This window comes from Schistocerca nitens, chromosome 4, assembly GCF_023898315.1.
Source record: "Schistocerca nitens isolate TAMUIC-IGC-003100 chromosome 4, iqSchNite1.1, whole genome shotgun sequence".
NCBI lineage: Eukaryota > Metazoa > Arthropoda > Insecta > Orthoptera > Acrididae > Schistocerca > Schistocerca nitens.
Window position 1 is genome coordinate 619814697 of NC_064617.1, and position 72089 is coordinate 619886785.

General features: G+C 41.9%; 1 protein-coding gene across 1 annotated transcript; it reads left to right on the forward strand.

Moving 5' to 3' along the window:
- Positions 1–8435: 8435 nt before the first annotated feature.
- LOC126251695 (membrane-bound alkaline phosphatase-like) lies at positions 8436–58481 on the forward strand. The gene is given in 12 exon segments (XM_049952283.1): positions 8436–8487; positions 15822–15911; positions 24193–24413; positions 33481–33654; positions 36598–36712; positions 36715–36764; positions 39291–39492; positions 43402–43536; positions 47195–47386; positions 52511–52633; positions 54255–54441; positions 58446–58481. Coding segments are annotated over 11 exon segments (1488 nt in total). The 5' UTR covers positions 8436–8487; positions 15822–15838; the 3' UTR covers positions 58462–58481.
- The last annotated feature ends 13608 nt before the right edge of the window (positions 58482–72089 follow it).

The window sequence follows — 72089 nt, forward strand, 5'->3', positions numbered from 1 at the left end:
GTTACACACTCACGACTCGTTGAAACTGGTGAGTGTTTGCACGTAAGACTCGCCCCGCAGCATTCCAAATGTAATTAATAGAAATGAGATTCTGACAGAGCCCGCGGGTCCGTGGAACTTTCACCTATACACACCTGCATTAATTAAATGTCCAACACATCCTAAGCGCTTTCTTACTCTATACCATTTACTTTCTAAGACTCATTCCATAGCCATGGACCTCATTCGCGGCTGTCACTCATAACATGTCGCAGCGAGCTGATGTTGTCATTCGAGAGGACAGGTGCATTTAGACTCTGCAGTTGGCGCTGCATCTGTCAATCAGAGAAGAAAGAATGGATGCAATTATCCGCACTCTTGGAAATTCAGAAGTGTGTGCAAGATGGGTCCCGTAGTGTGTAACAGCGGATCACAAATATCACGGAAAGAAACATTTGTCTTGATTTGTTGCAACGATTTGAAGCTGAGGGGGAGGCTTTCTTGTACCGTATTGTGACAGGTGATTAAACCTGGGTTCACCATTTTGAGCCCGAAACAAAACGACTGTCGATGGAATGGCGCCGTTCCTACTCCCCACAGAAGAAGAAATTCAAAACAACTGCTTCCACCGGTAAGGGCGTGATCACCGTGTTCTGGGACTGAGGAGGTGTGATTCTCATTGATACTATGCCAAGAGGCGGTACTATTAATTCAGAAACGTATGTTAACTCATTAGCAAAACTGAAGACGCGCTTCCGGCGACTTCGACGCCACAGCATCCCAGGATATGTTTTTCTGCCACACGATAACGTTCGGCAAGTCTGAGGACTGCTGAACACATGGCAAAACAGGGGTGGACAGTGTTACCCGATTCACCCTACAACCCTGACCTAGCCCCCTCGGACTTCCATTTGTTTGGGCCATTAAAGGCTGCCATCCGAGGAAGACATTTTGTGGACGATGAGGAGGTGATACACGCCATTGTTTCGCGCTGGATGAAGGCCATAGAACGGGATGGAGATTACTTCGAAAAATAGGGTGTGTAGATTACATGGAAAGGGTGTGAGATTACATGGAAAAATAGGGTGTGTAGATAAAACACCATTATTTCGTGTGCGTAATTCTCACTATGTTCAATAAGGAAGACAAAAAAATATGGTGCACTATTTTCTGGGCAACTCTCGTAAGTGCTGATATTTCTGAGGTGACTGAGGACGATTTGTAGCCTAATAATTATATATATTTCAAGTCATATGTTTCTAGGTTGGTTGGTATTTCCAAATACAAAAGTCATCATCATACTCACCAATTTACTACTTGATTAGCAGGTTCTTTACGTCTCCACTTTTTGCGACCATTGCTTGTTTCTTAATGTCGATGTATGTGCTGCCGCCCATCACATCATCCAGGATCTGAAAGCCCTTCCTTCCTCGCTGCCTCTCTCCTTCCTCCTACGATTCTAAGACTGTTTTTATGAGCCACTCTTCCATTCTCAATACATTCACTACGGAGATTCGTTTCCTTCTTTCTGTTACACCCAGTAATTGATTTTTCTCTCTCATTCGCAGTACATCTTCATTTTTCAATCAAGCCATCCAACTCATTCTTTCCATCCTCCGCCATGTCCAAATTTCGAAAGCCTCCAGCCTTGCTTCATTTTCCTTCCTCATTGTCGGACGACACTCTTTATGAAACACTTTATTAACCTTTTCCATAAATCTATGTGCATATAGCTGCAGAATTTTCTCTTCTGGGAAGAGCAAGGCATTAATACTCATTTCCTGCTAGGCAGGAGGTCAGGTATTGAAGTATGTTCGATACTGGCAGGCATAATACACTTAGTGGTGCAGTTAAGGCAATGTGGAAAATATCAGGACGTAAAATTTGTGGAAAGACTGTTCAATGTAGAGAAAAAACAACCAGCACACTGATTAAGGTACCACATACAAAAATTCCTACGCTTATACTCGTTACATTCTGTACAGTATCCCATATCAACACATTCGTTTACCAAGGACGTGTTCAACCATCTACAACTTGGTTGGCTCCCCTCTCATAATTAATGCAGTGTTTACACGCTACGACAGCATTATTCATTCTAAGAACACAGCCCACTATGTCATTACTTCCGCCATTGACAGCCTTTTTCTGTTCTAAGGACTGCCTAGTAAGACAGGAAAGACCCACCGTGGTTTAATAACAAAATTCGGAAAATGCTAAGGAACAGGCTGTTCCGCTCTCAGTTCAAAGGACGCACAGGTAAGACAGGCATAAGATTAGTAGAGATTCGTCTCTGAAAAGATCTATGCGCGTAGCATACAACAGCTACCACCGTCATATACTGCCTAAAGATTTGGGGGGAGAACCCCAAAAAATGCTGGTCCTATGTAAAAATCCCTAAGCGGCTCTAAGTCTTCCATCCAGTCAGTCGCAGTCACTCATTGACCTGTCTGGTTTGGCAATAGAAGATGGCGAAAGAAAGGACGAAGTTTTAAATTCCGTGTTTAAGAAATCGTTGGCGCACGAGAGCCGTACATACGTACCGGCGTTTGATCATTGCACAGAGTCCCGTGTGGATGATATAGTAATAAGCATCCCTTACTGTACCACAAAAGTGATGCAGTTCACATCTCTGACAAATTTATCTTGTAATAGCAATTCAATTGCTTTCCGTTTGGCTGCAGGTGTTGAGTCAACATTTTCACTTTCATTGAACAATTCCCAAGTGAGTTGTATTTCTGAAATCCTGACTGTCCCCCATTATTTTTTTACTTCCTTCTTTTGTCTATCAACTGAATGATTTCTTCTGTTGCTCATGGTTTCTCTCCAGTTACCTACCTTGTACCTACATTTGTCTTTCCACACTTCTATGATTTCTCTTTTTAGAGATGTTCATTGTTCTTCTACTGAGCTGTCTACTGAGCTATTCATTATCGCAATCTATGTAGTCTCTGAGAATTTCAAGCGGATCTCTTCACTCATTACTTCTTCCGTATCCTACTTCTTTGTTCATTTATTCTTTCTGATTAGTATCTTAAACTTCAACTTCCTCTTCATCATTAGTAAACAGTGACCTGAGACTGTATCGGCTCCTGGGTATGCCTTACAATCCAATACCTAATTTCGAAATTTCGCCTGACCATGATGTAATCTGAGATCTTTCCGCACCTCCCGGCCCCTTCCAAGTATACGTCGACCTCTTGTGATTCTTGAACAGAGCAAACACTATTACCAGCTGAAATTTATTGCATAACTCTAGTGATCTTTCTCGTCTTTCGTTCCCACTACCAAGCCAATATTCTCCTGTAACCTTTTTTCTACCCCTTCCCCTATAACCGCATTCCTATCCCCCATGACTGTTAGATTTTCATTTCGCCGTACGTAGTGAATTACTCGTTCAGTATCCTGGTATACTTTCTCTGTCTCTTCATCTTCTGCTTGCGACGTCGGCATGATTACCTGAACTATTCTTGGAAGCAGTGATTTGCTGTTTATCCTGATGAGAACAATCCTACCACGGAAGTGTTCACCGTAAATTGCTTGTGTCCTACCTTCCTATTCATAACAGATCCTACTTCCTTTACACCATTTTCTGGTTCTGCTGGTATTACATTATACTCATCCTTTTCTCTTCATTTCACTTCACTGACCCCAACTATATCTAGATTTTTCAGATTTTCTAGCTCCCCTATCACCCTCAAACTTCAGACATTCCACGCCTGGATTCCAAGAGCGCTTCACTTTCGTTGATTATTTAGTCTGTTTCTTATGGTCGCCTCCAGCTGGAAAGTCGCCTCTGAGAGATCCGAATGAGGTACAAGTCCTGAATCTTTCGCCAGTTGAGAGATCATCAATACACTTTTTCAGGTACAAGTCGTATGTACACTTTTTCAGGTACAAGTCGTATGTCCTGTGGATACACATTAGATGCCTTTAATTCAGTGATTTCCATTGCCCTCTGCATTTTCATGCCGTTGATAATTGCTGCTTTTTCCGTCTTTTAGTGGCAGCTTCCCACCCCAAGGGCAAGTGAGTATCCTGAACCCAGTCCATTCGTCCGCCCTTTTTGACAAGGCCATTGACAGAATTGTGGTGACATCTTATGCCGGAAGTCCCATTGCCTATGTTGATGAATTTTATTCGATATTTAAACGGAGGCGGGATTCGAACTCGGGACCCAAGACGTTCTGATTACTACTCAAAGACTCTACCCCTACACCACTACTGCCATATGGTAAGATTTGACATTTGTGACATGTTAGAACAACATGATATGGCGCACACCAAACGATTGGAAGAACTTCGAAGCATACGGGGTGATTTTTTCCACCGTGCACAAACTCCAGGGATAGATCGATGATAGGATACGGAACAGTAAAGGTCTAATGATCTTATATCCGGAATTGCATGGTTTCCATGTTAGAGACAATTTACTCAATCGCAGATTGTCACAGAGACCGCCGTCTAGTATTCGCTGTTCCATGCAGTCACAGTTACGGTATGCATGGTGTCCTCCTAGAGGGTCGTACTGTCCCTCATACGTCAAGCCCTAGCGCCCTCTCCTGCCAATTAACAGGTAATGTTCAAAACGATTCATTTTTCTTGCTGACTCACTTTGTACTGGTTGTGATACATCGTTGTACACTTTGGTTCCGTATTCGAATTGAGCTTGCCGAATTGGTGTTTACATAAGGATGGGCAAATGGCAACGGGCGGCGAGTAGAAATGTGGTATCAAGAGACCTGTCCCCGCCGAGAACAACCACAGCATTCAGTATTTGCAACAGTTATTCGCCGTTTCTATGAGACAGTGTCGTTTCTGGAAACAGGAAATCATGAAGGACGTAGTCGAGATGTTCGAACACCAGACATGAGGGAAAATGTTATCAAGAATGTGGAAGGCGACCGCTGTGTCAGTAGCAGGCAGTTGGCCCGCCAGTATAGGGAAGCCAAACGACTGTGTGGAACGTTCTCTGTGACAATTGTTGCCACCCTGGTCACTTACAGCATGTGCAGGGCTGCCTAGCGACAGACTTTCCACATGGGGAGCAATTTTGTCACTGGTATCTTCACCAGGCAACCACGATTCACATATGAGTCGCCTTTACGTTGACTGGGATCTTCATCTTTCGTAACATTCATCTGTGGTATAGTATGCAGAAACCCCATTGTATGGTGACAGCGAATTATCAGCATTGGTGCAACCGGAATGTGGGGACCAGTCTTCCAGCCACATCGCCTAACAGGCCGGAACTATCGCCATTTCTTGCCGTTGACTTTGCCGCCCCTGTTGGAAGAAATGCCATTGATGATTCGAAGGGTTATGTGGCTGCTAGATGATGGTACCATTGTCCAATTCGCCACTAACGTCCAAACGCAACTCAATCGTAACTTCCCTGGTGTATGGATGGGACAAGGAGGCCCATCTGCATGGTTTGCTCATTCACCGCATCTCAACTCGTGGTTATGGGGCCATCTCAAAAGTATCGTGTATGCAGAGCCCATTCCAGATATGGAGAGCCGCGCGGGGTAGCCCCGAGGTAGAATGTATACAGGGAGGTCCATTGATAGTGATCGGGCCAAATATCTCACGAAACAAGCATCAAACGAAAAAACTACAAAGAACGAAATTCGTCTAGCTTGAAGGGGGAAACCAGATGGCGCTATGGTTGGCCCGCTAGATGGCGCTGCCATAGGTCAAACGGATAACAACAGCGTTTTTTTAAATAGGAACCTTCATTTTTTATTACACATTCGTGTAGTACGTAAAGAAATATCAATGTGTTAGTTGGACCACTTTTTTCGCTTTGTGATAGATGGCGCTGTAATAGTCACAAACGTATAAGTACGTGGTACCGCGTAACATTCCGCCAGTGCGGACGGTATTTGTTTCGTGATACATTACCCATGTTACAATGGACCTTTACCAACTGCGGAAAAGGTCGATATCATGTTGATGTATGGCTTTTTTGATCAGAATGCCCAACGGGCGTGTGCTATGTATGCTGTTCGGTATCCAGGACGACATCTTCCAAGTGTCCGGACCATTCGCCGGATAGTTACGTTATTTGAGGAAACAGGAAGTGTTGAGCCACATGTGAAACGTCAACCACGACCTGCAACAAATTATGATGCCCAAGTAGGTGTTTTAGCTGCTGTCGCTGCTAATCCGCACATCAGTAATAGACAAATTGCGAAACAATCTGGAATCTCAAAAACGTCGGTGTTGAGAATGCTACATCAACATCGATATTCCTATGCACCAGGAATTGCATGGCGACGACTTTGAACGTCGTGTACAGTTCTGCCACTGGGCACAAGAGAAATTACGAGACGATGACAGATTTTTTGCACGCGTTCTATTTATCAACGAAGCGTCATTCACCAACAGCGGTAACGTAAAGCGGCATAATATGCACTATTGGGCAAAGGAAAATCCACAATGGCTGCCACAAATGGAACATCAGCGACCTTGACGGGTTGATTTATGGTGCGGCATTACGAGAGGAAGGATGATTGGCCCCCATTTTGTCGATGGCAATCTAAATGGTGCAATGTAGGCCGATTTCCTACGTAATGCTCTACCGATGTTACTACAAGATGTTTCACTGCATCACAGAATGGCGATGTACTTCCAACATTATGGATGTCCGGCACACAGTTCGCGTGCGGTTGAAGCGGTATTGAATAGCATATTTCATGTCAGGTTGATTGGTCGTCTAAGCACCATATCAGGGCCCGCACGTTCACCGGATCTGACGTCCCCGGATTTCTTTCTGTGGGGAAAGTTGAAGGATATTTGCTATCGTGATCCACCGACAACGCGTGACAACATGCGTCAGCGTATTGTCAATGCATGTGCGACATTACGGAAGGTGAACTACTCGCTGTTGAGAGGAATGTCGTTACACGTATTGCCAAATGCTTTGAGGTTGACGGACATAAAAAAAAAGAAAAAATGGTTCAAACGGCTCCGAGCACTATGGGACTTAACTTCTGAGGTCACCAGTCCCCTAGAACTTAGAACTACTTAAACCTAACTAACCTAAGGACATCACACACAGCCATGCCCTAGGCAGGATTCGAACCTGCGGCCGTAACAGTCGCGCGGCTCCAGATTGTAGCGCGTAGAACCACTGGGCCACCCCGGCCGGCTGACGGACATAATTTTGACCATTTATTGCATTAATGTGGTATTTACAGGTAATCACGCTCTAACAGCATGCGTTCTCAGAAATGATAAGTTCACAAAGGTACATGTATCACATTGGAACAACCGAAATAAAATGTTAAAACGTACCTACGTTCTGTATTTTAATTTAAAAAACCTACCTGTTACCATCTGTTCGTCTAATATTGTGAGGCATATGTTTGTGGCTACTACAGCGCCATCTATCACAAAGCGAAAAAAGTGGTCCAACTAAAACATTCATATTTCTTTACGTACTACACGAATATGTAATGAAAAATGGGGTTCCTATTTAAAAACCGTAGTTGATATCCGTTTGACCAATGGCAGCGCCATCCAGCGGGCCAACCATAGCGCCATCTGGTTTCTCCCTTCAAGCTAGGCAAGTTTCGTTCTTTGTAGTTTTTTCGTTTGACGCTTATTTCGTGAGATATTTGGCCCGGTCACGATCAATGGACCACCCTGTAGATGACGTTCGAAGCATAAAAATTTTCAAAGAGACTGTAGCCGTTTTGTCCACTGCGTAGCTCATTTTCTACATGCTATGTATGGTTTTTCCATTAGGTGGTATTACTTTTGAAGTAAAATAGTGTATAATAAATGAAAACACTTTGTGAATCGCTATATTTATATTGCAACTTCTTCACCCGGCTTGCATGACTAGTCCTTCGTATGATGATGATCAGGTCTGAACGGAAACCGGCAATCAGTACGATGGATTCTCACCCTATTTTGAAGAAACATCAATATCTCTAGACCTGATGATAATTTGTTCATCTGACAGAAGCCGGTGATCAAAACAATAAATATACAGATCCTGATGACGTTTTCTTTTACTGTACCGACTTCATGTGTTAGGTTACAAAACAATATGGAAGGGTGGGAAGAAGTATTTCTCGATTTTTATTTATCTTGTTATCGTGACTTTGCACATATCTGTCTGTAATTTTCATGACAGGTGGGGATACAAACGTCACTAAATGTTAATTGTGGACCTGGTTATGAAATAAAGTCTTTCGAGAGGAAGATTTCAACAGTAAGCTCGGATCAAGCACCAGTAAATTTCAGCGTCAGAGTACATCATGAACCTGATATTTGTCCTGGAAGTTTTTGGGATTCACGGTATTTGCAAGTTAAGCTGGCACGGCAAGCCTACGCACGACGTGGGCGGGAAGACACGCATATAAGGCGTCCGGGCGCCATCCTCCACGCCGCTCCCCGACGCCGACACTTCCATCATGGTGCCCGCCCGGCGCACGCTGGTCCTGCTCCTGCTGGCGGCAGCTGCCACACTCGTCCAAGCCCGCCCCGCTGACGAAGGTAAGCAAGACTTCCTTCCCTCTCTTTCTTACCATCCACCTCTCTGTCTCTCTCTCTCTCTCTCTCTCTCTCTCTCTCTCTCTCTCTCTATCTCTCACTCTCTATTCCTTCTATTTCCATCCACCTCACCTCCCATCTGCTATTGAAACAAATGGTTTTATATTTCTTTTGAATTCTCCCGTTCAGGACGCGTGGCAGCTATATCGATCAAGTAGGCTACGGTATTTGCTTCTAACTCCTGTTTCCTTCTCTGTTCGTTAAATGTGGTCCTCTGCATATCACTACTTTCTTCAGTTCTTTTTGCACATGACTCGTTTTCTTCCTTTTTTGAGTTAACAGTCTGGCTCTGGTTCTGCATTGCATTCTACTGTACAACAATGTCTTCAGTTCTGCATAAACATCAATTTCATATCTAACATAGTATTATTTTCATTTGCAATGATTTCTCTCCACAATTACCTTTCCATGTTGGTTTTCACATTATCCGTGGTAATCTCTCACCTTGTTTCAATACTTCGTCTTAAATCTCGCGAAATTTCCAGACGTATTATTCTACTTTACATTATTGTTTTTCATCAAATTAAGTTTATGTAAAGAATATGTAAATTTTCATTTCATATCTACGAGAGTAACACTCTTAATTTTCAACATTTATTACAATACATACTATAGTTTCTTTTTCCAGTTGTGATGGTAACTATTCATTACCTGTTGTTCTTGAAAACAGTTATGACTGTGATTTCATCTTACAGTGTTTCCCTACATACTTGTTCAGACTTTTCAGTTGCTTGCCGCAAAGCTTCTAAATCACCACTTACTATTACACTTAAACGTTCGTTAACATTTCAGATGTTGCTATTTTTTAGTGTTGCATGCACACTTTCAGCAACATTATTAATGTCCAGTGTCTCCCACATTGTTGCGCAACGTTCTATTTCTTGATGTTGTACGCACGATTCCTGACGAAACGCAGTTACTTATTTGTTCTCCTTGTGGAGACAGACGGAAAATCGAGCAACTGCAGTACTTTTGAGAGCTACATTCTCACTAAGTAACGGTCTTGTGCTTCATATAGCTATGGTAAATTTGAGGCTTTTGAAAAGAGAACTGGACGCTCTGGGAACCTGCTATAGGAGAAAGTATTGCCCTGTAAGAATGAGTCCCTGAATCTGCTCTGCTCCTTTCTTATCTGTCAAATACTTGCATTTTTAGCTGCTTGTAAATGGTTTCTCAGTCTGTACAAAGAAGAAAGTTTAGAGAGACAGCTTTGTATTTACTTCCAGCTCTCGTAGAGCTACTTTACCTCAAAAACCATAATAATCTATACTTTTTTTGTTTAATCGCGACGATTTGGTCACTGATAATTTCCAATCAGTGGAAGCAGTATGTGGTGAAACTTACGGTTGATGATAAGGCAATTGGAGACGAAGTATTGTTTCGAGTCGCATTAAAATGTGGAAGGAAATCGGCAATATCTTTTCAAGGAAATCGTTTGTCATTCGGCTTAGATGGCTCTAGATGGTAGAATGGGAACTGGAGCCGTACTGCTACGTGAATGAGAGAGACAGAGAGAGAGAGACAGAGAGTGATATCACGCGTGCCCTGTCGATAAGGCACTGTGAAGATCACCAGGTGATACAATTTTCTGTTCCATACTGTTGAGACGAATCTAGACGTCAATTTCTTCCGAATAGTTCTACACATGTAATCTTATTTTCTGTTAATGTAAATGTCTTTCATTGAACCCACTTTCAACCTACCACAAACGTGAAACAGTATTATTATCGAATCCGAACTTCACGTTCAGTTCTTACACACTTCAGTTCACAATGAACGCCATCAGAGCAAGAAGGGGGTGTTTAACCTTAGCTAGCTCAACTTGTCCTACAGAAAAGAAAATGATATTACGTAAAAGCGTATGTATAAATGTAGCCCCATAACGAAGTAAAGTATTATGTACGCTGATGTGTATCTATAAAGGTAGCCCCATAACGAAGTAAAGTATTATGTACGCTGACGAAACCATTATGACCGCTTGTTCAGTTGCGTGTTGATCCACCCTTTGCAACGTTATTTAGCAGCGATTGTGCATAGCATGGATTCTACAAGTCCTTGGTAGGTTTGTGGCGGTATGTGGTATCGGAATCTTACATATTTATTTTTTGAGTCATATTCTACCTGGTCTGATGCTGCCCGCCACGAATTCCTATCCTGTGCTAACTGACTTATCTCAGAGTAGCACTTGTAACCTACGCCCTCAATTATTTGCTGGATGTATTACAGTCTCTGTCTACGAGTACAGTTTGTACCCTGTACGGCTCCTCTAGTAGCACGGAAGTTATTCCCTGATGTCTTAACAGATACTCTACCATCCTGTCATTGTGTGTCTACGCTTAGGTCACCCAAAAATAGCACCCAATAAGAGTCCTGGGCGGTTTTCTTCCAAGTTCAGTTCAACGGAATTTAGTGGCCAAGATATCAACGTTACTTCAATGTCAAGTTCCTCAAACCACCGTAGCACTATTATCTCTCTGTAGCACGGGCAGTTGTTTTGCTGGAAGTTGCCATCGCTGTCCGGGAAGACATCAAGCATGACGACATGCGTGATGTGATGCCCGCATAGTCCACAGCTGTCACAGTGCCTTCGATTACCACCTCAGGTCTCATTTGAAATCAGATAAATGTCCCACATTCCATAATACTGGCCCCACCGGCCTGCGTCCGCGGTACACTACATTTTTCCAGCAGCCATTCGGCTTGATGAAGGCGGATCCGGCCATGACCATCGACCTGGTGTAAGAAAAGAAACGAAAGGAACGTCATTCACGCCACCACGTGACACGTTTCCATTGCTCTACGTTACAGCCTTGATGCGTGATGACGCTGTCCCCGCTGCGGTCGCAATTGGCGATTTTTTTGGTTGAACGTAGGAAAACGTGAGGGCCCTCCGCTGTGGAGCCTCATGATCAATATCGTGCGCTGAATGGCGTGCTCCGAAGCCCTTGCGCCTGCACCACCGTTGTACTCTGACGTCATACATGCCTCAGATCCGTATCTATCCTGACTTACCTAGCTGACAAGCATCCTGTCTCCATATACTGCGATGAACTGTGGACACGCAACCCTTCATCGCCTATTCGTGTTTTCGCGGTCCTTCAGCCACTTTTCTCAGACGCTCCTTCTCAAACGCTGTCGATAGCAATTTAGCCATTGCCGAAGCCTCTTATGCCTTTGGTTTTCCAAATTAGCGGCCAGTCATCGCTAGAATGATCTCACATTCGCCTTTGTTTCACTTACGTGCTTTCCTCACTGCGCCACGAGCCCGCAACACTTCCGGACGACATTCAGTCTCGCGTTGGGTAGTAGTCACAATGTTTCCGCTCATCGGTGCAGAATACCTCGTCTAGAACAAGCGAGTAACGTAATCTCAGTAAGAAAATAATGAATAAACTGGTTAAAACGAGTCTTTCGGCCAGTGAGCCCATGGTGGCTTCTACTACGTTTCGGGATTCCTGCCCAAAGGTACGATGATTTGAAAAGCCTAGTCATTACTCATAGCGACATACGAAATAACTGAATTTGGAAGCGAGGAGCAGCATAGTTGCTAATCATGAAACTTGTTAGTATAGATACTTACCTGTCAGAAATCGAGATAAAAGTTGGGGCTGCGAGACATGTAGCCAAAGGGAAAAGCCGATCATAGTTGTACAGGCACAGAATGGCTCACCATGCAGCTGTGAGATTTCAGTGCAATGATTAATGCTGTGTATTATTGACTCATGTCCAATTCCTAACCTGGAAGAACTAATGTCAAAATTAGCTCGTGGTTTGAACTGTGTCAAACTGGATCATAAAGAAGCCTGTTTGTAAATCCCTTTGGATAAAAGCACACAAAGATGTATGATGATGAATACTCGATTTGGTGCATGCCATTACAAATGGTTACCCTTTGGAATAGCAAGCAAACCAAGTTTGTTCCAGCAGTGTTTAGAATACTTAATGTGGAAAGCTCCAAACACTGTGCACTACCTTGGTGACATATTTATCAATGGTCTCAGACACAACTCCAGAGGAACCCTTGCAAAATTTTGAATGTTTTCTAAATTCTACAAGCAGGAAATCTGTAATGCAACAAAGACACATGCATCTTATTTCAAAGCGAAGTACAGTACTTAAGGTACATATTATCTGCACATGGCATCAAGCCAGTGCTGCAGCACACTAACACCAATAAAAAAACTTCCTGCTCCCATAGACTTTAGGCAGTTACATTCCATGTCAGGACAAATAAATTATCAGCAGAAGTTCCTCCCATATGCAGCTACCATCAATGAATCACTGCACAAGTTTTTATGAACTGGCATTAAACAGAACTGTAACAGTGACTGTCAACGCATGCTTAATAAATTAAAACAGTTTTTGCGTGACTCCAAATGTCAACTTCTTAACACTTCGGGGTTGTAGGTTCAGAAGAAGAACGTTTTGAGCACAGTGTTGTCTGATAGCGAATCATGGACAGCAGGAAACCGGAACAAAAGAGAATCGATGCAATTGAGATGTGTGCTACAGAATAATGTTGAAAACTAGGTGCACTGACAAGGTAAGGAACGCGGAGATACTCCCCGGAATCGCGGAAGAAAGGAACATATGGAAAACTCTGAAAAGAAGAAGGAACATGAAGACAGCACATGTGTAATGATATCATGGAAAAACCTCCATGCTAATTGAGGGCAAACTCTGTAGACTGGAATACACCCAGCAAATAACTGAGGACTTTGGGTGCAGGTGCTTCCGTGAGTTGGTGGTTGGCGCTGGAGAGGTATTCGTGACGGGCTGTATCAGACCAGTGAAAAGACTAAAACAAAGCAAAAAATAAGAAACAAAACTGGGCATGAACTATGTGGGGCAGTCTAGTTCCCTGTTCTGACAGTTTCCTCTTTTGTGATTCACTCTTTGCTGCGGTAGGACAGAGCCAACCGGTGTATCATCTAGTTGGTTATTTAGCCCGACATCTTCACCCTGAGCTGTGGATCCGGAACAAGTTTGCCATCTAGAAAGACTTTCGATCTTAATTTCTGTTATGCCCTGGATGAGTAAAGGCAGTCGTTTGGGCTTTAATGTTTTCACCTTTACATTCTGTCACCTATTTATGGGTTCACACGCACAACAAAAATTCTTCATTTTTTTTTGTCGTCTAAAAATTACGAATTTTCAGTCTATGTTTCTGTCTAAATTTGAATACACTGCTGGAGTCTGCATAGGAAATAGAAATTAGTTAACATCAGCAAAATTCGTTCATATGAAACGTCTGGTTTTTGATAATGAACTACGGAAGTTGTATATAGGTGCGCAGACAGAGTGTGTATTCCCTTGACTAAAAGTTGCCATCACTTTGTGAATGTGGTTCACAATCCGTAATTTGAGTCTCTCGACGAGTATTGTTGACAAGCGTCTCCTCCGCTTCTGAATATTTCGCCGAACGTTGCTGTAGTCCTGTAAATGATATCTTCACAGCAAGTTTTCTGTAATTCCTTAAGCCCCACAGTACACGGAATGTCGTGTCTTGCAACCATGTGGTTATTCTATCTTAATGATATAACAGAACAGCCATATCTCTCTGTCCTTATCTGTTGTTTGCTGCAAACTGTGGCACTGTAAACTGCACGCAGAGAGATTAATACAGTCGGTGCCTGGATGACCTGCTCTTCCAGCTTAGCGCATAGAGCGCTTTCTTCGAGACAGAGTCGTCAGAGAGGGTCGTACAGAACCGACGCCCTGGGTTATCGACCACTGTCGGAGGACAACGGTCGGCCTGAACGTGGTTTTCATGCGATAGAAGCAAATGACTTTTTCTCAATCTCCCCTCCATAAAAATTTCACACGCAATAGTTACAATACGATAACACTCCAAACGTGCTCGATTCACAGACACATCACGTACACATGTTTCGACCGTTACGTTAACGGATACGTGCGGTGGAAGGGAAAGAATACTTTCACAATGTTAAAGTAACTAACTGTCAGACTTTGAAATAAAAAGCGAACGTTAGGACCACAGAAAATCTCTTCGACCGAATTCTCTTCTCGCAAGAATGGCATTGGCTTATTTAGAGAGAGAGACAGAGAGAGAAGGAGAGAGAGAGAGAGAGAGAGACAGAGTGAAACAAACGAGGTACCCTCCGGTACTATAAGAAGCCTCTACATCTCGATTAAATAATGATTACGACGACCGCTAAGTGTCTGTAAGAAAACGTTTCCTTTCGCCTGATGTTCTGAATAATAGGCTGACAGCGCCAGATCAACTATTTTATGAGCCTACATCATGATCTTCACCTGTGGCGGAAGATACGTCTTATCTTGGTTCACCCTTGTATTAAAATAATGACTGCTTTCTACCTAGCATGTCCTCTGATAACACAATATTTTCAGTATTGTCATCTATCTACGCTTGCGTGGTCCTGTAAACATAATTTGAAAATGCGATCCACCGTTATGTTGCTAATGGAAGTTCTGAATTCGAACAGTTTTTAAGAGGAAAGGTTTACATGTTTCAAAGATTCAAAGTAGGAAGTTTAATCTGCAAAACACACAACAATTAAACACTAACCGACGTCGTTTTTTGCTTCTTCGTGGCGTACTTTCTTTCTGTCAGCAGTCATTTCATTGTGTCACATGTTAATTTACGACACATCTAAAGTGCCTACTAGCCAATTGGAGTAGGGTATTTGCGTGAGAATCTATATTTGAAACTCGTTACAGCCGTTAGTATCGCCACTTTAAGAAGAATCAAGAGAGACAAAATATCTCTGGAAGTGTTTTTGCTGTTGGAATAGAGCTCTTTATGAAGGTGGTGTCTATACTGTTGTAAAAACAGCTGCTTGATTTGTTATTTATGCCCAATCATCAGTAACCATGTTGCTTCCTTCTACGGAGAATGTTCCGTCATTTTTTATCTCGATGGTTTTCCTCTAGTCTTCAGTACACTTAAAAACCTTGCGCCTAACTGTGAATTTATTTTCTTTAATACTTTTCATCACTTTTACTACTTAATAAAGACAGAGTCTACTTTGAATAGGAACGTTCGTACACTTCGTTACATTCCTAAGAATGGACTGCAACCCATCTTTGAGTCACCATCTAACACCAGACATAATTAATACCATGAGTATGAAATGACTCCGATTCAGTAGCTGAACTCGTATCCAATTATTGTTGGAAGCATTAAGAATAAGCTGTAAAGTGGTCCATTTCGAACTGTAATGATTTGGAGTTTTTACTACAAGCAGTCGCCCTCTCAAGTGTTTCCTCAGTGGTAGTGCTTTGTGTGTTTCCAGATGAGCTGGGCCGCCAGATGCACCAGTTCACACCCCGAAGAACAGGCCTAAGGACCTACGCATCGACAGTGTCAACATCTGTGGAAAGTCGTAAGTAAATGGAGTGTTAACTTGTCTTTAAGCTCTTGCTTAAGAAACTACTTTAAATGAATTTTTCTTTCATCAGATTTCATAAAGTTAGTAAAGCAATATCAGTTTCACAATATTTTTGTCTCTTATGTTGGTTCTGGGATTTAAGCTGAATATTTATCGAGGTGTTCATATCACATAATACAGTAACAAGCTTTAGATTAACGAGAAAATTTCCCACACCTGTTTAGTTCCATATCATTGTCCATCTGCGCTAGAAATCTAATGCTGTGCGAAAGAAGAGATGTTTTCGCCTGTAGTTCGACATGCATCTCTATATTTTGACAGGACAGACACTAGGAGTCTGACATATTATGCTTCCTTTCCACTGACAGCATATGGGATACTGTGGTGGGCTAAGTCAGTTAGTGTAGAAAATGTTTTGCCAGATTTTGGGTACATGGAATTCCTTAATCCTTTCAGATCCTCTGGCTACAGCTGTGTAAGTTAACTTTTACTGTCTCTTAGCTGCAACAAAAGTATTTTTTCCCAATGGAAACTTTGCAAGTTTATCAGTGCGCTGCTTCTTGTGACAACCATAATAGGCGGATGTGGTTAGATCGCTATATTCCACGGTATAATTGAATATTGTTTTGTTATTTTGCACTGTAATTATTGAATGCTCAGTTTACTATTTATTACAGTAGAGAATATTTTGTAATTAGTTATTTCAGTCCATAAGATATAACCAAGTGTACAAAGTACGTTTTGAAAACGGGTACACATTTTTGTATAAATATTGCATCTAAAATCATTAAATAATTACCTAAGAGCATTACCACGTACAGAAAAATTTTCCTTGCTGCATAACAAATTCACGTTCGAAAGGGTTAAGTCATTAGCAGCGCCCCTTCAGTGAACAAAGAAGAGGCAGAGAGAGAAAGACAGACAGAATTCATGTCACGAACAGGTACTTCACAACTATTCGAAAACTATGTGGTTGTGAATAACGTTCATTTCGCATTTAACAATGAAATGAACAACCTTAGCTGCTTACAGGCGTTGACATACGTGTACGGGGAGTGATGAAAATGTGGGCCCCGACCGGGACTCGAACCCAGGACCTCATGTTTACAGGGCAGACACTCTATCCCTATGAGCCACCGAGGACAAGAAAGATAGCGCGACTGCAGGGATTTATCTCTGGCAACCCTCCCGCGAAACCCACATTCTCAACGTATGTCCCGCACTACATTCGTTGTGCCCCCGCCCATGATGGATAGAGCGTCTGCCATGTAAGCAGGATATCCCGGGTTCGAGTCCCGGTCGGGACACACATTTTCATCTGTCCCCGTTGACGTATGTCAATGCCTGTAAGCAGCTAAGGTTGTTCATTTCATTGTTATTTCATTCTAACGAGCTGCTTGGTCACCGATGGTATGTGTTCTTTCGGACATGTCCCCTTTATTTCAACATCAATCTGTTAGTGACAATTTTTGTGGGTAAAGCTGTCTATAACGCTGAACGCAGTTGTATTTATTACGACTTTTCTGCTACTTCTGTCATCAGATCATAGCTTAAAAAAATGGTTCAAATGGCTCTGAGCACTATGGGACTTAACAGCTATGGTCATCAGTCCCCTAGAACTTAGAACTACTTAAACCTAACTAACCTAAGGACATCACACAACACCCAGCCATCACGAGGCAGAGAAAATCCCTGACCCCGCCGGGAATCGAACCCGGGAACCCGGGCGTGGGAAGCGAGAACGCTACCGCACGACCACGAGATGCGGGCCATAGCTTAAAATTCATTTTCATCTACTCCCCGCGAAATTGCAGACATAGATGAAATGACTCTAGTTGTGTCGTGAGAGATTTAGATATTTGTTTCAGCAACTGGAACCCTTTCTTTACTAACATACCCAGCGTGTCTGCTGTAATGAATCGGATTTCTGGGGCGGGACTACTGAGGGAGAGCTGACTACGAGGAAAGGATTGAATATTAAACGGAAGAGTGACATCTTACGAGTCGGGACGTGGAATGCTAGACTTTTGAACGTGGTATGGAAGCTGCAATATCTGAAAAGGGAAATGCAAAGGCTCAGTCTAGATGTAGTGGGGATCTGTTAAGTAAATTGGAAAGAACACAGGGATTTCTGGGCAGGCGAGTGTAGAGTAAGATCAACAGCAACAGAAAATGGTGTAACACGAGTAGGACATTTTATGAACAGGAAGGCAGAACGGAGATCGAGATCCTATGAACAGCTCAGTGATAGGGTTGACAGCAAAACTACACTGATAACAATCGTTCCGGTGTACATGCCGACGTCGCAAGCAGGAGAAGAAGAGAGAGAGGAAATATATGACGATATTGAAAGAGTAATTCAGTAACAATACTCACAGGGGAGTGGAATGCAGTTGTACGGGAAGTAGGGGAAAAGTGTCTTACGGGAGAATATGGGCTTGGTAGTGGGAAAGAGAGAGGAACTTCTGCAACAAATTTCAGTTATTGTTAACGAATAACCTGCTGAAGAATCACGATAAGGAGGAGGTAAACTTGGAAAAGTCGGGAGACACGAGAATATTCCAGTTAGAGTAAGTTAGATTACATCGTGGTCAGGCACAGAATCCAAACCAGTCCGAAGACTAATCCGACTGATGACTCGAAGAATAAATGAATAAATAAATCAGATTATTCCGCCTAAAGTCCCTGATTTTAAGAATGTTTCGTACAATCGACGGAGGATTCCAGTACATATGTATTATACACAGCTAAACCTTAAGTATGAGCTGTTGTCTCTTCTCCGTCAGAATCGGGATTGCGTTCTGTGTGTGTGTGTAAATCTGACCCCAATGTTCGAAGTAGGACTCGAATCCTAGAGCTCTGTTTCGCGCAGTATCAACGTCTCCACGAGACGACGACTGTTAATGTAGACACGGAGATTGAACACAACTGTAAATACCTGTAACCTCATACAAAGGGGGAAACGAGAGTAAGATTTTTGCTATCGGAATAAAGCTAATATTGTTCCGATGACTGCTTCCCGACGACCTCTTGCTTATGTTTCCGTTTGGCCTGGGTAGACTATTGACTACCCTTGTCTTCATCTATCGCCTGCGCTCGGGCGTCCTACGAATACACGTGACTAGGAACGCGTCAAAACAAAATTCTTAGCTCTGAGGTGTTCACGCAACCTCCTATTTTCTCTCGCAGCATGGCGTTAGGCTTATTCAGCTCTCTGTTTGTTCTACTTATAGCATTTTGGAGCATCTACTTTTAGTTCCTCTTAGTTGTTTTCATAACGCATTCAGCTTTTTCAAGTTTCCAATCTTCGTTGTTAATAAATTTGGAGTAAATTGTTAATATATGATAAGGCACTTTACCCAACTCAGCAAGTTCCACAGAAACATGTAACAACCATGCGTGTGTTCAATTCAGTTCCTAAGCTATGACTAATTCCTTTCTCCTTCAGAGAGCGAATAGTGCCGTACCAGTTCCCAGCTCGATGACAGACGTGTGCAGACAAGAGAAACATGCATGGCGAGAAGCCGCCTATGGTTTATTAGTTTAGTATGAATGACACATATCTCTATGCGTGCAGCATATGTGGTACAAAGAAAGCAAAGGCTTCGTAATTTGGCTGAACTCGAATAATATTTTTAAGGTTTTAAAATATCAATGCTGCTTTTTCATTTTCGCTTTTTACCCACAGTATTTTTGCTTTTCTTAAATCGCCAGTTTATCTTTGCAACGATTTGTATGCTTGTACTATGATCGGCTTGGATTAGTTGTAACAAATTCTTTAAGCGATTACTGTATGACATATTTCATATCTTTGGAGGTCCATTTGGGCCATCAGACAATGGAAAATGTCTCGGACGTCGAACAACGGGTCGATATAGTTTTGAACGAGATTTCGCCATTATGTGTTTGGATTCTACTCCTGCATTTCGGTTTGGGAGGGAGACTGATCTACTGGACTTCTTGCTTTGCCTGGTGTTTCTACAGTGATGAAGATTATGGGTGAGATATTTTCAGTTATTTGCGTGCTGTTTAAGAATCAGGGTAGAGTTTATTTGAATCACGCATTGTAAATAATTGCCCAGTTATCGATCAATCATTCTGCGTACAGAACTTCCAGTAGTATCCTTCGGCATGGGAAAAATAAGGTTCTTAGTTTACTTACTTTTCGGGAAGTACAAACTGATTCTTAGATCGGGTAGTATCTTTTCAATCCATCTTGCAGTATACTCAAACCTATGATTCTCTTCCATATTGTAAATTATTTATTGTACTGCTAGAAGTTGTGTACTTCAGATACGCAGATTCGTTACATTTTCGAGAAAAGCATATTGTGTTAGCTACATTGAGAATTTATCTTGGCTTCATGAACTTGCTTGGAACAAGAGTACCATAAGGCTGTTTAGCTAACAGTCCTGTAGTCTCAACAATACTCCGTGTCTTCCAAGCCAAAATGTTAGCATCTGTAAATGCTTCAAGGCCACCATAATCTCCTTGATTGCCCCATACAACAGCAAGTATCCACCAGGTACTACCTCCAAACACTGCTTGTACATCACAGATAAAGTTCAGATGGAGTCCACGAAAAACATTTGGACCTCCAATCAATTGCTGTTTATTCATACATTTTCTCTGATTATTTTGTTAAACGGAAGTAATTTCGTTTATTATCTTAAGTGACATAGCTACACATTGTCTCGCCGCCATCTTGCTGACGCTAATTGCTTTAGTCCTCGTTACATCTGTGTTCAAATTTAGCACGCACAGTTAACTGAATTAATCGTATGCTATGACTGCAAACTGTGGTGTGCGTGCTGTACACACACCATTAGATTATTTGACTTGTCGCTCTAACGAAGTAGGCGAGTGTCAGCATTATGTCTCCTGGTCTTATCGTGGCGTGTTTATCTTCTGCCGTTAGCTCAGACGATAGAAATGCCACTTGCACGCTTAGAGTAGCAGATTGACGGTGACCATCTTTAAACAGAACTTGATTAATTTTCACACACATTTATTAAAATAATAAAGATCATAAACCTTACTTAACTTGATTCTGGATGCTATTTACAATTGACAATCTGAAGTTCCTTTGGTCTTATTCTCACATATCTCTGATACTTGACAATGTGTCTATGCATTTATCTTCATGGATATGTACAGGAATATGGTAACCTTATTAGGCGCAGACTGAAACTTGACTATAGACTGGTACAGACTAATGCAGACTAGTACAGACTGGTGCAGACAAATGCAGACTAATGCAGACTGACTAATCGGAGGTCTGTACACTCGTTATAATACCTTGCTCGTTCAGGTATCACTGCGCGAGTGTGATCCGCGAGGAGAAAAGGTTCCACGTTAGCAGTAATCTCATTGGCTGCGTTACATATTAATACGCGGATCGGCGGAAGCAGAATTTGGTCCGTCTCTAAGACAGCGCCATCTCGTAGTGCGCAGACGGACGACCGCTGCGCCTGCGCTGTTGTGCTTAGCGGGGCGCGCTCTAGTGGGAAAGTTGTGTACGCACTGACTACGCGGAACTATGTACACAACAAAACCATCAGCAATAAACATACTGGTCTCTGCTTGGACTGCCGGCCGCGGTGGCCGAACGCCGGCACGGTAGCTCAGCGTGTTCGGTCAGAGGGTTAGCTACCCTCTGTAATAAAAAAACTGAGTGAATGGGTCAACGAAGAACAAATTCAACGAACAATATAGAACAATATGAGACAAAAAAAAGCGGTTCTAGGCGCTTCAGTCCGGAACCGCGCTGCTGCTACGGTCGCAGGTTCGAATCCTGATGTCCTTAGGTTAGTTAGGTTTAAGTAGTTCTAAGTTCTAGGCGACTGATGACCACAGATGTTAAGTGTGATCCGCGAGGAGAAAAGGTTCTACATTAGCAGCAATCTCATTGGCTGCGTTACATATTAATACGCGGATCGGCGGAAGCAGAATTTGGTCCGTCTCTAAGACAGCGCCATCTAGTAGTGCGCAGACGGACGACTGCTGCGCCTGCGCTGTTGTGCTTAGCGGGGCGCGCTCTAGTGGGAAAGTTGTGTACGCACTGACTACGCGGAACTATGTACACAACAAAACCATCAGCAATAAACATACTGGTCTCTGCTTGGACTGCCGGCCGCGGTGGCCGAACGCCGGCACGGTAGCTCAGCGTGTTCGGTCAGAGGGTTAGCTACCCTCTGTAATAAAAAAACTGAGTGAATGGGTGAACGAAGAACAAATTCAACGAACAATATAGAACAATATGAGACAAAAAAAGCGGTTCTAGGCACTTCAGTCCGGAACCGCGCTGCTGCTACGGTCGCAGGTTCGAATCCTGATGTCCTTAGGTTAGTTAGGTTTAAGTAGTTCTAAGTTCTAGGCGACTGATGACCACAGATGTTAAGTCCCATAGTGCTCAGAGCGATATGAACCTTTTTTTTCGATTAAGTTTACAAGAGGAGAAATATAAGTCGTCAGATATTGTTCTGGAAGACTGAGAATACGATACAGTGAATACAATGCAGTGTTCTGTTATATTAGATGTATGTTGTGTGGCCCGCTTCATAGCGAAAGGGTTTACATTTCCAATACAATATTCAGACTTTTTCTTAAACTATGTTCTGATCTGTATGGTTAAGAGAAGTGTTTGAATATGCCGACAAATTGCAGGGACGCTTTCCTAACTGAAAATGGAGGAAAAAAATTCCAATGAATGTGTGTTCGGAAATGCATCGTCGCCACAGAAGATGGCGCTGACGCATGACAGTTCCTCTAACAATATGTCGTGTGTTCCTCGTGTGTTGTAAGTAGTGTGATTTAAGCGGCAATCTGCAAGCAGCAGAATGGTCCAGTATTTATGTCAGGAACAAGCCTAGATGGTTTTTGTCTACGGCCAAGCAGATGGAAAAGGTCGAGAGGCAGGACGGCTATAGCAAAATAACTACCTTCACAGACACCAACCGCATCATACAACATTTCAAGCCCTTTTGGGGCGTTTGAATGATCATAGGTCTATTCAGATAAGACGAAAGTGCAAGGAGGCCGCTGTGCGTACACCAGACTTGGAGGTCCGGGTTCTACACAATATTGAGACGAACACTAATACAAGCTCCAGCAAATGGCCCGCCAGCATGGTGTAAGCCAAAGAACAATTGTGTGTATTCTGGATGACACTGCATCCCGTGGATGTCGCTTTGAACATCTTTCGTGACGTGGATGCGATGCAGCTCTGCAGCCTACTGTGGTGCTGGACAATCTGTTGTCGTTTCACACACACCATCCATTTCTGGACACATGTTCACAGGACCTTTATCCTCCATTTCCAGTCAGGCATCCGCCCTGCAGTTTGTCGGTTTTATTAATGTTCTTTTCCAGACTAAATATAACGATTACAGACACAAGGGATCATGCTTATAGCACGGCTTTTAGCTGTAAGCTGAGAGCATAGACATCATACAGTATGATTCAGCTAACCCTACCTATGTGTTTTACGTAACTAGGCAATACCTTAAAAAACAACGACCGAAATTTCCGTATTCTCTCGCTCGCTATGCGCAAACTATTAGACGTACAGAAAAAATGAGCGGGTCCTTTTTGTAGGAAATTTTTTGTAGTTAAATTTTATACAGAGGCCATAGTTTTCGAATTACTTATGAAAAACGTACAAAAGTTACCTTCAAACGCGTTTTACCTGAATAACTCGGAGGCCGTGGCCTCCAGCAAAACTTATCCTAGTAAAAAATTTAACTACAAAAAGGTCCTGCTCATGTTTTCTGGATAATTGCACTTATCAATCGACAGAATATGAGAATCTTATACGTGGTTGATAAAGACAGTGTGGGTGACTGAAAGTTATAGCTAGGAGCGTCTGAATCACCCTGTATAATTTTTGTACTGGTTGTTGCTGAATGATCAGCTACTGTTTGGCTGATATCTAGTTGCGCGAAAATCATTTGCGTTACGATTACATTTAGTATGTATAGGTGTTTGTAGTTCGTTAAATATTTGTAGATAAATCGCGTTTCTAAATTGTTTCCTAGAACATAGTTATTCACATATTATGGCACAGCTGATAGTGTCGGCCTTTGTTGAACTGTAAATGGTAATAGTTCATTCTCATTATATGTCACAGGCTTAAGAAGTCTTCCAAATTCTGCATTCCGAATGACAGGTAAGGTGAGCTAACTACGTTGCAATATGATACCTGTTGTTGGTGCTGGCAGATTATTACTTATTGGTGAAGCTCAGATTCTGTCTGACAAGCCGAACACGCCCACAGGAGCCCCGTACTGGACCCTGCGGGCGCAGCAGCGACTGGTGAAGCGTCTATTCGCCTCCCAGGAGCGGCGGCCGGCCAAGAATGTGATCATGTTCCTGGGCGACGGCATGTCCATAGCGACGCTGACCGCCGCCAGGATGCTGCTGGGGCAGAGGCAGGGCCTGTCTGGCGAGGAGGCCCAGCTCAGCTTCGAAGAGTTCCCCAACGCTGGACTGTCCAAGGTCAGCATTTCATACAGCGCGCCTCCATGCATCGTCGATTACATACACACGTATTCTAAAGGCTAATACTTTGTCGAAGCAACCACTTTCCTCCGTTATTGCCTGTCAGTTTCAGTTCCATGTAATTGTCGCATCCTGGCCTCTTCTCGATGCCTTCGAAGAAAAAATTACTGCGAAGCAGTTATCCGAATGAGACGGAGATTGGTTGAGTGGTGTACTTGGACAGATAAGCAAATAACTTAAATTTCAAAAACATTGCATGATTTTTTAAATAGAAAGAGCTCAACGAACTGAACATTCAGCAACGTCTTCATCCTACTGTGACCGTTATGCAAGGTGTTATTGGCCTAGGCATTGACTGAAACAGTTGTTGGATGTCCTCCTCAGAGATACTGTGACAAATTCTGCCCAATTGGCGCATTAAATTATCATATTCTTAAAATGGTTCGAGGGCCCTGTCCGCTGGCCAACTATGATTTGGTAAATGCAAAGACAAGCGGTAGAAACAATCGCCTTGTACGAACGGGCAATATATTGCCGAAATGTAAGCCCAGGTGGCTTGTCATTAGAAACAACGAAACGGGGAGCAGAATATTGTCGACATGCTACAATGGTGTAAGAGTGCTGCAGATGACAACCAAAGAGGTCCTGCTATGAAACGAAATGGCACCCGATATCATCACTCCTGGTTTTCGTCTTCTGCCTGGAAATTCATTGACTGGAGTAGAATTTTCTTTACCGATCGCGCTTTGAAATGAGCCCCGATGACAAGTGAAAACGTGTTTGGAGACGCCCTGGACAGAGCTGTGATACCAACATGACTTTCGCCCGCCGCACGGCCCGACAACCAGGAGTGATAGTCAGGGATGCCCTCTACGACCCACGAACAGCACAGGGGTACGTCGACGATATTCTACGTCCCATTTCGTAGTCCTTCACGGCGAGCCATCCTGGGCTGACATTTCAGTAATATAATGCCCGCTCGCCCACGATGAGAGTTTCTTCTTCTTGTCTTCTTGCTTGCCAAACTCTACCTTAGCCAGCAAGATCGGCAGATCGCTCCCATATTGTGAAAGCTTGGAACATTATGGGCAGACCCTGCTACCGCCTCACGGTTTTCACGATATAACGCGCCAGTTTGACAGAATCTCTCAAGAGGACATCCAACAACTCCTACAGTGAATGCCAAGCCGAATAAGGGCTTACATAAGGGCCAAAGGTGGACCAAGGCGTTATTGGCTTGATCAATTTGTGAAGTATTTTCTCTTGGATAAACCATCAAATTTTTCTGATACTGTAATTATTTCTTTGTGTTACATGTACATCACATCTACTGATTTTCATCCCATTTGGATAATTCCTTCTGTGGTAAATTATTTTTCTTTTCTTCTTTTTTGCCTTAGTGTGTACTATATCCTCGGCGGTCATATTCCTTTCTTTACCAACACTTTCCCTTCAAGGATAGTAATTATGAAGGTGTGGTGTCTGATGACTTGTCCAATAATTTCTATTTTCCTCTTATCCATTTGCATTAATAATCTTCTCTTTTCATTGATTTCCCTCTAGATTTCCAGATTGCTTTTTCTATCCGTCCAGCTTGTTCTTGTGATTTGCAATTATATCCACATTTCATCTGCTTCAAGTACATTTCCTTAAAATTTACTTAGAGTCCAACGTTCATTTCCACAGAGCAGTGTATTCCGTACAAATGCTTTTCCAAAGGATTTTCTGTCGTCTGTATTCACATGTTTGCTGGTTAAAATGATTATCTTGGTCATAAATGCCTGCTTTGCCAGTGCTACCCCTCTCTTCATTTCCATTAAGCATGTCCTGACTACTTTATTGTAATACTGAGATAATAAAATTGTTTTACATTCTCAGTTCTCACTTTATCAGGTTTTTAATTTGTTTTAATGTCTCTCACATCTTTTTCTCTCCACCATTACTTTCCATTGGTTAAGAGTGTCTGATATGACTTGCAACATTATGTTCATTTCTTTTTCGGAGTAAAAAAAAATCTTGTACACTGTATCATTTTACATTGCCTTTTATTCTCTTAGGCGTCTCCTTCATGATCTGAATAGGATCCTCAATGGAAACAGTAAATAAGTATGGGGATGCTTGTCTAACACCTATCCTAATTTTGGCCTCTTCTTCTAAGTTACTGATATTCAGTTTTTTGCTTTGTGTTTGATACAGTTGATTAATAACTCTTCTATCATGCGAGTCAAGTCCTATTTTTTCATAATTCTAAAGAGTGGTTCCCAGTTCTCATCGTCAAAGGCTAGTAATAAGTCAATGAAGGTCAGGAATTTTTTTTTCATGTCCTCCTTCTCTCCAGCAGGACGTGCGAGGCCAGAATTGTTTCTCTTGTTTCACTGTCTTCTCTAAATCGAAACTGATCTTATTCAGCCTACTTAGCTACTTTTCCTTTTACCCTGATTTTAACGATATTCAAGAGTAATTTTGAGGCATCTGATTACGTCTTAGCGTTCAGTAATTGGTCTACTCAACTGCCTATCTTAGGTATGGTAAGGGTGCTTCATTGTGTGAAGCCTTCTGACATGATTCCCCTTCCTTAGCAGTCATTTAGTGATCTGATTAATTGATTTTGCATGTTGTTACCCAGATTTTTCAGCAATTTTACAGGAGCGTCATCAACACCAGTTGTTATTTCTTCTTTGAGAACCCAAAGGCTCTGTTCAAATTCATGTCTCATGATTCAGTACACTGCACTTCTCTTTCACACTCATTGATATTCTCAACTAAATCACTTTCGTTCTTGAATCCCTTATTATCGTACAGTTCTTCTATGTATTCTTTCCAACAAGTAAATATCTCATCATCTTCCGCCATTAATATCCCCTCTTTATTTTTAACTCCTATTGATGTAGTTCTATGTTTATACTGAAGGGCTCTGATCTTATAAATCTAACCCCGTTCTCCCCTTTTTTCGATCTTCTGTGTCTTTAGCAATACTTTTAGTACGTTTCTCTTTTGATTTTTTACACTTGGTTGTAATGTGATTATAATTCCTGTGTAGTCACTTATACTGTTTTCGTTCCTGAACTTCTTCCTTCTCTGCATTTGATTTAATATTTGTACTACCATCCAAGATTTCCTCTCTTTTAGTTTCCTTTTTCCTAAGACCTCATTGGTTACTTCCATTATTCCCATCTTGAAATTATTGCCCTGTACTGGCTCATCACTTCCATTACGTACTTTATCGGTTAATTTTCCAAAAGCCATCCTTATTACTGCTTCTTCTCCATGATTATGAGGAATTTCGCATTAGCCATGCACTGGAGAATGACTGTTTGTATAAAATGTTCCACAAATGTCGAAACTATCCTAATGCCAGAAGAATGTGCAAACGTAATACTTTTGGCAAAATCTGCTTTCAGTAATCGCTTATTTAAGGGCAGTCGATAGAAATTCGAACACCAACCACAAAGAAACTGTGGAATAGTTCCATTCAAAAGTAATCAACTCGCCCGCCAAGACATTTATCGCAATGGGAGACGAGATGATCCATTCTTGTTTCGTAGAATGCTGTCGGCCACTGATGGTTCCACAGTCGTACGAACTCTTTCACTTTCTCATTCCACTAAAACAGACGTTCGCGCATGTCTTTCCTCAGCTCATCAAAGATGTGAAGTTCACACGCTGATCGATCTGGGTTGTACGGAAGATGTTCAGTGTTTCCTAACCACATCGCTAAAGATTCATTAGCCTTCGTCCGATTGACAGTGTGGGGGCGGGCATTATTGTGCAACAGTATGATTCCGTCCGACAGCATTCCTGAGCATTCTGACTTTAAGGAGCTCCACATTTTCTTTTCTGTGAAGTGTCTTCATAGCGCTCGAGGAAATCGACGTGCAGAGCTCCCCCGCAATCGATAACGCCCGTCCCCACACTACCAGTCGGACGGAGCCAACGCTTCGGCCATTTGTTTGGGGAACACTGCAACATCCTCCGTACAGAATATCTGGAAGTACAAAATATGATTTTCTTTTCCTAAGTTTTGCAGAATATTGTTCTGATAACATAGTACAATAGGGGCACATCAGTTATAGCCGCTAACAGATGGACAACCGCACCCAATCATGCACTTCCTCGTTCGGATCGTTCACCGTCTGATTTTCACATCTTTGGTTACATGAAGGAAGACATGCGTGGACGTAGGTTTCAGTCGGACGTGTAAGTGTAAGAGTCAGTGTGATCGTGGATCCGTCAGCGGCCGACCGCATTCTATGGAACGGGAGTTGATCGTCTCGTGTCTCAGTATCATAAGTATCTTTACGCTCGGGGTGATTACCTTTGAATGGGACCATTCCATGGTCCTGTTGTGGCGGGTGTTCGATTTTCACTGTACTGCTTCTCATAGATGATCCAGAGATGGGAGACTTCGCAATTTAGAATGACAGAACAATCTAAAAAATTAGTTTTTAATATAGAGTTCTCGAAAGTCACGATTGCCTACCTGAAATAATATTTGGTATGTCTCACCGATTATACGATGTCATAAAAACAATTTTGAAGAAAAATTAAGAAAAGAAACTCTTACTTAGTATTTGCAAATGTTCTTGAATGTAATCGTACCGTGAGAAGAAAACTACTTATTCTACCTTCAGTTCAAATTAAACTTACTTTTTTTCAATTTTTCAAGTGCACATTCATTCATCTTTTAATTTGTAAATAAATATATGTAGAAACTGTTACAAAAGAATGAACCGAGTATTTGCCTGATTTCGATGTACTCTGATAGACATTCAAAATGTTTTGCAGCTTGATTTTTGCGTGTTCGGAGACTCTCTTCAAAATGCACTTTTAGTACCCATAGTTCTCTACAAAGATGTCCGCCTTCTTAGCTGGGTGGTAAGGAGCTTGCCTCACGTGTAAGCGGGCCCGGGTTCGATTCCCGTCCAGGTTGGAGATTATCTCCGCTCGTTGACTGAGTGTGGTGTTATCCTCATCATCGGCACGCAACTCGCCCAATTTGGCGTCGACTGCAATGACTTGCACGCGGCTGCCGCAATCCCCAGGATGGGGCCTCCTGGGTAACAATGCCATACGCTCATTCCATTTCCCTACAAACACAAAAGCAAAGGAACTTTTCCCAAATTCGATGTTACTTCATTTTTCGATATAGGTCGTTACATACACACAGTGTCTATTATGCTTTGCAAAAAATTTTGGGTGTTGGCCAAGGAATAATGAGAACATATACCGTAACTGAAATAAGAATTTCTAAAATAATTTCGAAGTAAAGAGATTTTTATAAATTAAAATTATTGTTGTCCAAGGCAGACACGGAGAACTTTGGCTGTAGTACAATAGTAAGGTTGTTAATTTAAACAGCATACACGCCAGTTCGTCACAGAGATCTATGTCTACATCCACACTCCGCAAACCACTTGACAGTGTGTGACAGAGGGTACCTTGAGTACCTCTATCGGTTCTCCCTTCTATTCCCGTCTCGTATTGTTCGTGGAAAGGAAGATTGTCAGTATGCCTCTGTGTGGGCTCTAAACTCTCTGATTTTATCCTCATGGTCTCTTCGCGAGATATACGTAGGAGGGAGCAATATACTGCTTGAATCCTCAGTGAACGCTTGTTCTCGAAACTTCAACAAAAGCCCGTACCGAGCTACTGAGCGTCTCTCTTGCAGAGTCTTCCACTTTAGTTTATCTATCATCTCCGTAACGCTTTCGCGATTACTAAATGATCCTGTAACGAAGCGCGCTGCTCTCCGTTGGACCTTCTCTCTCTCTTCTATCAACCCTCTAATCTCTCTGATTTTATCCTCATGGTCTCTTCGCGAGATATACGTAGGAGGGAGCAATATTCTGCTTGACTCCTCATTGAACGTTTCTTCTCGAAACTTCAACAAAAGCCCGTACCGAGCTACTGAGCGTCTCTCATGCAGAGTCTTCCACTGGAGTTTATCTATCATCTCCGTAACGCTTTCGCGATTACTAAATGATCCTGTAACGAAGCGCGCTGCTCTCCGTTGGATCTTCTCTATCTCTGCTATCAACCCTATCTGGTACGGATCCCACACTGCTGAGCAGTATTCAAGCAGTCGGCGAACAAGCATACTGTAACTTACTTCCTCTGTTTTCGGATTGCATTTCCTTAGGATTCTTCCAATGAATCTCAGTCTTGCATCTGCTTTACAGACGATCAACTTCATATGATCATTCCATTTTAAATCACTCCTAATGCGTACTCCCAGATAATTCATGGAATTAACTGCTTCCAGTTGCTGAACTGCTATATTGTAGCTAAATGATGAAGGATCTTTCTTTCTATGTATTCGCAGCACATTACACTTGTCTACATTGAGATTAATTGCCATTCCCTGCACCATGTGTCAATTCGTTGCAGACTCTCCTGCATTTCTGTACAATTTTCCATTGTTACAACCTTTCGATATACTACGGCATCATCCGCAAAAAGCCTCAGTGAACTCCCGAAGTTATCCAAAAGGTCATTTATGTATATTGTGAATATCAACGGTCCTACGACACTCCCCTGCGGCACACCTGAAATCACTCTTACTTCGGAAGACTTCTCTCCATTGAGAATGACATGCTGCGTTCTGTTGTCCAGGAACTCTTCAATCCTATCACACAATTGGTCTGATAGTCCATATGCTCTTACTTTGTTCATTAATCGACTGTGGGGAACTGTATCGAACGCCTTGCGGAAAAGAAGACCACGGTATCTACCTGGGAACCCGTGAGATAATATACCACGTAAGTTTCCGCAACATTTAGTGTTTTATTAACCTCAAAATCATTTCTGAATGTTTCTCTGGAGGTCAAAAAAAAATTCGTAGATACTAAATCTCTGACGAAAAACGTTTTGTTACTGTTAGTACACAAAACCATTATTGAATACGTGGTCCCAGCAGGAATGCAAGGAAATCTGTAACAGATATCTGAAGATGGTTTAGAAAGCTGTATTTATAACAGCATAAGAATATTAATATCCTCTAATAACATTTCTATTTTTGTATCTCAACTTTATTCAGTTCGTCACTACATATAAGTTAGTTTTGTTTTTAGCGTCGAATAGTGTCAGCATACCAGAAACACTTATTCATAAAATGTGTTTACTTTTGGGTTCTTCATTCAGTCATATTAGTTTTTAAGTTCGTCTCTTTTCTTCAAGCATGTTCCAGGCAATGTGGTATTTAACTAAACCGTGAGTAGCTCAAACGTACATAATTAAATATAAAGGCTGCCACGTTTTCTCAAGCAGTTGTTGTAGTTGATAAATATGTTCGTTCATATTCAGAGGTGTCTTTTTCCTACGACTTTTCTCATGATTTTATAAAGAATATGAAGGTATATTTTGCCTGGATGACGATTAGAGTACTTTCATACAGCATATATTGCATGAACGTCGTGATTATTGTGTGCTTTCGTGTTCAAATCATCAGTCGTTATCGTAACTAATGTTACTTATTTGTGTGTTTTCCTTCCTGTTTGGCGCTCGACTTGCATATGAGCCACATAGATGGAAGCTAGTATTTTGCGCCATCGTTAAGACATTTTTATTTATGCACTGAAAGTGAAATAAGTGAGACATTTAAATTCCATCAGTATCAACTGGACTCTAGAACCAATCTAAAAGCTGTGGAGGTATGTTTGCATGCACTTATGTGATGTATCTGGGTTAAGGAACAGCTAGGAGCGTACTTTAATACAGTTGGTCCGTAAAATGCACTGTTAGTTCGAAATTCCCAACGAGTGATTGAATAGATGCCGTGTTACCTATTAAGTCCACAAGTGTTCTTCTTCTAACAGACGTTATCTCAACGGAGGTAGGCAGTTCTGTTTGCGTAATTTAGTACGTGTGATCCGAGACGCCCCCTCTAAACTAAAACCTGTCTAGAGGCTGACTGGTGAAATAATGGAATAATTACTCGTACATGCCACATCATTAGTCACAAAGAAGGAGAAAACAAAAGAAAAAATTAAAATTCCTAAAATCTCAACTGCCTTCTCAGGAAAAGGCCTCTAACAGTGTAGCCTTCTCTTTCTCTGAGAATCATAAAAGTGTTTTTCCATCGGTAAAGAATTTTCAGACAACTTACTTTGGAATAGCCGAAATATTACTACTAACTGCAACGAAATGAAGGTCGAAAGTAAATGGGACCACAATATCTTTCTGTAAAATATTCATAGAAAGTGGTATAGAGCTTAATTTAGAAGTTAAACATTCACGACAGGTAACGTACTTGGAAATTTGTTGTTTGGACGCTTAAGAAATTTATTTAAGTTTGAACATCTCATGCTGATAATTTATGGCCATAAATATCTTTGAGTTTTTGATTTAGAAATTTATTAATTTTTAAAAGATTGTTACTGGATAGCAGTCTGTTTTCTAGTATTGTATCTTTATTCGATTTTTCTAGTAAGGCTATCAAACCGAAATTGTCAGCTGTAAGTCCGGCGTAAATTCAGTAAAGAAAGCAGAAATAATGGTATGAGATGTATAATCTATTCTCTTATATATCTTGCGATATTACCCCTTTGACTTGGTGGATTTACTGTAAAAATACTATAGCAGGCATAGACTGGCATATTACAAATGTTTCTTAAAACAAATAGCTGCACTTACCTGATTGAACAAGTTTGGTTTATCCTATTAATTTTTAGCAGAAGTCACAAACTCAAAAATTTCATGTGTTCTACGAAAGACTTATTCAGTATGAGAAAAATTAGATGAATGGAGACATTGGTATTGATTCAACTGTCATATTGTTTATTTTTTAGGAAGATTAACAGATCCTCCAGCATGTACAAATGGTTTAGGTTTCTATGGATATAATGTGGTGCTGGTTCTGCAGTATGAAACTACAAGGCAACTGTGGCACTATCCTACTTAAATAGTGGTACAGTGGCTAGTGTGAAATACCTTACGGAAAGATATTTTTGGAACTGCTTACTATTTGTTACTTACGGTCGACTCGAGGTCTTCAGGTTCACTAAGAGGACTTGTGCGCAGATGTAGCACAGGGGACTGATGTGGCGCCTGCCACTTTGCTCCACAGACGTACTGCGTGGACGCACAAGTGGGCGACTCGGCGTGTACCTCTACGGCGTACCTGTGCGGCGTCAAGGCGAACACGGGCACCATGGGAGTCACGGCAGCATTGACCAGGGGCGACTGCAACGCCCAGAACAATACCGCCAACCACGTCGACTCCATCATCAAGTGGGCGCAGGTCAGTGCGGCAGCATACATTCAACTTTCCACTTCATGGACAAGTACTGCAGTTAACATTATACATGTTATACATACTTACTCAGTTTACGTACAGTACCATTGGCTACTTAACACTATTATATCGTGATGTATTTGGTTTGTAATCAACAGCATACCAAAAGAGCAAGGAGATTTTGTGTCGCAAAGAAGCTGTTGCGATAGATCATGTCGCCCATAATCTGGATAGAGAAAGGATTTCAACAACACCTCAAAATATCCGTTGTATTTATTGATTTAAGTTCAGTCTGTGATGCAATTTTTAAAAAGGAACTGCTACTGAAGGTATACCAGTTTATTCCCGAGTACATCTCACTGGGAAATGAAATATTTTCTATAGTCTACAAAAAGGCGAACCAAAAGGATCTGTACTACCTCCTCTAACGTTTAATACAGAGAGTAACTCTTCTACGTGTCGTCAGGCGCATTTTCTCTGGTGTTTCGGCAGTGTGTGGCTGAAGTCGGCAGAAACACGTACTGCCTATCACGTCTTTCATGGGAAGCCCAGTGTCGACGAAAAGGGTCGATCTGTTTCTCTTTCAGAGCAATATGATTTTTGATGCGGAAATTTACGTGACCACTTGATTGAGCGGTCCTACATTAATCTAGTACGATCTGTATCAAAGACGAAGAACAACCAGAACTCCGGCAACGCCCACAACCGCCCAGGTTCGCTCTGACTGCTACGCCAGTCAGCAGCGCTGTTCAGTTGAGACTGGAGTACTATCAATTCTTCGCGTTTCACTGTTCCTGTCATTGCGTATCGATAAAAAAATCGCACTACATTAATTTGAGATAGCTCAGTCGAATGGGAACGTGAAACTGCATTTTAAAAAACAATTTAATTCGCAACGGGAAACAAGCCGACGCTTTTCATCAGGATGACCCCAACTACACACTGCAAAAACGAAATTGTAAATATCTTCCGAAACACCAAAGAAAATGGGCCTGATGCCTGTCGGTAGAGAGAATCTGTGTGGACGGCGTATCGATCATAAATTCCTTGCGATTGATAACCAATACTTTTCGAAGGCTATTGAAGATGAAAGGCGACACAACGTTGTTCAAACATTTCTCACGTATATTGAGCGTAGGATCCTCTAAACGCGCCATATTCTCTGCGGAAGATCAACGCTGTTGAACGTAATCAATTTGTAAGAAATCGAATGTTTATTTTTTTCATCCGTAATAATTGTACCCTATTACAATGGTAACTAAATTACATTATACACCATTTTCTACAATAACACTTTTTTAATGAAAGTGATTCTGGAGAGCATAATTCGAACACGAAGAAACAGATCCGCATCACCTATCATACTTCTACAATATCAACACTTAGTTTTTAAAAATTGGATTTTTTAATGATTTGAAGTATGAAATTTTATACATTATTTGAGTTAATAATTGGAGTTTTTAATGATTTGAAGTATGAAATTTTATACATAATTTGAGTTAATAATATGAATTATGGATGGATTATTACGACAAGGGATCAACATTGGTCCAGAGAAACTGATTAGTGTTCCAGAAAAAAAAAATGTTACTACTATCTCTAAATATCAAGTTGGGTCTAACAAAGCAGTTTGATTAAGTTGGATCTAATAAAGAAGTTTGTAAAAGGGACATCCAAATATGAACAGTGTTACAAGTATCTCTGCGAAAAGTATACTCATCTGTCGACGCCAGAATGAAACATTAGTGGAAGCAGTAGCTCTGCGCTAAGAAGACTTCATTTTCTGGAAAAGTTACGACTGCTATGGGGTACGGAAAAGGAGTTGTTCTACGGATTACGATAATCAGTCTTTCATATTCCGCAAGACGTATGGATCGACAGAAAGAAATCTCTCACCGTCGGTGTGCACCAGGCCGCAAAGGTGCTGCAATAATAAGAAATCAGGAAAATTTCAAATATGAACTGCTGAGATTTCCGATATCGTTCATCAGGTTAACTACTCTATGAAGCCCAGATACCTTCACTTCTAAATGATAAAAAAGAGATATGTGACTAATGGAGACTGTAGTGGAGGGCTCGCAACAGCTGTTTCCCTGACAAACCAAAACCAGAGAGAGATTCCACTACTGGAAATAAAATTTTCGAGGAATTACAGTGAACTAAAAGAAACCAAATTATAAACTGGCTGCGAAACAGCAACTGTGTAAATCTGAAGAGGTTGAGAAATAAGCCAGTCAATTGCAAATAAAGGTTTATTAGCCCTTGACCCAGGTTTCGATGTCTGTAAAAATATCTTTAGAATGAGTGGGCTTTCCTACATCACATGATGGCTTCATATTATCTAATGTACCATCATGTGATGTAACAAGGCCCACTCTTTCTGAGGAAGCTATTTTTACAAATATCGAAACTTATGTCAAGGGCTAATAAACCCTTATTTGCTAATGTTTGGATGATTTTGCAACCTCTTCTTAAAAGAAACTATGTACAAAAATAAGGCTTTTCTGTTTCATTTATCCGGAACGTTAATTCATCAGGAGTCTAAACAGTAATTAAATTCTGGCCGAAATATTTTCTCCTTGCAATCGTAGGGCAATATGGAAGTCATTCATACAAAGGGTTTACTTACTTCGTTGTATTTTCGAGTTTCCTCTCAAAACTTGAGATATTTTTTGAACTATTCGAAGCTTGACAATGACATCTGTGGTAACTTGTGCCTGTTAAAAGACTGCGACGACGATGAAAAATTTTATATTTTGTCGTCATAAACTAATGTCGACTCTGAATATCTCTGTCCATTACCTGACATCCATGAAACACACATACGACGCAGATATCACACGATGTCCTACGTATCATAGTGGTAACGATGACAAAACTTGACAGTGACGTGTTGTCTGAAACACGCGTTGTGTAGCATGCTACTACGCGTCAGTGGTCTGTCTGCAGGACGCAGGAAAGGCTACGGGTATCGTGACTACGGTGACGGTAACACACGCGTCCCCTGGAGGAGGTTACGCACACATCGCGGATCGCAACTGGGAAAGCGACGCTGACGTCATCGCCCGGACATCGCGGACCAGCTGGTTAACCGCAACCCAGGTCGTAACATGAAGGTCAGTGGAAGACGGAGAAACACTCTTTACTTTACAGACATTTAAAATTAGATTTTCTTATGTGCAACATATTCCTTCTTCGTCATAGATTTCGACAACTACAGTATGATCTAATCTGTATTGTGTTTCGATGTGAGAAACCTTTGATGTTCAGTGACAGCTTACAGAGTAACTCGTTAGGTTTGCTACCTCGCTTTTTTTGTGGTTATACCTCAGTAACAGTATCTTAATTTCAGTGCGTGTAATAGAGATCCTTGTGAAACAAGAGGTTGGTCATGTTTATACGGAAAAATTTCCAGCCGTTCTCGGTTGTAGAGCCTCTAAACACAGTTAAGCGCCGTCGATTTACAATGGCGTGTTTCACAGTTCCTTTTCTCGGCTGATCTGATTAATTAGAAATGAAACTTCCTGGCAGATTAAAACTGTGTGCCCGACCGAGACTCGAACTCGGGACCTTTGCCTTTCGCGGGCAAGTGCTCCTTGCCCGCGAAAGGCAAAGGTCCCGAGTTCGAGTCTCGGTCGGGCACACAGTTTTAATCTGCCAGGAAGTTTCATATCAGCGCACATTCCGCTGCAGAGTGAAAATCTCATTCTGTAATTAGAAATGGTTTGCGAAAGCCTGCAACTGGGCAAAAATTGATTTCTTTATAAACAACTTTACGACTTCCATTTACGATTTTCTTTTATTTATATTTTACACTGCTTATTTCGGTAAATAGGTACCAATTTACAAGTGCATTCTCTATGTGTACTATTCTATTTTTTGTACCGTTTTCATGTGTGAGGTTCTGCATTCTTTTGTTATCTTTAAATTTTATTATCATCCTTAGGAGCAGGGTCTCGCAGATGTTAAACGTCACATACAATATTCTGTGCACAGTGTACATCATGAATAACAAATTTAAGTCAGTTAATGTAATATTATTATTCACAACACACAATGCGCACAGAAATTTGTGTGTGATGTTTAACATGTGCGAGGCTCTGCACTGTATAGTCAACGTATATTGTGTACAGAAATTTGTTTCCGATGTTTAACATGTGTGAGACTGCACAAATAGAACATAAGAACTTAAAGTCAACAAAATGGGAATCATTTACCGAAACTGGTTGTGACTGGTGGAAGAAAAGTTATTTACAAACAGACCCATTATTTCCAGCAGTGTCAACTGTATGTACGCAGAACTGTTTGCAGGCAATGTAGACGTACAGCTGTAGACATTTAGTTATCTTGCCGTGTGGGATTAGCCGAGCGGTCCAGGGCGCTGTAGTCATGGACTGTGCGTCTGGTCCCGGCGGAGGTTCGAGTCCTCCCTCGGGCATGGGTGTGTGTGTTTGTCCTTAGGATAATTTAGGTTAAATAGTGTGTAAGCTTAGGGACTGATGACCTTATCAGTTAAGTCCCATAAGATTTCACACATTTTAAGTTATCTTCTGTCACTGACCCTGGCGTTCCTCGTTTTGTCAATCTCTACAGGGAAACAGTTTTGTACTGTTATTCACTATACGGTAACAAGGAGCCCATGTGAAATCATACTGGCCGAACAGTCTTTGTGGAATTTCTAAATTACACTCCTATTAGACACATTCTCTCCATAAACTCAGTAACTGATAATCAAACAATTTGGTTATATTGCACAGCTGATTAATGCCTATTATGACGTGCTAATTCTTTAATACTGCCTGCACTAATATCTTACTGCCTGCACTAATATCTTACTTAAGATTAATCGGATTAATTTTGACTGGAGACTGCACAAATAACTCCTTTTTACGGAATCTGCTATTTACGGTACACATGTCACATTTAAAAGCCACCTGCTCTAATTTTGTACTAAAAGCTGGAAATTAACAACGTATTTAGAGAATTACTCTTAAAACACACAGTGTTTCGTATCCCTTGACTTCAGTTGACCTACAGGAAATAATCGCCCAATACCTTCTGTTTCAGTTTCTAATCCACTTTTCTTCCTTACAACGATCCTTATTTTCCACAAAGTCAAAGCATCAATATGGTCAAACGAATTTTCTGTGGCACAGCATTAAACCGTCGCATAGTGCAAGGTAACTGGTTTGTCGAGTGTCTTGTCTGCTCTCTCTTCCACTACTTGACATTTTTTGTGCAAAGTATCCGCATCACTTAGCTGTTCAAATTCTGATCCACAGGCATCATTGATGATCAACTATAGCACATCTTCATAGTCAGAAGTCTGTATTCGAAACGGAAATATTCTTACTAATTATAACAGAATAGTTGAGAATTCGTATTTTATTTGTTCAAAATTCGCCGAACTATGGTACTTTCAGCTGCGTCTCCCTTGTGTAAAATTTCAGTTGTTCCGCAGCACTTTGGTAATTGTCTCGCTTCGGCCAAACAGAATGACCCAGTTTTATGAAATAACGGTCCAACAGTGCTACAGGCATCCCGTTCACCGCTCAGATATCATTGTTTCATCGTTTCGCCATGTGTTCCAAACGGAAACACTAATAGCAAATACTTCAGGATTTCGTTACGTTTGTTGACAGGTAATTCTCGGAGGAGGCCGCAAGATGTTCTTACCCAACACGACTGTGGACGAAGAGGGCGCCAGTGGTCGTCGCTGGGACTCGCGCAATCTCATCTCTGAGTGGTTGGACGACAAGTCGGACCGTGACGCGACGGCCAGCTACGTGTGGAACAGAGACCAGCTGCTGGCCGTGGACACCGAGAAAACTGACTACCTGCTCGGTAAGTCGGCAGTCTGGGCAGCAGCCATAATATACTATGTGATCAAAAATATTTGGACACCTTGCTGTGAATGACTGACAAGTTCGCGGCGCCCTCCATCGGTAATGCTGGAATTCAGTATGGTGTTGGCCCACTCTTAGCCTTGATGACAGCTTCCACTCTCGCAGGCATACGTTCAACCAGGTGCCGGAAGGTTTTTTGGGGAATGGCAGCCCATTCTTCATGGAGTGCTGCACTGAGGAGAGGTATTGATGTAAGGCCTGTCACGAAGTCAGCGCTCCACAACATCGTGAAGGTGTTCTTTAGAATTCAGGTCAGGACTCTGTGCAGGACAGTCCATTACAGTTACGATATACCACTCCGCCACAGGCCGTGCCTTATGAAAAGGTGCTCGATCGTGTTGAAAGATGCAGTCGCCATCCCCGAATTGCTCTTCAACAGTGGGAAGCAAGAAGGTGCTTAAAACATCAGTGTAGCCCTGTGCTGTGATAGTGCCACGCAGAACGATTGGTGCAAGTCCCCTCCATGAAAAACACCACCACACCATTACAACCTCGCCTCCGAATGTTACTGCTGGCACTGCACAAGCTGGCAGATGAGGTTAACCTGGCATTCGCCATACCTTCATCCTGCCATCGGATCACCACATTGTGTACCGTGTTTCGTCACTCCACACAACGTTTTTCCGCTGTTCAACAGTTTTACGCTCCTTACACCAAGCCAGGCGTAGTTTACCGACGTGATCTGTGGCTTATGAGCAACCGTTCGACCATGAAATCCAAGTTTTCTCACCTCTCACCTTACTGTCACAGTACTTGTAGTGGATCCTAATGGGGTTTGGAATTCCTGTGTGATGGTGTAGATAGATGTCTGCCTAGTACACATGACGACCCTCTTCAACTGTCGGCGGTCTCTGTCAGTCAACAGATGAGGTCAGCGTGTACGCTTTTGTGCTGTGCGTGTCCCTTTACGTTTCCACGGCGGCGTGCAAGCACCAAGATACAAAGCAGTGGCGCAATATCATTGAGGAGCATCTAGAGACAAAAAATGCACACTGTAACGTACGTGTAACGTAAGAAGAAAATGTCGTTCATGTAAATACCGTTACTCTCATTCTGTAGGGTGATCCAAAAGCACTTTAACATTTGAAAATTCACTCTTCCACTGAATAATGTAGGTAGAAAGATGAAACTTTATACACATACCTTAAATGAAATGTCGAAAATGAGTGAAAAATCTGGCCATCAGAATGGTTCTGGACAACAACTCGTCAGTGACGCTTATAATCGCTCCTTCCGTGTAGTAAGATGTTAATATTTGTTGTAGTGAACATACAAGTCAAAAGAGTGGAAGGGCCATTATAATGATGGAATGAATGAGGAAAATCGGCGAAACCTGTGTGGTAGTCCTTTCTTTAACACGATGATGCGTGATCGTGGAAAGATGGTTAATCAGTTTTGTGCTTCAGAATTTGCAATGAAATTACGCTAGTAAATCGGCGTCGGACTTCGTTATCATGTAATTACATGAAGATAGGTTCGTTTTCGGGAACATGCTGTGAGCCCTTAAGGCTTCGACACTGGCAGCCAGTTCATTCCGTAATAGTGCTGAAAAATATTAGAAATGGTTAGATGAGGACAAGGACTAAATTTAAAAATACACGCGAATAAAGTAAATCTTCAAATTCATATAATTAAAGCTCTTTTAACACTCATACATTACATTTTATTTCATCTGTTCACTAAGATGGCTACGACAGAAGAGAGAGAGAGAGAGAGAGAGAGAGAGATAGAGAGATAGACAGACTAGTATTTGCTATAAAAGAAGATCCTATCGTAAATACGTCACAGAACTAATCTCTGAGATCGGAAAGCTGTTATATTACTAAAAGATTGTGAGATTGCATACCCAATGAGAATCGTGTATAAAATGAACTGTTATCCACCGATTATGTGACGCAGAGAACATCTCCGCTGTGGGTACCAGAAAATGTGGAAGATGACGATTAATTGTCTAATGTGTTGTGGAACGAATAAGTCCATTTCACACTCCATGGGTCTTTAAACACCCTCACCTGCAGAATTTCGGCTACCGAAAATCATAGAACTGTCGTGGAAGTCCCATTGTATGACGAGAAAGTTACGGTGTGGTGTGAATTTACATCAGCTGTGATCCGACACTCTTTCTTCGAGGAAATGCGGGTAGCTACTTTTGAAACGGTCAGCGTGGCGGGCACGAGGTAGACCAATATGTTAGAGAATCGCATCACCCCTAGTATGGCTGATAAACACCTGCTGTAATGCACGACTCATATGTAGGATGGCGCTCCATCCCGTATCTTTCACACGTATGAAAGACCTCTTGCGCATATCGTTCGGTGAGGCGGCACTTCCGTCACGGCTTGACCACCCAGGTCCACGAATCTCGGTGTGTGTGATTACTGTTTTTGGGGGTTACCTAAAGTCGCAAGTATGCAGCATCGTCCAACATCGTTAGGGATGCTAAAAGACAACATCCGACAGTTATTAATCACCATATCTATTGACATGCTGCGCAGTGCTGTTCACAACATTGTCCGACGACTACAGGTATTGTTAATGATTGACGACCGAAATATTGAGCATTTTATATGAAGAACATCATCTTTGATAATATTTCTTTTGTGACATATGACGCGCCCTCTGTTGCTCATTTTGTGCACATTTTCCGGTTTCGATAAAATCCCATCACATTTCAAGCAAGTGTTTTAATTTTTACCTCTCTACCTACGTTATTCCGTTGAGTATTGAATTTTCAATGTTAACTGACTCTTGGAACACCCTATACTTCGGAATTTATAATAAGGATAGAGATACTGTTATTAATAGGGTGTATCAAGAATCGTACATGTAGCGAAAGTTGAGAGACGAAGATGAGCTAATATTAAATAAATTCATAATAAATTCTTAATGATACTGGATAATGACGCAGGTTAGAATTACGAGCTAGGGCGTTTTATAATAATTACAATTACGTGTGGCTCAAAAGCCTGGTGCACGTCTCTCAATTGGACGTGACTTTGACCCCTTACGAGTCCACAAAATACAACGGTAGTCCTACCGGGAAAAATGGGCTCTACAGATTAACGTGGAATCCGAACCACGTGTCCTTCTGGGCGAAGCTTCGCGTAATTGAAAGGCAGAATGAGCAATTCCATGGTCCGACTGGGTTTTGATCCAGCGATCTTTCGTTTTCCAGGCACGGTCTTCACCGCTGCTCCTCCTGGCACGAGGTGCACTGTTTAAATGAGTAGTTTTGTGCCCTTTTGTTTCCCTTCAACACCACAGTATCATTACTGCTCTACAGAGGTCGATTCCACAGTTCTCCATGCGTTAAGATCTCCAGATCTTGTCTAGGGTTCCCAATAGAAGTTTCTTGGTCCATTTATCATCTACTCGCATTATAAGTGCACTGCCCACTACCATTTTGTTTTCATACCAGTCACAATTATGTTCTCCAGTAGAGATGGTCCTTGACATATTTCCACAGTGTAGTGTTTCTCCCAGCAATTTCGTCAGCGTAGCCCTTACTTGAATGTGTAGAAACCTTTCTAAAATACTATAGCACTCGCGCACTATGTAAATTATTACTTACGTGTCGAGTAGAACAACTAACTCACTAATAGGTTGAGAAACTGCTTGAGATTCCATTTGACAAGTGGAATGACTGAAATTTGCTATCACTCTAACTTGTTTGTAGTTGGTTATAAGGTGCTTGCGAACAAGTTTTCCAGCCTAACGAAGATTATGCTTTAAACAAAAATTTAGAACACTTTCTAAAATTTCATTTCTGACAAGGAAAGCAAATATTGTAGAAGAAATTCAGTTCAAGATGTACGTAACGGTCTTACTTTTCTGTTGCCTCTCAAAGGTCTGTTCGAGTCATCTTACATGCAGTACCACCTGGACGCCGACAACGCAACGGAACCCCGTCTCAAGGAGCTTACGGAAGTAGCTATCAAGATGCTGGAGAAAAATAGGAACGGATACTTCCTGTTCGTAGAGGGTAAGTCCATTCATACTCATACTTTTCAAATCACTCCGAAACGGCAGAGCGAACGTCCCACTGACCTATGTATTAGGTAACGCAGGAAGAATAATGTGATGTGGGTTTTTCGTCGTCACCACCACCTCAAGGAAGTTTCAGCAGTTGCCAAATCAAAAGGTGGAAGCTAATGTAAAAATGTGAACTAGCCGTCTGAAGATGAACCTGTCGGTTCGAAACCGGTAAAGGCGAGATTTAAATAAATTCTTAGCATTGTAAAAAGTAGCTGGTTGCTGTTATTCTCTATGTAAGAGTCAACCTATATTTTGTACACACCCACGGGCTCAAAATGCTACTTATCGACAGTGATAGACATCCCTGGGGTTGTGAAGCAGCTGAATGGGTTGAAAATAAATAAACCGCCAGGTCCTGAGACCTCAATTCGGTTTTACAGAGAGTACTCTACTGCATTGGCTCCTTACGTAGCTTGCATTTATCGCGAATCTCTTGCGCAACGTAAAGACCCGAGCGACTGGAAAAAAGCGCAGGTGACGCCTGTATATGAGAAGGGTAGAAGGACGGATCCTCGATATTACAGACCAATATCCTTAACATCGGTTTGTTGCAGGATTCTCGAACATATTCTCAGTTCGAATATAATGAATTTCCTTGAGACAGAGAAGTTGCTGTCCATGCATCAGCACGGCTTTAGAATCCATCGCTCCTGCGAAACGCAACTCGCCCTTTTTTCACATGATATCTTGCGAACCATGGAAGAAGGTTATCAGACGGATGCCATATTCCTTGACTTCTGGAAAGCGTTAGACTCGGTGCCCCACTGCATACTCCTAACTAAGGTACGAGCATATGGGATTGGTTCCCAAGTATGTGAGTGGCTCGAAGACTTCTTAAGTAATAGAACCCAGTACGTTGTCCTCCATGGTGAGTGTTCATCGGAGGTGAGGGTATCATCTGGAGTGCCCCAGGGAAGTGTGGTAGGTCCGCTGTTGTTTTCTATCTACATAAATGATCGTTTGGATAGGGTGGATAGCAATGTGTGGCTGTTTGCTGATGATGCTGTGGTGTACGGGAAGGTGTCGTCGTTGACTGACTGTAGGAGGATACAAGATGACTTGGACAGGATTTGTGATTAGTGCAAAGAATGGCAGCTAACTCTCTATACAGGGTGTTACAAAAAGGTACGGCCAAACTTTCAGGAAACATTCCTCACACGCAGAGAAAGAAAATATATTATGTGGACATGTGTCCGGGAACGCTTACTTTCCATGTTAGAGCTCATTTTATTACTTCTCTTCAAATCACATTAATCTTGCAATGGAAACATACAGCAACAGAACGTACCAGCGTGACTTCAAACACTTTGTTACAGGAAATGTTCAAAATGTCCTCCATTAGCGAGGATACATGCATCCACCCTCCGTCGCATGGAATCCCTGATGCTCTGAAGCAGCCCTGGAGAATGGCGTATTGTATCACAGCCGTCCACAATACGAGCACGAAGAGTCTCTACATTTGGTACCTGGGTTGCGTAGACAAGAGCTTTTAAATGCCCCCATAAATGAAAGTCAAGAGGGTTGAGGTCAGGAGAGCGTGGAGGCCATGAAATTGGTCCGCCTCTACCAATCCATCGGTCACTGAATCTGTTGTGTCGTACTTGTAAAGGCACATGTTCTAGCAGCACAGGTAGAGTACCCCGTATGAAATCATGATAACGTGCTCCATTGAGCGTAGGTGGAAGAACATGGGGCCCAATCAAGACATCACCAACAATGCCTGCCCAAATGTTCACAGAAAATCTGTGTTGATGACGTGATTGCACAATTGCGTGCGGATTCTCGTCAGCCCAGACATGTTGATTGTGAAAATTTACAATATGATCACGTTGGAATGAAGCCTCATCCGTAAAGAGAACATTTTCACTGAAATGAGTATTGACACATTGTTGGATGAACCATTCGCAGAAGTGTACCCGTGGAGGCCAATCAGCAGCTGATAGTGGCTGCACACGCTGTACATGGTACGGAAACAACTGGTTCTCCCGTAGCATTCTCCATACAGTGACGTGGTCAACGTTACCTTGTACATCAGCAACTTCTCTGACGCTGACATTAGGGTTATCGTCAACTGCACGAAGAATTGCCTCGTCCATTTCAGGTGTCCTCGTCGTTCTAGGTCTTCCTCAGTCGCGAGTCATAGGCTGGAATGTTCCGTGCTCCCTAAGACGCCGATCAATTACTTCGAACGTCTTCCAGTCGGGACACTTTCGTTCTGGAAATCTGTCTCGATACGAACGTACCGCGCCACGGCTATTGCCCCACGCTAATCCATACATCAAATGGGCATCTGCCAACTCCACATTTGTAAACATTGCACTGACTACAAAACCACGTTCGTGATGAACACTAACCTGTCGATGCTACGTACTGATGTGCTTGATGCTAGTACTGTAGAGCAATGAGTCGCATGTCAACACAAGCATCGAAGTCAACATTATCTTCCTTCAATTGGGCCAACGCGGTGAATCGAGGAAGTACAGTACATACTGACGAAACTAAAATGAGCTCTAACATGGAAATTAAGCGTTTCCGGACACATGTCCACATAATATCTTTTCTTTATTTGTGTGTGAGGAGTGTTTCCTGAAAGTTTGGCCGTACCTTTTTGTAACACCCTGTATATATATATAGAAGTAAATTAATGCAGATGAATAGGAAAAAGAATCCCGTAATGTTTGAATACTCCATTAGTAGTGTAGCGCTTGACACAGTCACGTCGATTAAATATTTGGGCGTAACATTGCAGAGCGATATGAAGTGGGACAAGCATGTAATGACAGTTGTGGGGAAGGCGGATAGTCGTCTTCTGTTCATTGGTAGAATTTTGGGAAGATGTGGTTCATCTGTAAAGGAGACCGCTTATGAAACACTAATACGACCTATTCTTGAGTACTGCGCGAGCGTTTGGGATCCCTAGCAGGCCGGATTGAGGGAGGACATAGAAGCAATTCAGAGGCGGGCTGCTAGATTTGTTACTGGTAGGTTTGATCATCACACGAGTGTTACTGAAATGCTTCAGGAACTCGGGTAGGAGTCTCTAGAGGAAAGGAGGCGTTCTTTTCGTGAATCGCTACTGAGGAAATTTAGAGAACCAGCATTTTAGGCTGACTGCAGTACAATTTTACTGCCGCCAACTTAAATTTCGCGGAAAGACCACAAAGATAAGATAAAAGAGATTAGGGCTCGTACAGAGGCATATAGGCAGTCATTTTTCCATCGTTCTGTTTGGGTGTGGAACAGGGACAGAAGATTCTAGTTGTGGCACGAGGTACCCTCCGCCACGCACCGTATGGTGGATTGCGGAGTATGTATGTAGATGAAAATAGCAAAAAATTAATCAAGTTAGGTATCCTATTTTTCTCGAGATGGTAACTAAAACTTTGTGACTACCTTCCGTAGTTGGCTGTTATGTGTGTGGTGGTAAGTATCCGCAACTGGCAGTGTATAACGTCGCACGGTAGAATAGAGCAATAGTTGTTGGATAGAACGTGACGAGTGAGCTTCGAGTGACAATGCCACTCGAGTGTGTTTTTGATCTCGCAGCATTATGCAGTGAACGTATATCGCAACGACTGATACCACTCTTTCTTGGGGATTTACAGGAGGCAAGATCGACGTTGCGCACCACTCGACCCTCACTCACAAGGCTCTCGACGAGGCCATCGAGTTGTCGGAGGCGGTGCGGGTGGCGCACGAGCTGACGGACGAGCGCGACACGCTGATCGTGGTGACGGCCGACCACGCGCACACCATGTCCTTGAGTGGCTACGCGCCGCGCGGCAACGACATCTTTGGTGAGTGACGGCTACACGGGCAACTGAGTGCGGCACAACTTGCGCTCAGCTGAAATCAACCGATGAATTATGGCGCGAACGTTAACATCAGGCTAAGCTACAGATCAGACTGTTAGCACAGCTGGTAATTGGCATTCACATTTTACGGATTGCCAACTTACAACCACATTATCACCTTTCAACATAAACGAGACCTCGGGCTTCGCTCCGTATCTTCCTGACAACACAACCAAACCGATCGACTGCCAGCTGTACCACACTCAGTTTTTGCGACTCATGACAGCCACTGGGAACATGTGTCTCGGTACGAGAAATCACTACAGGACTAAACGAATGTTCTGTGAACTACTTCAACCTGCGATACTCAACTTTAAAACGGCAAGTTTAATACAAAGCTATTAGTACACAGGCAAAGGGATGTTTCATCTCGTCCGAGAACATTTTTCATACTGAAGAAAAGAAAAGAAGGGCGCAGTTCTTGAGATTTCCACAGGTGTGAAGACTGAAAAAGTGTGACTAAAATGTTCTCAATCCACATGGCTCCTACACATTACCTGGTTGTTGCTAACGTGTGTCATTATTGGAATAAGAGCGGTGACCAGCCAGCATGAGTGTGTGGACGCCAAAAACTGAGAACTGAGTTTGCTAGGGCGTCCCCGCGGGCCTTTCGTACAGGAAAAAAGCTGTTTACACTACAGAGGCCAGACACTTTTGTTGACCCCTTAGGAGCCATGTCTAGAACGTAGCCACCAGGTCCGTCCATGAGAGATTGCGGCCACTAGCGTTCCAGTTTTAGCCATTAATTAGACCACTCTATTGGTAATATCGTCGAACGATACTGTTAGCAAAACCTAAAAAAAGATCAAATAACTTGCTACAGATTTTCCAAGTAGGTACCGACACACTTCCCTTGACAGTGTTTCGAGGCACAAAAGTAATTGCATTTTCCCCGTTTGTGACACAGAAATGTGTGTGTGTGTGTGTGTGTGTGTGTGTGTGTGTGTGTGTGTGGGCCGTGGAGGGGGGAGGGGGGGAGTGTACATGAAATATGAACAAATTTTCATTACAAAAAAGCAATATGGGTAGGATATCACTCCTCATCACATGTATTTGGAGTAAACTACACTATTTATTCTGCATCCAGATCCACATCACGCAGAAGAAATTGTGACCAAGTTACAACAAAGAAAAAATGACGTAGAATTACGTCGTTAACAGTCACTTCCAAGCATCAGAATACACGCAATGGGATTACTTCTTCCTGCATGTTCAGTATTGTACCTGTCTGTCTATAGGCGATAGTGGCATCTAGTTTGTAAAACGTGTTGCTGGCGCTTTCATTTAGTTACTACGAAATTGGAATCAGGATGTAACTTTAGAAATTCTTAATGAGAATCCTTGATGTCTCTCGCCTGATAGACATTATCAGCTTACTGTGCAATGTAATCAATGACAGAGCATTTTAATGTATTTTTCTCTCCAGTGGGAGTTAAAAGTTCGGCTACCGTAAGATAAGGGGAAGTACTCAAGGATGAATGTGCGCTACTAAGCTTTAGATTTGCATTTCTACTCGTAATAACGTAATACACTAGCCACTCGACACTAAAATTGCCATCACCATGAATGGAGTATGGAACTGATGTCAGACTGGTATGAGGTGTACAGTACCATATGCTCGTAGATGTGAATGATTAGTATTTCAGCGCACATTCTATGCTCAAGCAAAGATTACACAGCAGACGTTCAGATGGTTCAAATGGCTCTGAGCACTATGGGAATTAACAGCTGAGTTCATCAGTCCCACCGGCCGGGTTGGCCGAGCGGTTCTAGGCGCTATGGTCGCAGGTTCGAATCCTGCCTCGGGCATGGATGTGTGTGATGTCCTTAGGTTAGTTAGGTTTACGTAGTTCTAAGTTCTACGGGACTGATCACCTCAGAAGTTAAGTCCCATAGTGCTCAGAGCCATTTGAAGCAATCATCAGTCCCCTAGAACTTAGAACTACTTAAACCTAACTAACCTAAGGGCATCACACATCCATGCCCGAGGCAGGATTCGAACCTGCGCGACCGTAGCAGTCCTGCGGTTCTGGACTGAAGCGCCTAGAACCACTCGGCCACAGCAGACGTCTCATTCAGAAATCGCATTTGGATGTAAGTTGCTAGTGAGAAGATCGTGTTATTGGCAGGGGGGGGGGGGGCTGCAAGTTTTCGTGTCAACGGGGACAAAACATTTTCCCCATAGCTGTGATCTAGAAATTTTGTGAAAATCTTTATCTGCTCATCGGTTTCTCCTGTTAGGCTATACACTTTCCTTTTATTACGTGGTCAATAATGTAAATATTACCAGGATAACAGTATAATTACAATAAATCCTCCTTTTACATTCTCAGGTTTTACATTTTCCCACTACTTACCTTATTTCCTGTTCGTCCCCCGGTAAATCCTATGCTCGCAACAATTCCCTGTCATTAAGAATTTCGTACAGATACCATTTCCCACGTTATGTACTTGTGAACCAATACAACACTCTTCAATACAGATGTTCCCATTCGTGTAGAACCTATAGTATAGCTCATAAGATACAACTTTATATTTTTATGAGGTTATTCCATGTTTCACAGGTTTGTGTCTAACTTCTATTTAAGGCACTATAGTTCATTCTTTTAATGTTGGCAAGAATGAACGATACACATACTAGAAAATACGCAACAGTGTTGCCCAAGAACATATTCGTGTATGTTTTAAAAAATTCAGAGTTTATCTGCTTAATGTCTCTGTCACGCCACTCTTAAGTTGTACCAGGTATGGGTACTGAAACAAACATATCACTATTTTGTACTGACAGTGTACCAAACGTTATGGCCATTTATAAACTATTGTGACCTGTTTAAAGTGCACAATCCAACTGTTTCTGAAAATTTACAATGATTATCTATCTACAAGCACGTATTGTCCGACATCAGACGTTCCCTCACTTTCGAGAACCTCTGCATGTTGACTTCAGTACACTGCAATACACGGTTATACAGCAGTTTTCGAACATCCTGAAAGAATGAAATTTTTACTTATTTATCCTTTTCATTAGTTCATTTCCAATTCTCTATAATGTTTTTCATTAAATAACTTGAACATAAATAAAAATAAAATAAAAACTGAAAAATCAGTCAATTTTTGTGAAATGATTTGTCTAAAAGTAAGAAATAACATAATGAAACATTTGCTGTGTCTTTAAATGATGCTGGATATCGTGTACGGCAAATGAAATGTGTTAATGTTTGTCTAATGATTTTGTTTCTTACTTTCACACATATTATTTCACGAAGAATTTTACCGACGCCTTTTCAAAATATTTTACTTATAATTCACTTCAATTGTTGTACATCATTTTTACGTCATTTTATCTGTCTTTTCAGTTCAGTTTAAGGGATAATTTTCCAGGTTTTTTCGTTATGTAACTCCAGTTTCTCAAATTCATCAACTAAATGAATTCTCAGTAGAGGCAGCTAGCCCCACTGACGCCCTCGCTGCGGGCGCCCCTGATTATGGGTGATCTACCAATGAGGAACGTCTACCGACATGTGTCGGATTTCGCCAGCGACAGGATCGTAGCCCTTGGAAGCTGCGGTTAGTCGTGTCGCTATATTACTGCTATCATAGATCGTGATCCCACGACATTCATGCGAATGTGTAATGAATGACTCAGTAGAGTTCTACTCAATGCCATGAAATAACTCAAAGGCCCACATCACTAGCGTACGACAGAAAAGACGTCATTCCACCGGTCGTTTAAGATCCTACGTCCATGTCACATACGAGGGATGTTCAATGAAGATTGATCATATTTTCTCACAACATCCCTTTACTCGTCCTCATAATTTTGATGGTCCTTCTCAACATAGTCTGCTTTGGATGCGATGAACTTATCCCAGCGTTTCTGCCGGTATCTAAACACAAGCCTGAAATTAGTTTTTAAAGGTCCTTCAGAAAACCGTCTCCACAGCCTTCAGTAATATTTCTGATGATGGAACATGCCTCCCATGAATCAGCTAAGGGAGTATAAAAATATCACACGGTACTGAATCCGCCCCAGGGGAGGGTGATGAAGCACTTCACTGTGATTGCTCCAAGATATTCAGTAGCAAAAATTACAATATGGGAAGGTAAGTTACCTTTCTACAGCATCCATCCAGTTTCGCGGCTATGTCTCCTCTTGCACCTGATATGGACTGCAGGATATCCCTGTAGCATTGTCCAGTTATTTATGTGTGTGCAGATACAACACGCTGGTAAACGATTCCACGAATACCAAAAAATGAAATGACAATAAGTCTCCCAGAAGAAGCATCATTTGCTTTTTTGAGGGTGTGTGTAATGAAGGATATTTGCACACTGAGCTCTGCTGCTTGCTCTCAGGATCAAACTGGTCAAGTTTTGAAAGAAACGCAGAATCTTCCTCTAATATCAGTGTTTACTGCAATCAGACCTCCACGGGAATGATCTTAAAAAATTCAGCAGGCTTGGAGTCCACTGTGCCAAAACTCGCCTCATGTGCATACATTCTGTCACCAACTTGTGGATAGCACTCTAAGATATTTTCAGTATCTTGGTAAGTCTTCCTAAGGCTATTCGTCGTTGGACTCGGTCGTTTCCTCATCAGGCTCTCTTATCTCAGACTGATACACTTACCGTAGCTTATAATCCCCAAAAGTCTGTAACATCATCAAGGAATCACCTTGACTAAGGTGGAACCAACATGCAATGTCGTACCTGCATGTGTCATCCAAGCAGAATGCGGCTCGATATCTAGCCACGTTAGAAGTGGTGTTATTAGGAGAGGCCGCAGCTCTATATATGAAATTTCACATCCTGCATTCTCACCAATCAGCTACGGATTTACAAATATATTATTCCTTCTACACCACATGTGCAGAGTAAGCAATACTTCTCATACGCTATTTTTGTTGATGTTGCAATTTGAATTTAGCAATATTGGTGTTGCTTTTAACACTAATACAGGGATTATTAAGTTACTTATTCTGAACATATATGTACCAGACACAAATAATCCTGTATTAACAGCTTCTTTGCAACTGATATATATATATATATACCAACATTGCGCAGGATTTGCCGGCAGTGACTCCGAATCCATGCCGTATCAGACTCTCGGCTACGCAAACGGTCCTCAACCTTACCTACAGACGACGAAGGACGGATCAAGGAGGAATCTGGCCGAAGCCGACACTGGTAAGTTTGCATCTGCGTCCTGCAGATAACAGTGCGTTGTGCGCATCTTTGCATACTAGAAAGATATTTGTAATGGATTCAAATCAAAAAGTTAAGAGTTTGACAAAGGGGAAATTTTCAACTAGGCCAACTGTAGGCTTATACGTACCAATAGTCTCTTAATATGTAGTGCAGTTATATTTTTTGTGTAGGACATAAGTCGCAGACACGTGACTCAAGAGCAGAAGTAATCTGAAACAAATGACGGTACCGCTACTTTATATGACCTGGAGAATCGATACATCAGTAGCAGTTTCGATATTTCTTTGTTGAAGTACATCACATGAGCATTGAAAGTTTTCCAGGTGATGGAAAAAGGAGCCGTTAGCAAATTGAAATGCAAGTATCAAAGAAAACGAGATTTATTGCAACATGACATCTGTTTCCTTCATCTGTATGCCAGAGTGTTTCTTATTATGTCAAAGGCTTATCTCATTTCACAAAATGTCTTATATATCGAACACTAACGGCCTTCTGCACTTCCTTTATGTACTGCGTTTGATTCTGACAATGCTTGCCGATGAAGAACATCTACTGTGTTCTGTCTTCTCGGAAATCTTCAGTCTAGTCGCTTATGTCTCCCTATATTTCTTTAACAAAAATATGTTAGTTAGGCAAAGATGAAGAGCTCTATCGAAGTCAAAAATACCAGCCTGAGCTCCCTCTGGATCTCACGAGAAAATTGGGCAGGCACGCTTTCACGTAATCAATGCTTGCGGGATCATCGTTGATACGACAGAGCACACGTTTGCACTTTTTCGTTTTTTAAGAAAGTCATCATATTCCATCGTAAGAAATGTAATGTATCTGTAAAGGACATTGATATGAATGAGTTACAAGTGTACTTCTGCATCTCTGTGACCTTTTTTAAATACTGTAGCTAAAAGTAAATTTTATGACTGAAGTGGTGGACCCTATTCTTCAGTTTATTTTGTTGTCTTTTGAGACGTGTGGTGCAGCTCGCCACGATTTCCTCTCTTGTGCCGATCTATTCATCTCAGAGCAGCACCTGCAATCTGAGCCCCGCAATAAACTTTTGCAAGTTGAGGGGAACTTATAACATTTACCCACCACAAAAAATAGCGTTTCCCCTACTATGAGAATGATAGTTACATCTGTTTGGGGCCCTCTTACTCCTATTTCTTTTTAACCAGTCTACAATAGTTGAAACCTCCAATATGAACTCCTTACCTCCTTCTGTAAAGCATGTTTAGTTAATGTGATTGACATCTAAGTATCAGGAAGAAAAACATATACATTAGACAGTAATATTAGCTTGTAAGACAAATGCAGGAACGAGAGATAGCACACGCCGTCCTGTAGAAAGGATGAAAAATGGAACGTAATCTAGATGCACGATCATTCCATCTGAGGGTGAGAGGCTCCGAGTATCACCGGGATTCTCACCCTCGGATGACGAGCTGCACCGGCAGCAGGTGTGGCTACTCAGGAATGAGAGGCTCGGTATATTTACAAAGATTTCTTCGATATTCCTTCTTTTCTAACTTATTCGTACATCTATAGAAATGTAAATGGCAGCCCAGGAAACAAGTAGATAATCCAAAGGGCTGTGCTTCTACAGGTGACAAGGAGTACGAGTTCCCGTCTATGGTGCCGCTGTATGTGGAGACACACGGTGGGGACGACGTGGCAGTGCTGAGCCGGGGACCCTGGTCTCACCTGCTCACCGGCGTCTTCGAGCAGAACTACATCCCCCACGTCATGGCGTACGCCGCTTGCGTTGGCAATGGCCTCACCGCCTGTCACAGGTGAAACTTCTACACTATCTTCCCTCACTTACTCTCCAGCTTTTGTGTTAGCCTCTCAAGCCACAAGGTAACGCAGTGGTCAGTACACTGGACTCACAATCTGGAGGACACGACGTAAATCCGTGTCCGGCCTTACAGATTTAGGTTTTCCGTGATTTGCCTAAATCTCGTAACTCAAATGGTTAGTTCCTATGGAAGGGCACGGCCGATTTCCTTCTCCGTCCTTCCATAATCCGAGCTTGAGCTCCGTCTCCGATGACCTCCTTGTCGACGGGACGTTGAACACTAATCTCCTTCTCCTGTACTAACTAGAACTATCGTGAGTGTACACAGGATATGGGCAAGGAGTAGGGAACGAGTGGGGGACTTATAGTGTCGGAAACAGTGTCAGTTACCATAACATTCCCACAGCTCGGTAAACCTTGACAACTACCACCATCTGTACTACTCTTACTGTTCATCTCTCGGCCGCTACAATTTTACCATCTACTCTTCCTCTCTAGAGATTAACTGTAGCTAGAGAGATGACACGTGTCCTACCGACCTTCAGTTAAAATTCCGGGCTGAGAGACGGCGGGAAGTATGTGAAGCTAAACCCTGTTCCATGATGTTTCGACTTCTACTGTGAGAGACATCTTTGGAGAAGATGTCTCCTACAGTCGGAGAAGCAACGCCAGGAAATTGTTTCATGTATAGATCACAGCCTCTCAGCCCGGAAGTTTTATCTGGGGTTACAAAATAAAATACACAGTATTGATGTCCCACAATTATATTTACTTCACCGTTCTTGTTGAACCGGTTTCCACTTTCCATCCACAGACAAGACTAAAATACACATAATATTCAAACAATTAAAATATGAGACTATAAAGACTAAAACATTAGACGAATCAGTACTGACAAAGTCTCATGTTATACGAACAAAGTAACTGGTAGATGAGATGGATTGGCACAAAATGTAACCCAATTGTGTGTGTCAATACTCACTTTTGGCTTCTACCTTCTTATAATCCTCTAGTTTAATGTAATATAAGGTTTATTTGATCATAGCTTCGTTGTTATTTCAATATGGTACTGCCTATAATGAAATTTTCACTCTACAGCGGAGTGTGCGCTGATATGAAACTTCCTGGCAGATTAAAACTATGTGCCGAACCGAGACTCGAACTCGGGACCTTTGCCTATCGCGGGCAAGTGCTCTACCGACTGAGCTACCCAAGCACGACTCACGCCCCGTCCTCACAGATTTAATTCCACCAGGACCTCGTCTCCTACCTTCCAAACTTCACAGAAGCTCTCCTGCGAACCTTGCAGAACTAGCACTCCTGGAAGAAAGGATATTGCGGAGACATGGCTTAACCACAGACTGGTGGATGTTTCTAGAATGAAATTTTCACTCTACGGCGGAGTGTGCTCTGATACTAAACTTCCTGGCAGATTAAAACTGTGTGACGGACTTAGAATCGAACTCGGGACCTTCGAGTCCCGGTCCGGCACACAGTTTTAATCTGCCAGGAAGTTTCATGGTACTGCCTTTTTGCACAGACAATAGTAAAAGGTGACGTATCTTAGGAAAAATAATCTTTGTACAGCTATAGACTCTCGCTGATGTTGATTCAACAATCCGTTTGGATTTATGTTTTCTGAGGATGGTTTAGAAAGCCGAAAGCCGCTTCACAAAGAATTAAAAAAAATATTATCGTGGAATATGAATACTGTGTATTTTAATTTTTAATATGTCTATGTTTCTCCATGTACCGATGTAATATTACATAAATTTTGACTGAGGTAAACAACGGTTGTGATGGCCTAGATTGTCTTACTACTCTGTTCTTTCTGCTGTAAATAGTTATAAAAATGTTCAAATGCTGAGGTCATCGTCCCCAGACCTACACACTTCTCAAACGAACTTATGCTAAGGACAACACGAGGACCCATGCGCGAGGCAGGACTCGAACCTACGGCGGTTATCACATTTCCTACTTTCCTCGAGTATTGAAATTACTACCTCTCAATTTCATACTTCACTAGTCCACTGTATTTTCAGCGTTCTTTCATAGCACCACGTTCGAAATGCCTCCACTCTGATCTCAGCTGTTTTACCGTAATCCTCACTTCATACCTAAGCTATGACGAGCGTCAGATGTATCCTCTAAAGAATTCTTCCCCTCTTCCGTCTTCTTCATGCCACAATTTTCGCGCTTCAGAGGAGTCTCTTCACCGAATTATGTATTTCAACATTGCTCGATATCATACTTCCTTCTGGTGAACAATGACTTCAAATTGTGTTTACTGACACTTGCGCGCACTGATTTTATATTAACAACGATGTCATATGTCATTTTTTCTAGGTTGCATGCTGTTTTGACCATAGCATAAAAATAAACATACGTACCAGCTAACGGTACTATACCCAGTTTTCCCATCAAAAGAAATGAGAAAAGTCTCACATGCTGTGTAAATGTCTTTTACCCAACATAGCATAAGCACTCACATAGCATCGAGATTATGTCCTGTTTTCAGTATTCAGTGTCACATAAAGTTCCAGGACGAACAACCGTCTTGTGTATCTTGACCTTCAGGGTTGTTGGCATATCGGTGAGTTCCCAGAACTGAGTTGCTTTGGTTCTCTGTTGAAGTTGTCATAGTTTTGTACACGGAACTCCTTCTATTAGGGGAGTCCCAACGTCTCACATTTTATGGCGATCAGTTTCCAAATTGACTAATATAGTCGCATCGTGTCTGAACGTATTGCTGCAGCACTCAAGATATCATAGCCATGCAGAAATGTTCAATCATTTTTTTCCCCTGATGCTGATCTCCTCTGACGTTGTCCATTACCAGCATGAAGAATAAAGATAAATTTATGAGTCCTGATTCTACCCAAGTATGACTGGAATGCTGTTGCGCAATGCACCCAGCTTTTCGTGTTCATGTAGAGAATTGTAATCCATTCGTTGAGGAGGAGTTTAGTGCTTAACTTCGTGGCGACAACGAGGTCATTAGAGGCGAAGCACCAGCTCGTATAAGGGCTCGAGAGAGAAGGAAATCGGCTGTGCCCTTTCAAAGGAACCATCTCGGCATTTAACTTATGCGATTTAGGAAAATCACGAGCAACCTAAATCTCGTTGGCCTGACGCGGGTTTCAACCGTCGTCCTCAGTTTGCTAACCGCTTTGCTACGTTGCTCGGTTCCATTCGTTGAGATCTTCAAGCTAATTTTGGTCACGGAGACGACATCAAGTTAGAGGACGTGGAACACCGTCAAAAGCCTTCGCTGTATTTAGGGAAGTATTGCAGATTGCATCAGGTGTACCATATTCCGTTACAAAACCACACTTCCTGCCAAGAGTCTGAATTTTCATTCGGATACATTCTTCCAGACGTCTTCACTGAATATGGTAAGAGCGAAATTGGACAGTAGCTGGCTCTTTGGCAACTCTTGATCATGGTACTGATTATATTTGTCATCCAGTCAGCTTGCTTAACATTTGTTATGACACTGAACATTCAGCCAGGATACCCATCACTGTTATTTCACCGAAGCTTGTATTTTGAAACTACATACACCTGGATAACATAGTTTCCTTCTTTACATTATAACGTACTGAAATGTTAGTTCATATAAAGAGACATAACATCTTAGTACGCTTTTACTTTTACAGAAATTTTGTACGTTTGTAGATAATCTATCTTCAGGTCATCACATCTTATGAAGCTTACAGTATTATTAGTTTTCTAAATTCCTTTACTTACTTTCAAAATTTTGTATCAGTCTCTCGAGACTTTCAAATGATTTAAAGCGAGATATCAATCAAGAATGATGCAATTTTTTTTTATTTTCGTAGCGAACTGTAATTGTGCTCATAACATAGTTGCCATATTGCATTCTGTTTTGGAGGAAAGATATTTAGGATAATGTAATTTTGTAAATTATTACTTACTATGTCCCAGTATTGTACCGCATGTATATTAATATTCGTATTTACGTCTTTCTTGTTGCAGAAACAACCATGACTAAACGTAATTTCGTCAGCAATGAAGAAACAATGAAAATGTTTTTGTAACGTCAGTAACATTAATAAAGCTAATGAACTATAAGGTGAACGTTTGATTTCGCTTTCATCAGCCTATGTAATATTTCTATCCATGCAATCTAACTATGAACGAGCACGTTATTGTTCCAAAAATGAGTTTCAGGAAGATGGAGGTTGACTATTCGATACTAGCTTTCTCACATGCAAGTCATATTTGGTTTGGACAAAACACACACACAGACAACTAAGAGAGTTTAGTGACAGCACTTTGTTTACGTTATCCTCTTTTGCAATAAATGTATCACGTCGATTAATATCACAGTAATTCGTTTTGTGAGACAGGAAAATTATGGTGTTCAAATTAACCTCGATGATATAGATTTTATGTCAAATACTAACTCCCATGATATTTCGCTGGAGAAGATTCTTTCGAAATTGATGAACTTCTGACCATAATTTATTACAAAACAATTTTAGCCGACCTTATAAGTTTCTTGTAAAACATAATCATACAGTAATAGCAACAGTCGTACATACGGAAGTGTACAGTTGTTTCTCCTCCCAACAAGCTATTGAATAAATACGAAAGAGCCATCGGTGTCTTCTTTTCGGATTAGTGAGCTAATGAGAAAACTCAACACAAAAGGAAGAGTGCAAGAGCACAATTATAACAATAATTAGTGTTATAATTTACCTACAACTGCGTTTTCACATATGACAGGCCGCTTCTTGAGTAAGGTATCTGTTTGTTCTTTATATATTCAGCAGTTTCGATGGAGCTGTTTTAATAACATTACCATAATAATATTACATAACTTGATACAAAAGTAATACATGAGCTTTCATGTTGTGAGGACGGTTATTAACCGAAACCGTTAGTGATAATATAGGGCATATACAGGCTGTTTCCGTAAGACTGTGCAAAACTTTAACAGGACATGGAGTATGCTCCTGTGAACAATTCGAGGTAGGGAATCTTGGGTCGGAAAAGCCAGCCTAAGGAGATAATAGCAGTAAAATCACATTACCATGTACTCTTTTATTTACAGTAGTTACAGTTAACTGCAAACACAATCACTGACTCAATCAACGTACCATTTGTACTGTATCTTAAAAAATGTGCTGAAACTGACTGACATCAACCTCAATGCAACCATGACATCAGCGAATAAGTTGCTGACGCACCCTGGTGTCTTTCGAATCACAGGCCGCTACAATTCTGGCAACTAATTCCACCTCCGTATCCACTGGGGTCTCATACATAAATGATTTTAGATATTCCCATAGAAAATGCTCAAGGGGAGTCAGGTCAGGTGATCTCGTAGGCCATGGAATAGGACCTCCCCTTCCAGTCCAGCGACCATCAAATACAGAACTGAGGTGGTTGCAGACATCCACACAAGAGTGAGGTGGTGCTGTATCCACGTCCTCTTACAAACAGCCAAGGGTACGTTCTCCAACAGCTCAGGAAGAACTCTTTCCGCGAACGTCAAGTACAGCGGGCGAGGTAGAAGATACGGCCCAATGAGATTTTCGTCTATAATGCCGGCGCAGATATTCACAGCAGAACGTACGTGATGGTGTTATTTTACTACAGCGTGAGGGTTTTCCTCACCCCACACATAGCTATTCCTCCTATTGGAAATACCATCACTAACAAATGAGGCCTCGTTAGTAAACAGCACGATTCGGAGGAAATCTGGTCGATAAATCCTCTGTCGGAATAACCACTGACATGTGGTGCTAAGTCAGTCACAAGCATTGCATGGACTCGTTGTGGGTGATATGGCTGTAATTGTTATCCTTGGATTTCTTTCCACACGATAGTATGTGCAGCGTCCATTTCACGTTCAATACTACGAGTACTTGTAGTGGGGTCCTCACCTCTTCTTTGAAATTGGATGCGCGAGTGTTCCTTATGTTGCCAGGTGCCTCGTTTTTTTCCTATAAACCAGTCTCCTGTAATCTTCAGTCGAGATAAATAAACCCTCGTCGTGACGGATGATACCTGTTAGGAAATGGTTCCCTGTACAGCCTTTCAGCAGCGAGAAAATTGCAACGAACTCCCCATACACAAGGTGTATGTCAGTGAGTTCTGCTAAACTCCACCGGTAGTGCTCCATCGTATTGTACTGCACGTCTCTGAATAGCAATGATCAATGAATGGCTCTGTCGTTGATTCGCAGCGCGTTCTGACATGAGACAACGTAAATACTGTACTTTATAACAGAGCCACCTTATGGACAAGTAAAGTAAACAAAACCTTCGTCATAACTTCCTAGCAATCTTCTTGTTTCTTTGCAGGAAATAAAGAATGTACATGTAAATAAACTGCACAGTACGTGTAAACTTGTACGCATGTGAGTTGTAAGTAAACAGGAAAACAGTAATGCTAGACAAAGCGGTAGACAAGGCTACTTCCATATCTCCTTATGCTCGCTTCTCCGATCCCAGGTCCCCTACATCAAATTGTTCAGTCCTGTTACATTTTTGCACTCTCTTATGGAAATATCCTGTATATATCCGCGTGTCGAAGCTGTTGGCAATCGCCTTCAAAAGCGGCCATTGTATTTACCTAATTTAACAATTTTTAAATTTTTTTACTGTGGGGCATTGGAAGAATGTGACGTACATCATTCTAATCATCACCAGAGCAGAGCTAATTTCTCGACCGAACAATTAATTGCACGACATCAAACGGAATGCCAAAAATCCTGACTGTGTTTAATAATCAGTCTTGCAAAGCATTAACTAGATTTACAACACACTGTTTGGACATCAGCTCTAAACTTTTTCGAAAAAGTTTCTATCAAAATAATGTGTTTGTAAGTGTAGTTATTCGTTTTCAAAACCTTGTCTTCCGAATCGACATTTTAGAAAAATATTCTTTTGAGTGACATACATTTCCCTGATATTTATCGCAATTTCTAAACATTCAGTATTTCAGTTATTTCGTCAAACCTAGTGTTTTAATAATATCACTGCGTGTAATTGGTGGTAACGAATGAGTATTGTAAGCCGATGTTACAGGTAGTGAGTGTTAGTTCTTTTGGCTACAGGCAGGGGTATCCAACCAGCGGCCCAAATCAAATATCAATGCTGTTCAAGAACCTGTCACACGATCGAAAAAAAGTATGAAATTCCATCTATATAACGTTATTATAAACTTAATATTTTAAATTTGAAACTCCTGCCGCTCGATGTCATTGTTCCATCCTCTTCTTAACATTGCTACCCGTGCTGAACTTGTGCCCCAGAGTCTCGTCCTTGTTACTGGGCAATCCTCCGGAAGCGCTGGTCTGTTATCTTATTGCTACTCCTATTGCAACTGAGAAACTAGAGATTTAGGGACGTATAACGAAATTAATTAATGGGAAACAAGGAAATTCTGTGTCATAACCGTACAAAGAACGTTTTTCTTCGCAGTTCTGACCACTAAAAATCGGCAGGAGCTAGAAATCTTCATGTGGTTTGCAGTTATTTTGCTATGTTTGCTATTTAACAGTCCCGTAATTCTGTTATAACAGGTATAATTTAACATCATATCCACTGCTAAAAATAAGAGCCACATTTAAACGTGAACGTCTCTGTAATGAACTCGCACGAAATCTTCTTACTTTCGTGTGCAATTTCTACCGCGGCAGATAATCGGCACAAATCAGAACGTGTTAACACCATTCGTGATGTTGGAAGTTGTTTCCCTTGCCGTTTGTCGCACTTCAGCGGTCATCATGCTACTTCTCCTCACACCCCACCCACAATAGATAACGTTTTTTACACTTGTTTTTTTGGATGGAATGCCTTGAGTACCAATCTGATAGCCAACTAAAAGAGAAAAAAACTGATCATGTACGTATCTTTGTTGGACGTTAACAAATCATGCCGAGCCAGAGACAAACATCCCTTGCTTCACAGTCATGCGTTACAGATCTCATCGTTGTCTGGAAGAACAACTTTTGTGAACAGTTATTTTCAAGAGTTAATCACACAAAGAGTAAAAATAGAGCCATACTATCACACGAACACCTTGGGAATACCCTGAGAACAGCAGCCACTTCGACTCTACCTGACATTGATACATTAATTCCACAAATTCAAATGTCACATTAATTCTATGATTCATTAGTATATATAAAATTATTAATGAAATCTCATATACAAAATTTGAAATTAATCCCATGTTGCCTTTAGCAAATAAAGAATTCTGAATTAATAAACCCTAAATTAGTTTGGTATCAAGTATATTACGTGCGATCCAAAAGTTATCGTCTTCTTCCGTTGTGGCCCAGGTAAATTAAATGGATGGAAACCCCTGGTTTACAATCTGGATAAGCGTCCAGTCGTTGCACTGGTCCTAAATATCAGTAAGAACCTCACACAGTATCCCCTCAGCTGATCCATTAAACGTCTGTATCATATCCAATGAAACTACAGCCGCACCTAAGCGTATATTTTACAAGTTACTGAAATGTTGTACAGAATTACAGCAGATGCAGTAATGTGTATTAAAAATACTTACAGTTTGAGTTTTTAAGGTTCAATTACCTGATAATTTACCAGTTACTAACATCGTGGAGGGAGAGAATTTTTGTTACCATGACGACATGCTTGTAAATTGTTCAGCGAATATTGTTTCTCTGGAAAACGAGCATCATTATGTTACGTTAGAAGCGAGTAAAGCGGTACGTACAGTTCTCGAATGCATCTAGAGGTAAGAGTTTGGTGAATAGTGACGTTAACAACCGCATTAAAGTTTATTTGTAGCTGATGTAACAATTGGTTTAAATTCGATCTATTTCTTTAGAAGACGTTCAATACTAACATCAATTAAACTTTCAGTCTTGTAAATATCAAACAAAGGTTTATTTTCTGTTTTATTGCTTCCTTTTCTAGATTATGTTCCTGGAAGGCACAAAGTGCATTCAGTAAGTGATGCAACACCATTTTTCTCGGCCAGTTTCGGTTGAAAAAAAGTGAAATTTGTGGTCATATATTTTGGAATATTCCCGCTTCAAAAAAAAATGGCTCTGAGCACTATGGGACTCAACTGCTGAGGTCATTAGTCCCCTAGAACTTAGAACTAGTTAAACCTAACTAACCTAAGGACATCACACACATCCATGCCCGAGGCAGGATTCGAACCTGCGACCGTAGCGGTCTCGCGGTTCCAGACTGCAGCGCCAGAACCGCGCGGCCACTTCGGCCGGCTATTCCCGCTTCAGCCCCTCTAGTTTTATGAAGTTCCGACTCGTGGCGGGGCTATACTTTGCCTTCAAAATGCATCTGTAATGGATAAGCGTTCTAAGCAAAGAGATGTCATTGAGTTCCTTGTCAGGGAAACCAGAGTATTACAGACATTTATAGGGGACTTCGTGGGTAGCAAAAGTACGGTGACTCGTTGGACGAGGCGACTGTCGTCATCGCAGTAATGTGGTGCAGACCTGTCCATCTCCCGCGTGCCTGTCGACCTCACACAGCTATGACTGTTGTAATGTTTGAACATGTGGACACTTTGATTCGAGGTGATCGATGGATCACAACTAAATACTTACCTGCACAACTGAACGTCCCTCCTGGTAATGCTCATAGATTCGTCCAGGTTTCAGTACTCAAAGGTTTGAGCCAGCAGGGTTCCTCGCAGTCTAACAGAAGACCATGAAGAGCTGCGAAAGTCTGTCTGCGCGAAATAGCTTCCGCATCACCAGGCTGATTATAACAAGTTTGCCACAGGCCATGAAACGTGGGTTCATCACTCCGAACGGCAATCCACCGAGTGGCGCCTCACCACGACTCCTCCAAAAAGAAAGTTCAAAGCCGCACTCACAGCCGTTGAAATCTTGGCGACGGTCTTCTTGGTCTCTGGAGAGGTTATTCTGTTTAATTTCCTCCCTCATGGTGCAACGATCAAGTCTGATATGTATTTTTCTACCCTCAGGAAATTGGAAAAACGACTTCCACGTGTTCATCGCCACAAAAATGCAAGAGCTTCTCTTTCTCCATAGCAATGCAAGACGTCACACAAGTTTTAGCACCGGAGAGGAGCTTACAAACTTCCATTGGACAGTTCTTCCCCACCCGCCCTATAACCCGGATCTAGTACCTCCCGAGTTCCGTCTGTTTGGCCCACTGAAAGATTCACTCCATCGGAAGCAGTACGTGGATGTTACTGAGGATATTGATGCAGCAAGACGTTGGTTTCGTTTCTGACCACTAAAGTGCTACCATGCGGACATACAGGCCCTTCCAGTAAGGTGCCGTAAGTTCATCGTATTGAACAGAGATGAAGTTGGGACGCGGATCTGTAGCCAAAAGAGTGGTGAATAATACAGGGTAGTGGAATGAAACCTAAATTTTTTCCGAAAAAAAATGTGTCACATTACTTACTGAACGAACCTCGTAGCATCAGTGAAACAGTTCTGCAGGTACCAAATATCACATTTCTTATGCTTCATTTCATCTCATTCACGTACGAGGAATAATTCAAAATTTTACATATAAGTGAAGAATAACATAACATAAGTGTTGCAAACATGTACAGCTAGCTGTTAGTCAGTAAGCAAATGCACTTCCATTCTAATTGTGTTTAGATTAGCAGTATGGATTAGTGCGCTCTCCAGCCAATAGATGACACCACTTTTGGCATGACTCAATGTTGTTACAACTTATCGCTTGGTGTTATTGCAAAGCAAAGGTGGATGTGCCACTCTGCTTTTGCAGCAATGAAGCATGGCGATCTGCAATCGATTCTTTGCTGTCTGAGGGTGTACCAGGAGCTCAATTCCTTGAAGACCTTCAGCCCAGTGCACCCGCTGTGTATACCAACTGACTGAACAATCCAGATTGGCCGATAAGGTGTGCAGGGCGAGGAATGATGAAGAATGCAGTGACAGCTACTACTGATGACAAAGTTGAGCAAATTCTTGACCAGATCTCGAATGCCCCTGTTAATGAGGAGACACGTTATTCATTGTTCTGAATATGACATGATCGATAAAAGGCTCAGGTTTCGTAAAGGCTGTGTAAGCTGAGTTCCAAAACAACTCGACGAACAGAACAAGCGCAGTCATATGAGAATCCGTCAGCCGCTACTGGATTACCGTGCAAATGAAGGTGAAACATTGTTGAAACGAATCAGCGCTTTGGATGAAGCATGGATTAATCGCTTTAAACCAGAGAACAAATGCCAGAGTGTGGAATAGAAAAACCAGATCTCCAGCCAAAAGGAAATTCAAGAGTCGACCCTCTGCAGGAAAAGAGATGGACACAGATTCTTTGGAATGTACAAGGGCTGTTTCTGTAAAATTACCTGCAAAGGGCGCCAACATTAAAGAGTCATCGTCACAATTAGATTTTTTTTTCAGTTGAGGACTGCAGTTTGAAACAAACGTCGAGGCCTATTGTCTACCGGCGTTACTTTTTGCAAGAGAGTGCTCGTCCACATATCGCCACCCACACCATTCAAATTCTTCAGTATATGCCTTAGAGAGATGTCAGATCCTCCATATTCTCCTGATCTCGGCCAGTCAGATTTTCATTTGTTCGGACCAGTTACAGATGGCTGAAGAGACAGTCGATTCATCTCAGATGAAGACGTGAAGGAAACAATGCATACGTGTCTTAATGTTCGGCAGAAAACCTTTTTTGTTCTTGCTTATTGGAAAGCTCGTGTAACAATGATCCATGCGCACTGAAAAGCAGGCTGCCTATGTTAAAAACTAACGTGCTTGTAAAGCCTGTAATATTCTAATAACACATTAGAAAAACGTTATGTAGACACTTTATGATTTATCCTATAATTAGAGAACTGGATCTTTCAGCTTTTACAAACCAACTGAAACTGTCAATGATTGTATAGAATACTAGAGAGCTAAGCAGCAAGTGACAAAGAGTCCAAATGGTTCAAATGGCTCTAAGCACTATGAGACTTAACATCTGAGGTCATCAATCCGCTAGACTTAGAACTACTTAAACCTAACTAACCTAAGGAAATCATATACATTCATGCCCGAGGCAGGATTCGAACCTGCGACCGTAGCAGCAGCGCGGTTCCGGACTGAAGCGCCTAGTACCGCTCGGCTGTTGAAGAGTGTGTTGCTCCGCAGAATTAAAGGAGGCGACATGAGCGACAGCAATAACACAGTTACCACTCTTAACGTACTTCAGCCGATAATTTGTTGTTAATGTTCAAGAAAAAAATGCCTTTAATGTCTGTAATCCAATGATCCGAAGAAAAAAAAGGTGAGGAGTCTGCCAGTTCACAGTCACCGAGATCGAGACGGTTCGGTCACAATTTCAACTTACTATCAGAAAAAATTCATCCGCGCCATCTCGACATGAAGGCAGCAATGAGGAGCCTCATCTCAGAGTTTAACGTAGCATCCATTCAAATGGCAGACCAAAATAATATACAGAGGAAAGAAAAATTTAAGAATTGTTAAATTACGATCAATTTGGTGTTATAGCAGTTAAAGGAATAAGTACTGACGTTGTGCTTGACAACGGAAGTAAGACAGAAGAAAAATCAAGACAAGTCCGTAGGGCTTTGTCAGCCTAGGAAAAGTAATCGAAAATTTACAATGGTGTAAAATATTCGAAATATTCAGAAAAGTAGTGTAGCTCATTCAAGTTTTGATAAGAAATCCATGTTCGAAAATGTATTGTTTGGATATAAAATAAGTTTGAAGGTCATATCACTTGGAAACTTTCTGCTTCACGGTAGCCGCTCAAACTGAGAACAGGGCATCGTCGTCAGTATTTACGACATCACGTAACATTTTCGCCCGACTACAAAAACGGCACCGAGAAACTGGTACGTTTGCAACGAGTAGGGTTGATTATGATGCTTCACGAAAGCATCGCGCTCTCGACTTTTCAGAGGTCATCCTTCCTCAGGAAAAAGAAATTAAGAAGACTAATACTCGAAACGATGTGTAGCCAATAGGCTCCTCGAACACACAGGTGTGTATGTACCGTGAAACGGGATATTTGAGATGGATTCGATCTTCAAACCTGTTTTACATGCACACGTATCAACAGTTCCCGCTTTACAACACCTAGATGCCTGTAATAGAAATTATGCAACACCATGTAGAGATAGGCGTGTAGAGTACAAAGTGTAGAAGAACCAGGAGGCTAAATTAAGAACAGAAGATCAGGAAAGAAGCGCTCGGAATGCTGTTCAGTCTATACATCGAAGAAGCAAGGACAGAAGGAAATGAAAGCTTAATGAGAGATTACAATTCAAGTAGAAATGAAATATGCACGACAAGATTCGCTGACGAGATTGCTGTTATCAATAAAAATGAGGAGGATTTACGGACCTTACTAGATGGAGTAAACAGTCTAATGACCATACGCTACGAGTAAGGGTAAACCGAAGAAAGGCAAAACTATCAATGAGAAGGATAAACGAAATTAGTGGTAAACGTAACACTAAAATTAGGGAACAGGAATCGGACGAAGTGAAGAACAAAGCTAGCAGCAAACTAGCACAGGCAAAAAGGGCGCTCTAACCAAAAGATATCTACTATTATTAAACACCGACCTTGAGCAAGAAATGTTTGAGAACATAAACAGGGTGAGTCATTTAAGATGTAACACTCCTTTTATTTCGTGAACTCTTTCACGTATCGGAACGCGGTTTTCGGCAAATGATAGAGCGTCGATAGACACGCACTTTTTTGTTTGGTTGGTGCTTTTAGCACTGGTATCAACGGAAATATTAAAGCAATAACGTTTTTTTTTAAATGGAACCATATACTTCAACTAACTGCATTCGATAGTCCTTGAGAAGACCATTATTGTGATATAGCATTCGTTAATGTCGACGCTGAAACCTGTCGTAAAAAAGACAGAGAAATATCCCAGAATTTGAGAGCACGGTGCCCGGAAGCGGCGTTAGCTCTGCAGAGCTCTCGTGCTACGCAGGGTCAGAACGTCAACACATTTGGCCCGTTTACTTGTCTACGCTGCAAGCTGCTCATGTACGCCAATGAGGAGAAGTTGGATGTACTAGTTTTATGCTTTGAATGCAAAAGAATTGCCGTAAAAACAATATAGCGATACAGGGTTACCTATCAAGACCGCCAATGTCCGACACAGCAGGTAACTGCACGAATTATTAAGACGATAGTACGGCCAGGCTGCTCGAACGTAAAAAAGAGAACAAGAAAGAAGACTGCACCTGACAGAGAACACGAAGAAGCTGTTCTGGCTACGAAGCTAATGAATCCGCACAGTGGTACGAGACACATTGCCAAGCAATGTGGAATCAACTCGACGAGTGTAATTCGCATCCTTCATCGACAGAATTTCCATCCGTACATCAGCCATCGACGACCGTGATTTCGAACGTCTTACAGAATTTTGTCGGTTTGTTCTTCAGCAACTGAGAGACGACCCTACGTTTTCCTAATGTGTGCTCTTTACCGATGAAGTAACGTTTAATAACCACGTTAATGTAAATTTGCATAACACGTCGAAGATCGACAGTGGCTTCGTCTGGTGCAACATCAACGGCCATGGAGAGCAAATGTATGATGTGGCATCATAGGAAATTACATTATGGGATCTTCCTTCATCTCAGGCGTTCTAAATGGACATTCGTACGCTCACTTTCTGACTAACATTCTACCGGTTGTTCTAGAAGAGGTGCCACTGGATATTTGACAGTGAATGTGGCTGCAACACGACGTTGTTCAGCTCACTCGTACCGTCTTGCAACGCAAATGGTGAATGAGAACTTTCTGGACATTGGATAGGACGAAATTCTGTTGTCAAATGGCCTGCGAGATCCACCGATTTGACTCGTCTCATTTCTTTCTTTGGGGAGCGCTCAAAGATGCAGCCTATGACGAAGCCCCAACTACGGCTTACGATAAGTGTCGTCATGCCCTACCATGGGGATTACAAATGTGCCTTTCAGTCCATGGTCCACACTTTGAACAAATGCTGAAATGAAGGATAAAGTTATTTTTCTGGAAGACGAAACTAAGTTATGTCATCTAGGCGGTTTCCAAACCATTTTTGGAAATTGTTTATTTACTTTTATTTGTGTACGAAATCGCAATGCAGTGTCAAATAAGTCGACAGCGTATATTGCATGTAGCTGGTAACTCAGTCATTATGCGCTTCCGTTCTGCATGAAACGACGTTTTGTTGAGGAGAATATTTACTTTTCTATGTACAGATGGTCACCAAAGTAGTTTTAGTAAACAGTTTAGTTCAACTAAAGTAGCCAACGTGATACACTTTAGAGCAGTGTAGGTAGAGACATTTGTGTGACAGCATGTATTTTACCCCTAAGAAGCACCCGGCAACGTACAGGAAAATTTAGGTCAAGCCTTCCTTCTAACAATTACGTATTTAATACAGTAGTTGCTTTCTGCAGCGTATAAGATCTCTTTATTTTTGAAGAATGAACAGTTGGTTTCTCGGTTTCAACTCACGTAAATCTGGGAGGATACACAGATGTGAAATAGTTTTCTAAGCCCATCGTGATACACTAGATTCTAGCCTATGTCGTATTTCCATAAACAGCATTCGCAGGTGATTAGTAAGTTGGTTCAGGGGGAAATAAGGCTTTCTCCTCGCAGCGCAGGCCTAACTTACAGTAAGCAACTACGCAGCCTGGTCCGACACGACCGCTTGGCAGTGGTGCTTGGCTGGGCTAGCTGGGCTGTTTGGAGGAGGAGACCTGACAGCGAGGTCATCGGTCTCATCGGATTACGGAAAGACGGAGGGGGAAGTCGGCCGTGCCCTTTGAAAGGAACCATCCCGGCATTTGCCTGGAGCGATTTAGGGAAATCACGGAAAACCTAAATCAGGATGTCCGGACGCGGCATTGAACCGTCGTCCTCCCGAATGCGAGTTCAGTGTGCTAGCCACTGCGCCACCTCGCTCGGTCATATTTGGAGCACAACATTGCACGAGACTAAATGGGTGGGCCATGGGAAAACTGGTGAAAAAGAATTCGAAGGGTTTGAGATGTGGTGCTGTAAAATGTTGTTGATACTTAGATGGGCTGATAATGTAAGAAATAAGACGGTTCTCTGCACCACCGGAGAGAAATAGGAACTTTCGTTAAATATGGACGAGAATCTGTGACAGGACGATAGGACAAGTGTTGAGATATTAGGTACTACAGTGCAATGTAGAGAGTAAACACTGTAGGGAAAAACAAAGGACGGGACTAAATCCCAAAAAAAAAAAAAAAAAAAAAGGTTCAAAGTGGCTCTGAGCACTATGGGACTATCTCAGGTCATCAGTCCCATGGAACTTAAAACTTACACCTAACTAACCTAAGGACATAACACACATCCATGCCCGAGGCAGGATTCGAACCTGCGAACGTAGCGGTCGCGCGGTTCCAGACTGATGCGCCTTGAACCGCTCGGCCACCAGCAGCCGGCGACTAAATCTCAATTGAGGACGTTAGGTGCAAGTGATATTATGAGATGAGGAGATTCGAAGTGAAGAGAAATTCGCTATGGGCCCCATTAAAAAAGAAAAAAGTTAAAATGTTGCTATTATGATTCTTATAGCTACTGTTCCGCATATTTCAACTACAAAACTGTTCTTTCGGAATAAGAACACCTGTGTTGATGATTCTCATTTTTAGTTCGGAGTTTACGTTCTAATGCGCCAATTTTTTCTCCCTGCTGAAAGAGTAGTGACTGTTTTACGCAGTATATTGATTGGCGTGCAGCAGTTTTTACGGTTTGTCATTACATGTTATGGTTATTTAACATATGATCGTCGTAAAGTCAAGCATGAAAATCATTTCAATCAGTGAATATTTTATTCCTTACATATGTTAGACATTTCAGCTCCCACCCCACTGTATATATTACAGTTACACGCAGTACATAAATAAAGGGTTGGAACCTACATAGTGGCAACTATTTATTCACAATCGATACAAAAGAGTTACAAGTTTGCACCTATTACTATCCTTCAAAGTAGGCACCATCGTTGTGTAGAATTCGTGGCCGGCAATGTGGAAGGCGTACTATACCGTTAGCAGAGCCTGTTCTGTTGATGATGAGAATGGTGCGGTCTACATTTATGGTGATTCTCGTGTACGACTATGATGGTGTTATCCTAACGCATTACGTTCCTCCATGGCAGACCGTCAATTCACAGTATTACTGTTCGTTTTTGGAGCATCGCCTGCGACCAGTTTTGCGAAAGATACTGCGAAACTTTCTGCGCAGCCCACCCATCATTTTGCACGACAGTGCGCGGGCGCATACAGCACAAGCTGTGGCCGCTCTGTTCGGTCAGTGGGACTGGGAAGTAATGTACCACCCAGCATACTCCCCGGACTTAAGTCCCTGTGACTTGGATTTGATTCCGAAAATGAAGGAAGCACTTCGTGGCACTCGCTTCAGAACTGTTCCAGAGATTCAACAGGCAGCAGACCACTACATTCGCACCATCAACAGAACAGGTTGTGCTAACGGTATACTAGTCCTTCCACATCGCTGGCAACCAGTTCTACACAACGCTGGTGACTACTTTTAAGGACAGTAACAGGGCCGGCCGCTGTGGCCGTGCTGTTCTAGGCGCTTCAGTCTGAAACCGTGCAACCGCTACGGCCGCAGTTTCGAAT